At 41.4% G+C, this 72,089-nt stretch overlaps 1 long non-coding RNA gene across 1 annotated transcript; it reads left to right on the plus strand.

Annotated features, from left to right (window-relative positions):
• Positions 1-26,396: 26,396 nt before the first annotated feature.
• LOC117511742 lies at positions 26,397-45,599 on the plus strand. The gene is made up of 3 exons (XR_004561065.1): positions 26,397-26,478; positions 33,153-33,158; positions 45,589-45,599. It is a non-coding gene; the product is annotated as an uncharacterized LOC117511742 (long non-coding RNA).
• Positions 45,600-72,089: the final 26,490 nt, after the last annotated feature.

Consider the following 72,089-nt stretch of genomic DNA (forward strand, 5'->3'; position numbering starts at 1 on the left):
ACTGTCCCTCAGAAAACCCAGAGACACCTGTAGTTTGTCCTTTTTCCATTTTCTCTCCGCCCGTCTGCAGTGTTGCCTGAGGGCACGGGTCGTGGCATTTAACCAGGGGTCGGATTTTGATTTCCTGGATTTGCAGCGCATCGGTGCAACAGAGTCCAAAATTAATGTGCATGTAGAGTGGAAAGAAGAGAGGATGTTATCTGGGAGTAATGGAGAAACCAGTCCATTCATGGCATAAAACTGAGAGTCCATGAAGGCAGCAGCAAAGTCCCCCACTGTCGAGGAGGTAACCTCGACAGTGGGGGACAGTAGTAGCCCAAAAGGGACATACTTGCTCTAACATTTAACGTTTAAGGATATGATTCCTTCTTTATGTTCTCTAATGCCATATACCAACACAGTGCAGAGTAGCTACCTAAACTCTGTAAGTGAGATAGAGTATCTCGTCAATAGTTTTACATCCTCATTGAAGACAACTTTGGATGCTGTAGCTCCTCTGAAAAAGAGAGCTTTAAATCAGAAGTGCCTGACTCCGTGGTATAACTCACAAACTCGTAGCTTAAAGCAGATAACCCGTAAGTTGGAGAGGAAATGGCGTCTCACTAATTTAGAAGATCTTCACTTAGCCTGGAAAAAGAGTCTGTTGCTCTATAAAAAAGCCCTCCGTAAAGCTAGGACATCTTTCTACTCATCACTAATTGAAGAAAATAAGAACAACCCCAGGTTTCTTTTCAGCACTGTAGCCAGGCTGACAAAGAGTCAGAGCTCTATTGAGCTGAGTATTCCATTAACTTTAACTAGTAATGACTTCATGACTTTCTTTGCTAACAAAATTTTAACTATTAGAGAAAAAATTACTCATAACCATCCCAAAGACGTATCGTTATCTTTGGCTGCTTTCAGTGATGCCGGTATTTGGTTAGACTCATTCTCTCCGATTGTTCTGTCTGAGTTATTTTCATTAGTTACTTCATCCAAACCATCAACATGTTTATTAGACCCCATTCCTACGAGGCTGCTCAAGGAAGCCCTACCATTATTTAATGCTTCGATCTTAAATATGATCAATCTATCTTTGTTAGTTGGCTATGTACCACAGGCTTTTAAGGTGGCAGTAATTAAACCATTACTTAAAAAGCCATCACTTGACCCAGCTATCTTAGCTAATTATAGGCCAATCTCCAACCTTCCTTTTCTCTCAAAAATTCTTGAAAGGGTAGTTGTAAAACAGCTAACTGATCATCTGCAGAGGAATGGTCTATTTGAAGAGTTTCAGTCAGGTTTTAGAATTCATCATAGTACAGAAACAGCATTAGTGAAGGTTACAAATGATCTTCTTATGGCCTCAGACAGCGGACTCATCTCTGTGCTTGTTCTGTTAGACCTCAGTGCTGCTTTTGATACTGTTGACCATAAAATTTTATTACAGAGATTAGAGCATGCCATAGGTATTAAAGGCACTGCGCTGCGGTGGTTTGAATCATATTTGTCTAATAGATTACAATTTGTTCATGTACATGGGGAATCTTCTTCACAGACTAGGGTTAATTATGGAGTTCCACAAGGTTCTGTGCTAGGACCAATTTTATTCACTTTATACATGCTTCCCTTAGGTAGTATTATTAGACGGTATTGCTGACACACACCAATTAGCTAACCTGCAGGATTGTCTTGAATGAATGAATGAAAACTGTTTATTTCGAACATTTGATACAACAACAATTACAAGATAGATCAGTAAAGACAACAACAAAAAAGTTCCTACTGTGTACCCAACATGTCCGAAAAGGGGTAGGGTGAAGCATCAGCTTATTTATCCCTACCCCTTCTTCCCCACAACCAGTAATACCCTTTGCCACATATACACATAGATTCCTACACACCTAAACCGATATCAATATATATATATATATATATATATATATATATATATATATATATATATATATATATATATATATATATATATATATATATATATATATATATATATATATATATATACACATACACATACATATATACATACACACATCAACATACATACACATATATACACATATACACATATATATACACAAACATAAATATACACCTACACATACCTACTTACATACAAAATACTATATATTTACAAGCCAAAGCAAAAAACAAAAACACCCTAACCCTCATTACCCTTCCTCCTCCCTATACCCAGAAAAAACCATATTTTTGTACCGCTGTTTGAACTGGTTCATGCTTGGACATTGCTTGAGCCCCACTCCCAATCTGTTCCACATCCTCACCCCACAGACAGAAATACAGAAACCTTTTAATGTTGTTCGTGCCCACTGATGCTTTAAATTAAATTTCCCCCTCAGACTGTAATCCCCTGATCTGTTAAAAAACATATTTTTAATATTTGCTGGAAGTAAACTGTTTATTCCTTTATACACAATTTGTACTGTTTGAAAATGAACCAAGTCTGTGAATTTTAAGAATTTGGATTGTAAAAATAGTGGATTTGTATGATCTCTATAGCCAGTATTATGAATAATTCTTATAGCTCTTTTCTGCATTACTGATAGTGATTGTGTTGTACCTTTATAAGTATTACCCCATACCTCTGCACAGTACTGTAAATACTGTTCAAGTTTATTGATTAATATGTCATGATTAATTGTATCAAAAGCCTTTTTAAGGTCTATAAATATTCCAACTGAATGTAATTTGTGGTCTATGGCGTTTGTAATCTCCTCAACTGATTCTATTAATGCAAGTGATGTTGAACTATGTGCTCTGAATCCATATTGACTATCAGTAAGTAATTTATGTTTATTTATGAATTTGTCTAATCTATTATTGAATAACTTTTCTAATAATTTGGAAAATTGTGGAAGCAAAGAAACAGGTCTATAATTTGTTAAGTGGTATCTATCCCCAGTCTTATACAGCGGCACAACCTTAGCTATTTTCATTTGATTGGGAAATTTACCGGTTTGAAATGATAAGTTACAGATGTATGTTAATGGTTCTACAATCCATTCAATGACCTGTTTTACCACCACCATATCAATTTCATTTAAATCGGTAGATGTTTTATATTTACAATTATTCACAATGTCTATAATTTCATTTCCATCCACTGCTGTGAGGAACATTGAACAGGGATTTCTTTCTATGAGATTATTATCCCAATCCTCAGGTTGGGAATCGGGAATTTTTTCTGCCAAGCTTGGTCCAATATTTACAAAAAAATTATTAAAACCGTTGACTACCTCATCCTTATTTTCCTTCTTGACATTATTATCAATGAAATACTGAGGGTAACTCTGTTTTTTATTACCATTTTTGATAATGCTATTTAATATATCCCATATTCCTTTAATATTGTTTTTGTTATTATATAATATATTACTATAATATTCCTTCCTACATACCTGTATAATATTAGTTAATCTATTTTTGTATTTCTTATATCTATTTTCTGCCTCTTTAGTCTTTAGTTTTATGAATTCTCTATACAGTGTATTTTTCTTATTACATGCATTTCGTAACCCTTTCGTCATCCATGGTCGAGCTTGGATTTTTTGTTTTCTGTAGTCTTGTTTAATTGGACAATTTTTATCATATAATGATGTAAATATTTGTAAAAAAGTTTCATATGCACTATCAACATCACTTTCACTGTATACCTTTTCCCAGTTTTGCTCCTGTAAATCCTTCTTTAGTGTGTTCATGTTTTCCTCTGTCCGCACTCGCCTGTATTTTATTTTCTCCTCTGGCTGATTCCGCCGATGGTTTCTATTATAAACGATGAAAACTGGTAGATGATCACTAATGTCATTGATTAATAATCCACTCACAGTGTTATTCTCAATATCATTGCTGAATATATTATCAATTAAGGTGGCACTATGGGATGTAATTCTGCTTGGCCTGGTGATTTTTGGATATAAATTCATACTGTACATTATACTGATACATTCATCTGTTATTTTATGCTTATTTGGATTGAGCAGATCAATATTTAAGTCACCACAAATGAACACAGTTTTTTGATTAGTTTTTGAGAACATTTTTCCCATACAGTCAGTGAATGTTTCAATACTAGATCCTGGTGCTCTATATATACAGCTGACTAATACATTTTTGCTTTTTTCTTCACATATTTCAATAGTTATACATTCTAATAAGTTATCAATCACAGTTGTCATATCGTCTACTATTTTATAATCCATGTTCTTATCCACATACACAGCCACTCCTCCTCCACTCTTCTTCTTTCTGTTTACACAATTAAATTCATATCCATCCAGTTCAAAATCCATTCCTTTATCTTCATTGATCCATGTTTCTGATATAGCAATTATGTTAAATATTTTTTTAAACTGACTTAAATATTCTTTAATGTTGTTAAAGTTTGCATATAGACTTCTGCTGTTGAAATGGATTATTGATAATTTGTTATCTGTTTTAATGATCCGATTAAACTGTTCATCTGTATAATAGCAACAACTGTCATTAATATTTGAGAAGAAATTATTGTCCGGGTCTATATCGTGCTCCAAGTCCAGTACATTGTGGTCTGTGTATTTAAATGTTCTCAGTTCTACTTTTCCATGATCAGCAATCCTTTGAGTTATATCCTTCTTGTCTCCAGATGTAGATGAATAGGTAGTAGATGAATAGGTTCCTCTGGTCTGTGTCATGGTGTTGTGATGTGTTTGTGTCCTCATACCTTATTGGTCATATTTGTCCAGATCCTCGCTTTAAGAAACACTATTGTTCATATTTGTCCAGCTCCTCGATGTTCCTTATTGCCATGACTTTTGCTTGTTCTGGTGATCCGTTCAGTTTGATGAATATTTTACAGTTTGAAGTCCATGTGTGCTGGATTTTTCCCTGTTTCTTTAAGAAGCGTGCTTTCCTGGCGATGTCGGCATTCTGTTTGGTGAGATGTTCATTGATGAATACGTTTGTCCCTTTCAGTTTTCTTCCTTGTTTTAACAGTGCTGTTTTGTGTTTTCTGTTGATGAATCTCATGATGACGGTTCGCTTATCACCGTCATTTCTCCGGGGCAGAGGGTGGCACGCTTCAATGTTATTTAAATCCATTTCTATACCTTTAGATAGGAGGAAATCAGCAACCTGTTTTTCCACAGAGCTGACCTCCTGTTCACTGGGCTCCCCTCCGCTCTCATCTGTTACCGCCCGTGCGTAGGACCGTGGTTTGATGTGAAGACCTGTGATGATGACGTCGTTAATTCTGGTGTACTGCTCCAATTCAGCCACTCTATTTTCCAGCTGCACCAGATGCCGGTCTTTCTCGGCGTTCTGGAGCCGTAATGCCTTCACCTCCTCCACCAGATCCATGATTGATTTCTGTTGCTGCTTCACAACAGAAATCTCCTCTGATAAAAAGTCCAGAGATTTTTTAATATCGTCACCTTCCTCCGCTGTCAGAACCTTCTTAGGCCCCATGGTCGGCTTATGAGCAGCTTGTCGATCGCCGATGTTAACAGCCTGCGTTGTTTGTCACCGGGATGGATCTGCACTGCGCTCGTGCCGCGCGGCCTCGGTGTTTCCGCGCTGATGGATCCGCGGCTCTAATGACGCAGCGCGCGGCCTCAGTGAATTCACCACGTTGAGCGGGCCTCGGACGTTGTTGCTGTCCAGTCGCGGGGCTAAGTTGCCGGTTGAGGTGGTATTCCCACTGTCCGGGTTGGCAAACACCGGCGTGGCAGATAGCAACTACAAACACCACCTCTGAAAACTCAGGTACAAACTTTTTGCAGCTCGCTCTGACGACACGCAGCTCTGACTGACTGTCCAGGTCAAAAATTTATGTCAAATGCTGTACCTTCCCCACCGCAGTCAGTAAAAAAAATGTGGGAATGCACCTACACAGGAAACAAATCCATGTCATCCATGTCTTACAGACATAAAGACATGGATGACCTCTGATTTCCTGCTTTTAAACTCAGATAAAACTGAAGTTATTGTGCTTGGCCCCACAAATCTTAGAAACATGGTGTCTAACCAGATCCTTACTCTGGATGGCATTTCCCTGATCTCTAGTAATACTGTGAGAAATCTTGGAGTCATTTTTGATCAGGATATGTGTTAGAGATTTTGTATACATGTTATCACTGTTAAACGTTTGTACATTTGCCTTCTTTCTCATGAGAACGGTGTTGTGCTGTTTTGCACTTCACCCTGAGAACGTACGTGTTATTCAACCTTTTTTAGCTTTGTCTTCTTTCTCATGAGAACGGAGATGTGCTGTTTTGCACCTGTCTTAATGCAATCCTGAGAATTCAATTTTGTTTTGACGTTTGTGATGTGGTGTTTAGTGTGAAGGAGTGTGGAAGACAGGACACTTCAGGCAGATGCAGAACAGCTGATACCTGCAACAGACGAACGAGATGTGCTGACCTGAAGTGTTCTTCCTTACAGCTGCACTTATTGACGTATGCGTTTATGTTATGGGAAGAAACTTGTCTTGCATCATCACCCCCACCCTTAGGACAAGTTTTTTGTTTATGTGATGAGGGCGTCTCTTAATAAAAAGAGCGGAAAAGCAGGCCAGACTTTAGTGTAGCCTTGGTGTACAGCCTGGCCGCACTCCGCGCGTAATATTTGACTTTCTGTCTCACTGGTGTTTCTTGACTCTGTTTGTCTTGTTAAAGGTTTTAAAAATGTTTGGAGGAGAAAATACCCAACATTGACTGGGGGCTCGTCCGGGATCTCAACAACACCGGAGGTGTCCGGCGGAGGTCGTCAAGTCCAGACGTAAATCCTTGGCCAAGGTCTGATCGATCGATTGATCGTGTCTGCAATTGTCGACCACCGTTGGCATCGTCTGGTTGACGAGATTTTCCCGAAGAAGACAGACAGGAAGTCGAGTCAGTGAGTAGAATTTCTTTGTAAATAGTACTGAGTGAGTGGTGATCAGATCACATAAAACAGTTAAATTCCGCAAGCGATGATACAGAATCGCCTGTTAATGCAAAGCAGTTAAACTCTGTAAGGAGGGTGCGGACTCCTCTGTTTATATACGCGTACCGGTAGGGGATAAAAGTGATCACATAAAACAGTTAAACTCCGTAAGCGATGATACAGAATCGTCTGTTAATGCAAAGCAGTTAAACTCTGTAAGGAGGGTGCGGACTCCTCTGTTTATATACGCGTACCGGTAGGGGATAAAAGTGATCACATAAAACAGTTAAACTCCGTAAGCGATGATACAGAATCGTCTGTTAATGAAACACAGTTAAACTCTGTAAGGAGGGCGGACTCCTCTACGGTTGCGAGGGACGCAAGTAGTTAAATTCCGGAAGGAGGATACGGACTCCTCTGTTTTAATACGTAAAGGAAATCCCGGGTAGAAATACGTGCACTGTAAAAAGGCAGTTAAATTTGGCAGGGACGGCGGAGTCCCCTAAGGCAGGACATTAGTTAAATTTCACGGGAGGGCGAGCTCCCCTGACATAAGAATACGCGTACGATTATTAGGAGTGTTTCTATGTGTAAATAGTGTTTTGCGCAAGTGTAAATAACTGTGTGAAAGTGTAATACTTTGGACAACGTTAGTGACAACCGTGCGTGTGGAAGCAGAGGCAAGTGATTCCGCTTCCTACGGGGAGGTGAAAGGAATCAACCACACGACGGTAAATTAATTGTCACGTCCAAAGAAAGTGTGAAAACTTCAGATTTAGAACACCCTAGGTGTGCCCCCGTCTGAAGTCCAAATTATAACAAGGGATAATAAAAATGGGGGGTAAGACGTCTAAAAATAAGGAAAATTTATCAACTGACGACTGGAAAGTTATGGAGGCAAAAAATCCAAAAGCAACAAAGAAATTGGAGACCTGGATAAATAAACATGACTTTGACGGACGACTGAACCTGATCAGCATACAAAAGCTGAAGAAGGAGTTAGAACGGGAACATAAAGGTGATGAGAAAAAGATGCAGAAAGTAGGGGCAGATTTAGTGGCATTTTGGGAGGAAGAAGCAGAGAACAGACAGAAAGGAGCAGAGAAGCGACGATTAGAGAAAGCAAGGAAAAAGAAAGCTGTAGGTAAGGCAGAAGAAGATGTGATAATTCAGCACAGAGAGCCAGAACAGCCTCAACAATCACCGCCGGCTGGATCGTCGGTGACAAAGAGACCTTTATCTCCTCTACCAGAGGATGACGATGTACCGCCACCACAGTATGATTTGGCGGTAAAACCTAAGGTAAAAAGAGAAAAACCAGAAAAACCACAAACACGCAGTCAAGCGAAAGTGCCTACAGCCCCTCCCATGGTGGAACATAGTGATCAGGGAGGTGCTTATCCTATGATAGAAGTACCAAATCCTCGTGCAGGAACAGCAGGACAGCTACCAACCATGCTCGTTTATCGGACATGGAATGCTGATGATATCAAAGCAGCAGTCGACATGATACCATCGCCACATGTCGATATTGAGGGATTTATGCAGGATATAGAAAACATTAGAACATCTTACCACCTTAATGGACCTGAAGTCCAACAGGTGTGGATGAAAGCATGTGGCCCTAAATGGAGTCAGGTACGCGGAGACTGGAATCCTGCAGATCAACAAGGCGTACCATTGACACATGATGATCTAGTCTTGAAAACAAGAGTGGAAGCTATGATTACACGTGCAAAAGGAGTGTTAGGACCAAAGATAAATTATACTGAAATTACCAGGACAACTCAGAAAGAAGGAGAGCCATGGACAGAGTTTAGGTGCAGATTTGAGAATGTGTTTAGGGTCCATAGTGGCATATTGCCAGAAACACCTGTGTATGAACAACAATTGAAAAACGCTCTGATCCAACATTCCAATAAGGATATAAAAGCTTGGATACAGAAACATTGGATTGGATTGCCTACAGGCACATTGGAAGACACACATACACACTGCTGTCATGCAGAAGAAGTCTTAAAACAGAAAAAGACAAGAAACAGCGACAAAGGAGTGTATGTAGCACATGGAGATGATGAAATATATTACCAGCAGGGCAACTTAAGACAGCAGAAGCAGTGCAAACGCCCCAAAAAGCCATGGCAAAATAGACAAGGTGGACAGCCACAACGTCAAGGACCATGGCAACCACAACAGCAGGGAGGGCCACCACGTGGTCCCCTGATTTGTTGGAACTGTGGGAGAGAGGGACATATGTATAGAAATTGTCCAAATCCACCTACTGAGGGAGCAGCAGGGAGAATTCCACAACGGAATAATCCTCCGCAGCCACAGTATCCACAATGACTAGAATCCATAATCCATGATTCCATATCAGATAGGCAGTCTGAATCTGTATGTATGGATCTGTGTGCCTTGCTGGGAAATCCGGTACCAAAACCAGAAGTGACTTTGTTGGTAAATGGACGACCAGTGACATTCCTTTGTGATACAGGAGCATGTAGAACCACATGTAATGACAACATACCTGTCCATCAATTAAGCAACGAACTCTTTAGGGTTCGCTCTGCAAATGGACAAACATCAGACGTCCCTATCACCAAACCCATAACGTTGACAGATCCATTTGGCCTGACGTGTACTATGTCAGTGTTAAGCATGCCACAATGTCCAGTTAACCTCCTAGGACGAGACGGATTGACTGCATTGGGCTTGTCCATAATTGTGGAACAAGGGAAATTAGTTGTTGAACGCACAGGAGGCGTTAACATGGTAAGAGAAGAAAGCGCTGACCCCACATTCCACTATTACTATACATTTGACATCTCAGAAGAAGATGCTGCAGGATGGGGTAAAGATGTCGTCTTGCAAGCGACAGCCCTACTAAAAAATCCTGAACAACAGATGTCACCACCTGACCTGCATGTCACAATGTGGCATAAAGATCCTCCAGGTCCGGATGGTGACTATGAAACTAAATTGAAAAATGTTTCACCTGTGAAACTGACAATGACCGATTTGATTCATGATGGCAACTCAATAGCCGTCATAACAGTAACAGGCGCCACTGAAGATGTATCAAAATTGAAATTCACAGGTATGCCATTACATATGTCACTTTGTAAGCCATATTTGACAGAATGGCAAGAATTGGGACTGACAGTCATAACAGCTTTGTCAGCCTCTGATTGGAGTAGAGTTGGCCCACGAACGGAGTTCAGTCCATCAACCAAGTTGTATAAAGTGCTAGTTAATGTCTCATTGGTGCTGACAGCTGGAACACACATTGATGCGTCCACTTCACAATCCTGAGTGTTTCAGTTGAGTCCTGAAGAGGATGATCTTCTCTCTTCGGTACCATCAGGATTGTGGACAACAGGTCCTTCAGACGTAGGACTGATTAAAAATGCACAACCTGTAGTTATAAGGCCAAAAACAGAATACAGACCATGTGTAAGACAGTATCCATTGAAACCTGATGCAATTGACGGAATCAGGCCAGTAATAGAGGATTTATTAACAGCAGGAGTAATAGTGCCATGTCCAGATTCACCATGTAATACACCCATATTTCCTGTGAAAAAGGCTCCGCCCTCAGTGGGGTGGAGAATGATTCAAGATCTGCAGGCAGTAAATGCTGCTGTGATTAAAAGAGCACCATGTGTCCCAGATCCACATACCTTGTTAAATTCGCTGAGACCAAATTCTAATAGTTTCTCAGTAATTGACATAAGTAATGCATTTTTCTCTGTGCCAGTACACCCAGATAGTCAATTCTGGTTTGCTTTTACCTTTAAAGGACAACGATATACATTCACCAGATTACCGCAGGGTTACGCAGAGAGCCCAACTATTTATTCTCAAGTCATGTCAGCATGTTTAGCCAATTTTGTTCCACCGGCAGATAGCCAACTATTAGTGTATGTTGATGACATTTTGATTGCCTCTGACACACGAGAAAACTGCATAACTGACACAGTAGCATTATTATGTTTCTTATTTGATAATGGCCACAAAGTGAGTAAAAACAAAGTTCAGTTGTGTAGGGATAAAGTAAAATATTTAGGACATGAGTTATCAGCCACAGGGCGCACGATCCTGTCTGACAGGAAGGAAGCAATTTTGCACGCTCCAAAACCACAAACCAAAAAGCAGATGATGTCATTTCTTGGACTGACTAATTACTGCAGGGCATGGATTCCCTGCTATGCAGAGTTGACTAGTCCACTTTCTGATTTGATGTACAAAGATGATATTTCAATGTCAACCGTGTTGGAATGGAACAAAGATGCTGAGGAAGCCTTTGTAAAAGTAAAGCAAACATTAGTGTCATCCACAGTTTTGGCACTACCAGATTATAGTAAACCATTCATTCAAACAGTTGATTGTAAGAATAAGTTCATGACTAGTGTTTTGGTTCAAGTGTATGGCTCAAAATTGAGGCCAGTTGCCTACTACTCATCTAAATTGGATGCAGTAGCAAGTGCTTTACCACCATGCGTACAGGCTGTTGTTGCGGCCTCTATGGCTGTTCAAAGTAGCAGTAATGTTGTTCTATTCCATCAGTTGACATTGAAAGTTCCACATGCAGTCTCTGCACTTTTGTTGCAGACAAACATGAGCCTTTTGTCCCCAGCAAGACATCTTTCGTGCATGTCCTTGCTATTATCACAGCCACACCTTACGGTAGAGCGCTGTACAACATTGAATCCCTCCACATTGATACCTTTACCTGAGGATGGTGAGCCGCACAATTGTCTTGATGTAGCAACAGTTTGTACAAAAGCACGCCCAGACCTCCAGGACACACCCATCCCAAACAGTACAATCGTGTATGTGGATGGTTCTTCCACCAAAAATGCTTATGGACAAACGCAATCTGGATATGCTGTCGTCACAAATTCAGAAGTATTAGATTCTGCTTCATTGCCATCGTCATTTTCAGCACAAGCAGCTGAATTAGTTGCTTTAACTGCAGCTTGCTATCTGTTTGAAGGTACGGCTGTAACAATTTATACAGACAGCCAGTACGCTTTTAGCACAGTGCATGTGTTTGCAAAACTGTGGGAGGAGCGTGGAATGGTGACGTCGTCTGGAAAGCCAGTGACTCATGCCACTCTCCTAACTGCCCTACTGCAAGCTGTGAAGTTGCCTCAACAAATTGCTATATGCAAATGTGCGGCTCACACCAATGGCTCTGACAGTGTTTCAAAAGGAAATGATTTTGCTGACAGAGCAGCAAAAGAGGCAGCAGCAGCTCCTTCTATTTTTGTTGTACAGGAAACTACCCCAGAGTTGCATTTAGGTCATACACTGCTTGCTGACATGCAACAGCAGGCAACTGACAGAGAGAAACAAATGTGGATAGCTAAAGGAGCTACGTATGCGAATGGCTTGTGCGTATGACCACAAAAGAAACCCATATTGCCAAAAAATATGTTTAAATGGGCAGCTATTATGAGCCATGGCGTGACGCATGTCTCATCAGGGGGTATGATATCGCAATTGCAATCTATTTTTTGTCTTTATGGGTTCGAAGCATATGCAAAACAGCATTGTAGAGCATGCATGATATGTGCAAAACACAACTCACAAGGCAATTTGAGACCCCAAAGAGGTAAATTTCCAACACCACAATATCCCTTTCAAGTGATTCATATGGATTATATACAGCTGAGTAAACATGAAGGGAAGGAATTTTGTTTAGTCATAATTGATGCCTTCTCAAAATGGGTAGAATTGTTCCCTACAAAACATGCAGATTCACTTACAGTGGCTAAAGCATTATGCAAAGACATCATCCCACGATTTGGAATACCAGAAACAGTCTATTCAGATAATGGAGCGCATTTTGTTAATGCAATAGTGCAATACGTAGGAGAAGCACTACAGGTTAATCTCAAAAATCATTGTTCTTATCATCCACAAAGTGCCGGATTAGTGGAAAGGATGAATGGAACAGTAAAAAACAGACTTAGAAAGACAATGGAGGAAACAGGCAGACCATGGACACATTGTGTAGATTTGGTAAAATGTATATAAACATAACTAGTACCATGGGGTTGACACCGTATGAAACATTGTTTGGCAGAAAATATCGACTGCCATATTATGGACAAATTTGGAATGTACCTGAGGAAGCCAATTTGGCGGATTACATGAGAAAAATGTTAGAAGGACAACGAGGGAGAGTTCCAAACACTGATGATCCCATTTCTCCACAGGAGGACCCTAAAGCGGTACCTGGAGACTGGGTGTTGATAAGAAGCATCAAGAGAAAACACTGGCATTCACCTAAATGGGAAGGGCCCTATCAAGTACTACTCACAACACCCACAGCTTTGAAAATTGGGGAAAGAAGTACATGGATTCATTTAACTCACTGTAAGAAAGTCATTTCTGCAGACACAGACAAACAGTAAGAACAGTAGGACAAGACTAGTAATAGTGTGTGAGCTTGGTGTTGAGATCCAGGTTAGACACGAAAGCTAGCAGAAGACATTAAGAAGCCACTGTTCTGAACATAGGTGTGCTGTAGTGTGCAGAAATGGCGAAAGAAAAAAAAAAGAACGGGGGTTTCTGGACCCCACGGACAGTCCTTGTTATGCTACTTTTCTTTTTTGAATTGGGATTATTATTAAAAGCCATGAGCACGGGACATGATAATAAGGATCACATCCGCAGATTGCAGAGACCAAAAAGAAGTAACAAAGACCCCAGTCCGATAATTAATGCCACAGTACATAGCTGTGATGGGAATAATGCATACCGATTTGGTGTACAGGCCTGCATTCCTAGAAATACTTCTGTGATCATCTCTGTACCATATAGTGCTCTTACCCATGGAATGCCGGATGGTGACAGAGGGACTAATTACGGAAATAGTTTCTCATGGTATATGACCAACGATCAACAAGATAGGAGATGGGAAACGTTGGTAGCCGATGAATGGAGTAGATGGACACCAAGATGGGCACAAACCGAGTGGGCTAAGTACCAGAGTCAAAGTCTCAAAATGTATTAAACAGATGATAAGCTGTCTATAGTGGTGAATACCACAGAAAAAGGAACCATACTCCCACCTGATATAGAGGGAGACTGTTGGTTGTTCCTCCTTTGGGTATACAAACAAGGAAAAGATCCGTATTTCCATTTCTTCCTCTGTGAAACAGATAGAGTACAGCAACCAATATTGACCGAATTAAGTACGTCAAAGGGGGTGTCCATACAAGCAAAGGGGGTGTCCATACAAGCAAAGGGGGTGTCTGTACAAGGCACAAAAGACATGAAGGCAGATGACTGGTTCCTAGTAACTACTGGAATTAGTGGACAAAATAACAATTGGCTTTTAATGGCAGAACAAGCAGGACTAGCAGCAAAGAAGGACTGTGTTGTATGTATGGGACCCAGACCTATATTACAGGTAATACCGGCAGCATTACCCAAAGACTGTCTACTGACTGCTATGACACAGACATACATTGCGGCAAACAACAAATGTTCTAAGTGGGACAAGATCTATCCAGTGACCAAATTGACTAAGATTAAACCTTTATTCTCAAGCAAAGTTGGGCATGCTAACCATACATGTGTACACTTGACAGGGACAAGTAAGACTTTGGGTAGCTTAAACCACACCGCCTGGTGTAAGAATGTGGTCCATAGTACTCCCACATTCAAACCTGTCGGGAGGAGTGACGTATGGTGGTGGTGTGGGGATAACAGAATCTTTGACAGACTGCCACGAAATGTGTCAGGTTATTGTGCATTAATATCATTATTGTTACCAGTTGAAGCCATACCCATGACCCCTGAAGACGTTACGACATATGCAGCCTCTCTTATTCCTGAAGATTGGCAGAAAGGCGTAGCCAGACATAGAGTGAAAAGAGATTGGAAAGGAGTGGGAAATCCAACATATATTGACGCAATAGGAGTCCCCAGGGGAGTGCCTGACGAGTATAAACTGGTTAATCAAATAGCAGCTGGATTCGAATCTTCCATCTGTTGGTGGTGCTCAATTAATAAAAACGTGGACAGAATAAACTACATCCACTACAATGTACAGAAATTAGGAAATTGGACTGAGGAAGGATTTAAGGCTGTCCATTCACAGTTAGAAGCCACGTCCCTTATGGCCTTCCAGAATCGCATTGCTCTGGATATGTTGTTGGCAGAGAAAGGAGGTGTTTGTGCCATGTTCGGAGAACAATGCTGCACATTCATTCCCAACAACACAGCTGCAGACGGCAGTCTCACTCAAGCCATTGACGGGCTGAGGACGTTGAACAGGAAGATGAAAGAGCACAGTGGAGTAAACACCGAAGGCTGGGATTGGTGGCTGGAAGGGATGGGAAAATGGAGGTCTTTGATTTCTTCACTATTAGTGTCTATAGCAGTATTTGCTGCAATTCTAACATTGTGTGGATGTTGTTGTATTCCATGTCTCCGAGGCCTTGTAAATAGAATGATAACCACAGCAATAAGTCCAGGACCAGGAGGGGGTCCAGCATCATATCCACTTCTGGGGACAGATGACGACAAGGAGGACGATGGCTCTCCTGACCTGTACCCAGACCAATGGAAGTATGATGACCCAGACACCGATGATGGTGACAATGATGACATCACCTCTGGGGTGTAAGCCTAGAGAAAACATACCATGATGAACCTCTTAGTGAAAATCTCAAAAAGAAGTGCTAAGCTGAGTGATGCCTACTGTATGTTTTAACAGGCGATAAACAGGAGCGGAATGTTAGAGATTTTGTATACATGTTATCACTGTTAAACGTTTGTACATTTGCCTTCTTTCTCATGAGAACGGTGTTGTGCTGTTTTGCACTTCACCCTGAGAACGTACGTGTTATTCAACCTTTTTTAGCTTTGTCTTCTTTCTCATGAGAACGGAGATGTGCTGTTTTGCACCTGTCTTAATGCAATCCTGAGAATTCAATTTTGTTTTGACGTTTGTGATGTGGTGTTTAGTGTGAAGGAGTGTGGAAGACAGGACACTTCAGGCAGATGCAGAACAGCTGATACCTGCAACAGACGAACGAGATGTGCTGACCTGAAGTGTTCTTCCTTACAGCTGCACTTATTGACGTATGCGTTTATGTTATGGGAAGAAACTTGTCTTGCGTCATTACCCCCACCCTTAGGACAAGTTTCTTGTTTATGTGATGAGGGCGTCTCTTAATAAAAAGAGCGGAAAAGCAGGCCAGACTTTAGTGTAGCCTTGGTGTACAGCCTGGCCGCACTCCGCGCGTAATATTTGACTTTCTGTCTCACTGGTGTTTCTTGACTCTGTCTTGTTAAAGGTTTTAAAAATGTTTTTGCATTTACGCAATATCTCTAAAATCAGAAAGGTCTTGTCTCAGAGTGATGCTGAAAAACTAATTCATGCATTTATTTCCTCTAGGCTGGACTATTGTAATTCATTATTATCAGGTTGTCCTAAAAGTTCCCTAAAAAGCCTTCAGTTAATTCAAAATGCTGCAGCTAGAGTACTAACGGGGACTAGAAGGAGAGAGCATATCTCACCCATATTGGCCTCTCTTCATTGGCTTCCTGTTAATTCTAGAATAGAATTTAAAATTCTTCTTCTTACTTTTAAGGTTTTGAATAATCAGGTCCCATCTTATCTTAGGGACCTCGTAGTACCATATCACCCCAATAGAGCGCTTCGCTCTCAGACTGCAGGCTTACTTGTAGTTCCTAGGGTTTGTAAGAGTAGAATGGGAGGCAGAGCCTTCAGCTTTCAGGCTCCTCTCCTGTGGAACCAGCTCCCAATTCAGATCAGGGAGACAGACACCCTCTCTACTTTTAAGATTAGGCTTAAAACTTTCCTTTTTGCTAAAGCTTATAGTTAGGGCTGGATCAGGTGACCCTGAACCATCCCTTAGTTATGCTGCTATAGACGTAGACTGCTGGGGGTTCCCATGATGCACTGTTTCTTTCTCTTTTTGCTCTGTATGCACCACTCTGCATTTAATCATTAGTGATCGATCTCTGCTCCCCTCCACAGCATGTCTTTTTCCTGGTTCTCTCCCTCAGCCCCAACCAGTCCCAGCAGAAGACTGCCCCTCCCTGAGCCTGGTTCTGCTGGAGGTTTCTTCCTGTTAAAAGGGAGTTTTTCCTTCCCACTGTAGCCAAGTGCTTGCTCACAGGGGGTCGTTTTGACCGTTGGGGTTTTACATAATTATTGTATGGCCTTGCCTTACAATATAAAGCGCCTTGGGGCAACTGTTTGTGATTTGGCGTTATATAAAAAAAAATTGATTGATTGATTGATTTTGAATGTATTGGAGCCTTTGAGGAGTTTTTTTCCAGAGATCCCAAAGAGCAGGGAATTACAGTAGTCAAGCCTAGAGGAGACAAAGGCATGGCTGAGTTTTTCAGCATCAATGATGACGTCATACTGCAGTGAGTGTAGTTTCAAGTTGCTGAAATGGTTCAGTTTTTGCTGCCCAAACATCCACAAGTGGAACTGGAAAGAAGTGAAGTCCGTGTGGCCTAAAGAACTACTTGAGGAACAACAGTAGGCACAGACAAACCAGTGATCCGGTGTCACTCCTGGCAGTTAACCCCCAGAGAATACAGCCTCTGGACAGGCACCAAACCATTGATGCTTTTGCTCTTAACAACAACAACAGGCGGATTGTGCTGTTACAAAGACATCAGTGGTAGGTGAAAGATTTTATCTCTGCCTGCTGTTGGCATTTTTTTTTCTCCTGAGGCTGTAGGTTACATGTGGATTTCTGTGAATATTTGTATTGAACAGTAGCCTAGGTTTGTGTGTGTGATTTTGGTCATTCTGTATGTCATTAGTGACTGTCGCAGATCAGAATGTGACTATGTGAATGCATGCCTGCGAATGTGGCAGTGGTGTAGCAGAGAGCCGTCATGACACATGAGCCCAATGCACCCTCATAAAAATAACAAGCTCCCCCACAGCACCTGCAGAAAAAAAAATCTCTGGAGCCTCCACTGACTGGAAGGTGCTTGATCACCAGTGTCCCTGTCTCCAATCAAGCGAATTTTACATCGTCATGGACTGAGAGGCTACTGTGCAAGAAAGAAGGTCCTGCTTCAAAATCAACGCTTGCAAGCTGAACTAAAATTTGCATTTGGCCACATGGACAAAGATGAGACAAAGACTGAGCTGTTTGTCGACAATGACCAGAGATATGTTTGAAGATTAAAAGCATCACATTCAAACCCAAGAAAAAGTGTTGTGGCCAGCCTTTTTTCTGCCTCTCTCCCTTTACCCTTCTGTCTCCTCTTGGGTGTTGTCTGTTTTCCATCCAGGTGGTGTGTTGCAGAGCCGAGGAACAAATGCTGCTCATCATCTACTCACACCTGCCGCTCATTTGCGGCTCATCAGGAGCGGGTTACTTAAACCCCAGCTTTGAGCTCAGTCACTGCCAGATTCTTCCTTTCTATGGACTTCCATGAGATTCTCTGAGACTGATCCTTTATGATCATTATCTCATCTTTCCTGTCGCTTCCAAGCGCTCTGATGCCTGAGCTTCCTGCAGCTCATTTCAAGGTAAGCTAGCTACCTCTAATTTCCGTATTAGAGTTAGTTGATCTTTTGGTGTTTCCAGACACCTTCCTGCACGGCTTCCATGCTGCACCACTCCTGGCTCCCACACCACTGCCAAGAACCATGTCACTTTGGAACTCATCTGCTTTCAGCCTCTGAGCACACAGCTCAGCTAAGTTCCTGCATGTCTACGAGATCCTGTTTTCACGCTGCTCCTGTTTGTGACTGTGCATGACCAAGAACAGTTTCTAAGAACTGTGTCAAGAACCAATACCCAGTGGTGGGCACAGTTCCGACAATCTGATAATTATTGAAGATATTGTTTTCATTATTGGATTATCTTTTCAGATTGCTTTGAAAACCATTAGTGGACTAATTATCTTCCGAAAAATTTTTGTCCGATAATTTTTAGACCGCTAACGTGGTAAACAAAGCCGAACAGCTACAAACTGTTATAAAATTTAAAATCAGTTGAGCACCCATACCTGTTAAATGTTTTGTAGCAGATGTGTAGTTCTACCCTCTGTAAACAGAGGAGAGCTGCTTCTAGAAGAAACCGCTCTGTCCTCTGCAGGCAAAGGAGAACTGGTCACCAAAAAAAACCCAAAAAAAAACAAAACTCATTTCTTTTATCCACATACTGCTACGCGGGCAATATCACCCAAGTCATCCAGAGGCATACATTTTTTAACTTATGGTTGAAATTTTAACCAAACTGTTTCGGACAAGTTATTTAAATTAATGTCACTGTTGTGTGCTGGGGTGTTTGGCTGGCTTGGTTTTTGTTTTTCTGTTTCTCCCACCAGGTGGTACGCATTCAGGACTGAGTGGCTGAGTATTAGGACCTCACCCTGAACACCTGAGGCTTGTTTTCACGTGCAGGTCATCAGGGCTCACAGCTGTGGTGTATTCTGTCTTGATCAGAGATTGCTGCACTTAAACCTTGAATGCACAGTGTGTGATTGCCAGAGACTCGACCTTGTGAGCAGACGTGTGAGATCGACGTCAGGAGGACAATCTCACCATTACGGATGCAGAGACCACTCCAGGTTTGACGCCACAGTCTGTGAAGGAGGATTGGGTGAGGTCTCACGCTCTTCAGCACACTTCCTGAGACTCGGTTTGTCGCGGCCACCTGGGGGGTGTCGGCGGGGTCCCTGGGTCCAAACTGCTGTTGCTCCGGACCATATGCGCTGCTGAGAGCGCGCCGTGTTTTCACCTCACCAGACCGCGGACATTTCTGGTTGTTTATCACTAAACTCACTGATTATTAAATTCTGTTATCTTATGAACCGTGCTCTGCTTATTTTATGCTGGGTCCTGTCAAACGCTGGGTCGGTGCTCCGACCGCGTCCGACACATAACAGTCACGTCTGAAGTTTTATAAAGTGAAACTATCAGATATATGTTTTAGTTTTAAAGTAATGCGCTAATTTTTAAGGTTTTAGTGTGGGCATGCTGTGTCCAGGTGCATTATGGGTAGGATAGGGTAATCTCAGTATGTTCACAACATGAGAAATGCATTTGAGACACTCTGATCAGGCTCTATGGACAACAGCATTAAACTCTAGTACCTAAAACTCTCGTGACTATATTCTCTGTGTTTATAGACGTTGTTATTGTGTTTGCGTTTATTAAATTCCACACATCTTAAACAGCAGAGTAGCAGACACAGATTATCTGGAATTTTGTTTTGGCAAGTTTTCACAGTCTCTACTGCCATCTACTGGCCAGCAGTGTTCATGGCAGTATTCAAACTGAAGCTGGGCTGATATTTTCAATCACTATACTCCGTTCCAGCTCAAACTGTGCCACAGAACCGCACGGTGTAAAAGTTCAGATTGCATGATTTATGTTCTCACACATGTATGTTTAAAAACCACACGTTGGACTTGCGTTTCCAGAAGCAAAGCGTAAACAGAAGCTTTTTTTCAAACTTAATTTACAAAAACTCTTGATAGGAGACAAAATCTTGATAGGATAAAAAAACAAAACAAAATAAAACAAAACATTACAAGACAGGTCTGTGGTGTTTGCACAGGCACAGCACGAGAGGTTGGATGCTTGTAGCTTTTCAGCAGCGGGATACCCTCACGACGGCTGACCAGAATATCAAATAGGTTTGATTTTCATCTGACCATATGATCGCCGATCAGGAGGTGGTCGTGAGATGTTAAATGCAGCTCGTTACTCCATGTATACTAAAAGAGGCAGGATGCGCGATTAACCTGAAACTCTGTGCGATCCATAAAATTCTCACACAAATGAAAAATCAGCTGAAAAGGCCAAAACTCACACTGGCAACAGTAAATCATGGCAGTGTTCTATTTATTTTTGACACCGGCTATATCAGACGGTTATCTATTTACAATTTGGCTTTTTTTTTTTAAATGCTTTTTTTTTTAACAAATAAAAAATGGCATATTTTACAAAAGCACACTTATCTGTAAACACCAACACACGACACACCTCACATTAACGTGTTGGTTTACATAGAATGAATGAGTCAACCAATCAGTGTTAGCGGAGGTACATTTTACCCAGAATGCCATCTGTCTGTGTTTACAAAACTTCAGAATTAGTGCATTATTCAACATTAAAAGATATATGTTATATCTTAACTTTGCACAAATGACAGAATTGACATTAATGGAGTTATTCGATCATTATTCATTTTATTTACAGGGGTGGTGGCCAAGTGGCTAATGCGCTTGGTTTCAGTTCAGAAGGCTCTGAAGCATGTGAGGTAGTGTACACCCTGTAAAGGATGGCAGAGCCACATATAGACAGACAAACTCATTCACACACCTATGTCCAATTTAGAGTCACCAATTCACCTAATCTGCATGTCTTTGGAAGTGGGTGGAAGCACCCAGAGCAAACCCACACGAACAACATACAGACTCCACACACAAAGGATCAGGTGGGAAGCGATTCCCCAATTTTGTTGCTGTGAGACAACAGCGCTAATCACTAATCCGCTGTGTTGCCCCCTTAGTGTTCAACTAAAGGATATCACGATTATGATCAAAATTCACCTTGTCTGGAAAAAATTAAGGCTTTTGACCCACATGGGTAATCTAAAGCAACAGCACCCCATGACACACCAAAAAACTACCTCAGTGTGCGGTTATTGCTTTTTCTTTCTAAGTTATCTTTGACATAATGTAATAGATCAGGGTGGACTTTGGGTAATTGGATTTTAAACTCATTGTTGTACACTGTTGCTTTGTGACAGTAGCTTTGAAAACAGCAATGCCTCCTTGGCTGAGTGAATAAGTCAGCATATTATAATCTGGGCTACACGAGGTAGCGGTATAAAATATTGAACAAATTCTCTTTCTTAACTAAGAGGCAACTTCCTGTCAGCAAAGATGTCACTGGATACATAAGCTCTTATAACAGCTTCTGCTCCTTTTATTAAACATTCAAAATGTTGTTTATTATTATTTTCTTTACTTGCAGAATTATTTATGGCTGTTTAAAATATTATAAAATATGCTTGAGTGCAGATTTACTGTAACTACTAGTTACAGTAAACCTCCACGAGGTTGCTGTTGTACCGGGATTTCTCTACGTACAGTGTTCATGAGGTTGGTCTTGGAGTAAACCGTGTCTTCATTAACTACAATTACAACATGCTGTCTTTGCATTTTTATTTAATGAAAACCCAATTTTTATCTGTGTAATTAATTACTGGCTCATGACAGATGGAAACACATTTTCACGTTTTTCATTTATTAAATAACTGTCATAATTAACTGAAAAAATATATTCAAATATATTCACAAGTCAAACATCGACCACATCCTGTAGTGCAGCAGATAAGAGAATATTTAGAGTGGAATCCTGCAAATGGTGATACAAGCATCTGACAGGAGGTTTGGTTTGGACACAAATGCAAGACTCACAAACACAGCTCTGGCTGACAAACTTTAGTGGTATGACAAGCAGTGGTCGGTACACAGGTAGACAGTCCAGAAAACACAGCAGCAGTGTTATTATCATCAGGTTTAATCGTGGTCGGAACAAACGGGCAGGAGGTCGAAATCACTATGAGGCAGGCAGGACTATGGAACACAAACGAGAGCTGGAAAGAAGGCACAGGGTGCATCAATCTGGTGAAGAAACAAAGCAGAATGAGCAGTATATATGCACCCCACTGATGAGCTGAAAATTGAAAACAGGTGAGCATGGAAAGCACTAGAAAGGGGGCGTAACCAGGGAGAGAGAGAGACAGACACGCCCACCATCAAAAAAGACAGAAAGACCCAAACAGAAAAGAATCCAACAAGAAGATAAACAAAAGAGAAGACGGTCTACAGACAAAAACAGATTACAACCAAGAAATAAAAGCAGATCAAACACACCCCCTGACAGCATCACATTTGGAACAAATACTCCTTAGTCATTCCTCTTTTGAAAAAACAATTGGCTACTTGAATTTTCAGTCGGCAGCCAGGTAGGGGTCAATTGAAGAGTTATTGGTTAACAGGGTTCTAAAAAGGAATAGTTTACACCATGTGTCATGCTTAATTATCACATTATGGAGTAACATATGTCACGTGTCCCAGAATCCAGTCACAGATTCAGTCACAGATTGTCCAAACTATACCTTTTTGGAATGTTTATGATTAAACAAGTAATGTGGTGTAGTTTTCAATTTGATTGGAGCATTTGTAAATTTTGACCCCTGTGTAATTCTTCAATTGACCCCTACCTGGCTGCCCATTGAAAATCCAAGTGGCCAGTCAGTTTTTTCAAAAGAATAATGTCTAAGGTGTATTTGTGCCGAATTTGGTGCTTGTATCACCATTTGAAGGACTGTTTCAATTATCTGCTGCACTATGGCTCTGCAAGGAGTCATGAAACATACATATGAATATTGGCAGTGCACCTTTACACACGTTATTGTTGACTGAGCTGCTCTCTTTGACATCTTGAGAATTTGCAGGATCCCCAACAGGTTGCTAGATATCGTTGGCCTACAGGTAAACAGGTAGTAATTGCTGTGCAGCGCTGGTACAGAGACATTTTCCCAGTGGATTCTGGCATTCATCAGGGATGTGTTCTAGCACCTACTCTGTTCAGTGCTCACACGGACTGGTTGTTGGGTTTAGTTGTGGAGAATTTAGTTGCTTTTCTTGGCGAGGAAAGGTTTGCTGACTTTGACTTTGCAGATGATGTTGTGATCTTTGCTTAATCAATGTTTGCCCTGACTGCATCACTTGAGAAGCTGAGTGTCTGTGTTTTTAAGTTGTCGTGGATCATAGCAAATGAGACATGACTGCCTGCTCAAAGGTGGTCCATCTGACTTTACATTTGTTTTGTTGTTCCATGTTGTTGATGACAGCTCTGCTGTCCACCATGTCATAATGAAGATCTTTCAATCAGGCTTTACTTTACGTGACTTGGTGCGGTCCACGTCACATCCCAACTACAACTGAAAACCTCTCGTCAAGTGATTACTTGTCGCTATTACTTCTGTGACTCATGAAGCACACGGCTAATGCCACATAACACATTGAGGCCACCTCCATGCTGTTGAAGAATTCTGCCTCATCAGACAGCTGTTAGTTTTCAGTGACCAGACTGAAACATTTTGAGAATGAAAGGTATCAGAGGGCTGATATACCTCGCGTGCTTTTGCACAACCAAGATATAGTGGCTTGTCAGGTCATGTTGTGACTTCTTATTGACTTCAGTATGAATTGATTTGCTGATCAACATGATAGAGATGATCTCTGCAGCTACACTGATTGCACACATATATTAAGGTGTTGTTCTTAAAACTACATATTATTATATATCACATGATAACTTCTTTGTGACATCATCACTTATAATAACTGACCACAAATATTTTATGGATGAATATGAGTGTCAGTCAGATCTGTAGCCACACTAACCCTAACCTTAACTCACCCTTTGGGCGATCTATTTCCCAAGTTAATCATTTGGGGAAGTATAGCTGGTCTCCCACTGCAGATTTTTGACACGATTGGCTGTTTGTGGTGCAACCTCCCCAGGTGGTTCCTAAAATGAGGTCTAATATGTTTTTATAGGTTGTAAAAGTAGCATTGTAGGTCATTTTGAGCTATTCGAAATGTTTTTAACATATCCAAAAGAATGGTGATGTGCGGACACATCATGATCCAAAACAGTGAGTAGTCGGATGTATAGTAGAGAAGCTTGAATCTTCGACTGGACTGGGTTGCTTGACGCGAGGACGTTTCGCTTCAAATCACAGAAGCTTCCTCAGCTAAAATTCTTGCTCTGGTAGTCTGACTTCTGTCTGACCCTTGTAGAAAAGAACAAACAGAAGCCACAAAAGCTGGAGTTTTAAACCTAACCAGACCCCTCCTACCAAGAGGCAGACTGCTATAGGTAGTGATTAAACAATTGCTTTAATTAGCACCTATTGTGCTCTAGTTAGCACCCTCCTAATGACAGGGCAGCTGTCCCTCTCCTGATGGCTCCCTTGACGACTCTGCTGATGACGTGAATGACTGTATGTACTTTGTGCAGACATGTGGTAATATTTAGCAAAGTGCATGTGAACAATACAAATTGAGAATACGAGGTCTGTTAGAAAAGTATCAGACCTTTTTATTTTTTTCAAAAACTATATGGATTTGAATCACGTGTGATTGCATCAGCCAAGCTTGAACCTTCATGCGCATGCGTGAGTTTTTTCACGCCTGTCGGTTGCGTCATTCGCCTGTGAGCAGGCTTTGTGTGAGCACTGGTCCACCCCTCTCGTCATTTTTTTATTGCGAATAAATGTCTGAACGATTTGGAGCTTTGCTGCATCAATTTTTTTCCAGAAACTGTGAGAGACCTCCAGGTGGACACCGTTCGGAAAATTAATATGGCTTTCAGGGACGATTTTGTGGGGATTACACAGATTAAGGAGTGTTACTGCCGCTTTAAGGATGGCCCACAGCGTCTGAGAGCGTGCCGCGGTCCGAGCGCCGATCAACAGGCTGACACCCCGCTGAAACAACCAGATCATTTCCAACGTGAAGGCTTTGTTGATCCGGGACACGACGCGCGGAACTCCTCCACACGTCTGTCTCAATATGCCGAAAAAGTGCTGATGTCCATGTCTTTTCACAATTCCTGTGCTAGTCAGATGACATACCAGATCAAGACAGCATCCAGTTTAGAAATGAACGGCACATTCCACTGTTACAGGAGTTTTTGTCATGGAAAGAGGAGCGGAGTTCCGTGCATCGCGGTGGAGCCGCATAGCGCAAAGCAACGCCGTGATGAAGCCTCACAGGACATGTTGGGGCATGTCCAGCTCATGCTCAATTTCTCGGATAATCACACAACTGAAAAGCAACCGACAGCCGTCTGAAATCCACCTGAAAAAACTCACGCATGCGCATGAAGGTTCAAGCTTGGCTGATGCAATCACACGTGATTCAAATCCATATGGTTTTTGAAAAAAATAAAAAGGTCGGATAGTTTTCTAACAGACCTCGTAGATGGAGTGCGTTGTGGAGCAAAGAGGATGGATTGTGGCCAAAGCAGTCACGGGTGCCACCTCATCCATCTCCCTCTACCGAGGATCGGTACCAGACAGTACACACATGCATCTCACTTTATTTTACATTGGCTTTATTATTTCATCAGTGCCTCTTGAAATAAGTCATTTCTGCCTGGCTGTGGATTTGGCTGCCCAGTTACTTTTAAGCTAGGCCATGGTAGGCACTAAAATTCCAATTCCATGCAGATTGTGTGTTTATTTATTTATTTGAGAGGGAGAGAGACGGGCAATTTTATTGCAGTTGGGTTAAGATGACTGAAATGTGCAGCAAAGTGCAGTGGTCAGTGAATATGTGTGCAGGTTGGTGCATTCAAAGTCTCATCGATTGCTGACATCTTTAAATCTCCTCTGGAAATATAATATACATCCATAATAACATCAACAGCATGCAGCACTCTTCAGCAGAAGACAGTTTTCAGATGTGAACAGACACATTTTATCTTTGTGGAAAAGTGTTGTACTGCTGAGATAACCTGCTGAGACCCCCCCGTGACCCTTAATTGGAGTAAGCAGGTACAGAAAATGGATGGATGGATCGAAAAGTGTTGTAATTGCTGATGTTAGCGTACAGACTGCACATGTTGCCATTATGGGGTGATGTAAGTCAGGCCAGTCTCACGTCACAAAATGATTCAATGCATTTTTTTTAACCCACTATTACTAACCCTACTCCTACCCCCAACCCTAACCTCCCCTGACCCCCCCCCCGCTGCACTTTTAATTACGTGCAGCCATCACAGAATGAATTAGAATAAATTTGTGCTGCCGTGAAGAAAATTTTGCACTTTTCATGACAATATGATGAACCAGTTCACTAAAATGAAAAATGTATATTTTGTGCTGCTGAATCACGACAATCTGTGAGACTGAGGTGTGTAAGTAGAATTTTCAGGGAAAAAAATGAATTTACACCATTTTGGAATAAGGCTGTAGTGTAAGAAAATGTGGAAAAAGTGAAGCGCTGTGAATGTCCCCTGGATGCACTGTACAATACCTACTCCTGTGGTGGCATGGAGGGAAGTAAAAACACTTTCAGACACTTCTGTAAATACTGATTCTTGGTTGGTGTAATTTTTCTTCTTGTTGAGTGATCTTTCCCAGTGAATTAGAGAGGAAAACACAATTATTTGCTAGCTCACAGTACAGATGATTGAAATATGTGTTTTTGTGGTGGGGTAGTGGGACTGGGTTGACATAAATTGCAATGTGTGATTTGGGAGCACATAAGCGTGCACGTTTTTGTACCCTGTCATAAATCTCGGATGTGCCGTGCTTGCAGTTGCATCTTATATTTTATTTTATATGTAAGGCAGCTATTTGTGTTGCTAATGTATTCACCGGAGGAAAACACTTTGGTGTTGGTTTATTGTGATTAATAATTTCTGAAGGTGTGGTTATCTGCTTGCCTGGTGCTCACAGCCGCCACGATAATCTGCACTCCAGAGTAATCATGTGTCTGTGATGAGTGGGACACCGGCTGTGGATTTTGCCTCTGCCAGCACATCAGCTTCCACTGAATACATACTAAAAGTAATATAGGTGGAATTTTCAAAAATCTCCTCCATTCTTTCTGCATTAGCAGTGAATGTCCTGTCTCTGCCTTTATATAAAGAATAAGAGATAGCTTATGTTGCCATTACTGGTGCCATCAGAGTGACTAAATAGAAGATTGGAAGCCATTCATCCTTCTGAAAAATATATTGTTTAGACGTTCCAGACAGCATTTTGGAAGACTTCAGCAAAATGTGCCTATGGTTTCATTAATCATTATATCACTTCTGTCATATAAGGAATAAACAGTTACTTCTTTCCCACTGCTCACGTACCCATCTGCTGGTTTAGTTGAGCTCCTGAGGTGATCGTTCATCACACTGTCACAGTCTGTCGTTAGTGCTGATGGCTGAGGGTTACAAAGCACCGGGTGACACAGTCAGACGCCCCGGACGTGGTTAACTATGCTTACATTTTGAACAAGAAGAATTATTCATGATCAGTGGAAACCTGTGAGGTTTCAAATATTAATCATTTTATTTTACATAATAATTCAACACATTTAAAGATACAGTGTGTAGGATTTAGTAGTATTTCTTAGCATAAATGGAATATGGTTCATTCGCGCATCCTGCAACAGTGAAACCATGTTTTTCCATAAGCTTAGAATGAAGCATCAGAGCGGGTGCCTTCATACAGGCCACCATGTTGCTCTGCCATGTTGATACAGTAGCCCAAAAGGGACACATTTACTCTGCATTTCGCATTTTACAACGTGGTCAGAAGACTGAAGAAAAGAGGAATGAATAGTTGCTTCCCTCTACACTGTCTACTGGCTGGTAGCGCAGGATAACAAACTTGAGAACCCACAAACTCAATAAATATTACGTATCACAAGAACAGGCCATGGAGCATGTTTCCTGCTTCCAAAGAAGTAAAAATGTGAATGAAAACAAAACTGTGACTGGCAATGGTATAATGCAATCTGTAACCTCACCACTAGATGAATCTAAAGTAGCCTACACACTGTAACGTCAAAGTCCTCTCTGAGAAATTTGCTGTCCTCAAGGATGTCACAAATATGGTCCCATCGTAAAAAAAAAAAAGTGGATTTGGGGTGTGTCCAGTTCCTTTTTTGCCAACCAACCACCCAACCAACCAACCAACCAATGCATAAACCAAGCATTCAGCACATCAACAAACCAACAGATACATGTAAATAGAGTCTGTCGGGGTTCCATCCTCCTACATGCTTGGAGTGGTTCCGTTGTCACCGACTCGATGGTCCCCCCTAAAAATCAGTCCCCCTGCCTTCACTGTGCATGTGTCATTTCTGACTGTCAGCAGCAATTCAATGATTATTGCCTCATTTCTTTTTAAAAATGCACTCCAATCATCATCTATCTTAACGAGAGATATCTGAAACTTTGTACAACAATCATGTCCACATAAATTCAGCATTATTTCATAATTAAAGATGGGGGAGTGATCAGAGCGCCACAGCAGCACGTCTGACTCTGACTCTCTGAGTCTGACTCTCTACACCCAAATGATCAAAGGGAATCATGTGAACAAATATGGTGTCAACGCTCATCACACACGAAGAAAAGAAAAGTAAACCAGCATGAAATGTGATCAGCAAAGGCATCACAACATAAGTCAATGTACATACAGATTTCATTTGGCTTGCCTCTACTGGTGGTTGGTTCTCACTGCGGTATTGTATCACTTCCTGTTCCGGAGCACAGCGGTGTTTTTCTGTATCTGTTAGCTGTTTAATCTGCGCAGTTAGATTGATCTATACTCAACAAAAATATAAACGCAACACTTTTGGTTTTGCTCCCATTTTGTATGAGATGAACTCAAAGATCTAAAACTTTTTCCACATACACAATATCACCATTTCCCTCAAATATTGTCCACAAACCAGTCGAAATCTGTGATAGTGAGCACTTCTCCTTTGCCGAGATAATCCATCCCACCTCACAGGTGTGCCATATCAAGATGCTGATTAGACACCATGATTAGTGCACAGGTGTGCCTTAGACTGTCCACAATAAAAGGCCACTGTGAAAGGTGCAGTTTTGTATTATTGGGGGGGGATACCAGTCAGTATCTGGTGTGACCACCATTTGCCTCATGCAGTGCAACACATCTCCTTCGCATCATCCGTGAAGAGAACACCTCTCCAACGTGCCAAACGCCAGCGAATGTGAGCATTTGCACACTCAAGTCGGTTACGACGACGAACTGGAGTCAGGTCGAGACCCCGATGAGGACGACGAGCATGCAGATGAGCTTCCCTGAGATGGTTTCTGACAGTTTGTGCAGAAATTCTTTGGTTATGCAAACCGATTGTTTCAGCAGCTGTCCGAGTGGCTGGTCTCAGACGATCTTGGAGGTGAACATGCTGGATGTGGAGGTCCTGGGCTGGTGTGGTTACACGTGGTCTGCGTTTGTGAGGCTGGTTGGATGTACTGCCAAATTCTCTGAAACGACTTTGGAGACGGCTTATCGTAGAGAAATGAACATTCAATACACGAGCAACAGCTCTGGTTGACATTCCTGCTGTCAGCATGCCAACTGCACGCTCCCTCAAATCTTGCGACATCTGTGGCATTGTGCTGTGTGATAAAACTGCACCTTTCAGAGTGGCCTTTTATTGTGGGCAGTCTAAGGCACACCTGTGCACTAATCATGGTGTCTAATCAGCATCTTGATATGGCACACCTGTGAGGTGGGATGGATTATCTCAGCAAAGGAGAAGTGCTCACTATCACAGATTTAGACTGGTTTGTGAACAATATTTGAGGGAAATGGTGATATTGTGTATGTGGAAAAAGTTTTAGATCTTTGGGTTCATCTCATACAAAATGGGAGCAAAACCAAAAGTGTTGAGTTTATAATTTTTGTAGTTATCTAGATTACGATTTGTTTCCCAGTGTAATCTTTACGTGCCTTAACTAAAGCACTCCTTCTGCTGAATCACCTCTAAATTATTTACACATTATTCACTTTGCGTGTTTTTAGGAATCCGCTAGCTTAGCGTAGCTACTAGCTCTTAGCCGATTTAGCATGGCGGCTTCTCCTGTCTCTCCCGCACTTTTCTGCTCTGGGTGTGAAATGTTTAGTTATTCCTTGGCCTCCTTTAGCAGTAACGGTACTTGTAATAAGTGTAGCTTATTCGTAGCTTTGGAGGCCAGGCTGGGCGAATTGGAGACTCGGCTCCGCACCGTGGAAAATTCTACAGCTAGCCAGGCCCCTGTAGTCGATGCGGACCAAGGTAGCTTAGCCGCCGTTAGTTACCCCCTGGCAGATCCCCAGCAGCCGGGAAAGCAGGCTGACTGGGTGACTGTGAGGAGGAAGCGTAGCCCTAAACAGAAGCACCGTGTACACCGCCAACCCGTTCACATCTCTAACCGTTTTTCCCCACTCGACGACACACCCGCCGAGGATCAAACTCTGGTTATTGGCGACTCTGTTTTGCGAAATGTGAAGTTAGCGACACCAGCAACCATAGTCAGTTGTCTTCCGGGGGCCAGAGCAGGCGACATTGAAGGAAATTTGAAAGTGCTGGCTAAGGCTAAGCGTAAATTTGGTAAGATTGTAATTCACGTCGGCAGTAATGACACCCGGTTACGCCAATCGGAGGTCACTAAAATTAACATTAAATCGGTGTGTAACTTTGCAAAAACAATGTCGGACTCTGTAGTTTTCTCTGGGCCCCTCCCCAATCGGACCGGGAGTGACATGTTTAGCCGCATGTTCTCCTTGAATTGCTGGCTGTCTGAGTGGTGTCCAAAAAATGAGGTGGGCTTCATAGATAATTGGCAAAGCTTCTGGGGAAAATCTGGTCTTGTTAGGAGAGACGGCATCCATCCCACTTTGGATGGAGCAGCTCTCATTTCTAGAAATCTGGCCAATTTTCTTAAATCCTCCAAACCGTGACTATCCAGGGTTGGGACCAGGAAGCAGAGTTGTAGTCTTACACACCTCTCTGCAGCTTCTCTCCCCCTGCCATCCCCTCATTACCCCATCCCCGTAGAGACGGTGCCTGCTCCTAGACTACCAATAACCAGCAAAAATCTATTTAAGCATAAAAATTCAAAAAGAAAAAATAATATAGCACCCTCAACTGCACCACAGACTAAAACAGTTAAATGTGGTGTATTAAACATTAGGTCTCTCTCTTCTAAGTCCCTGTTGGTAAATGATATAATAATTGATCAACATATTGATTTATTCTGCCTTACAGAAACCTGGTTACAGCAGGATGAATATGTTAGTTTAAATGAGTCAACACCCCCGAGTCACACTAACTGTCAGAATGCTCATAACATGGGCCGAGGCGGAGGATTAGCAGCAATCTTCCATTCCAGCTTATTAATTAATCAAAAACCCAGACAGAGCTTTAATTCATTTGAAAGCTTGACTCTTAGTCTTGTCCATCCAAATTGGAAGTCCCAAAAACCAGTTTTATTTGTTATTATCTATCGTCCACCTGGTCGTTACTGTGAGTTTCTCTGTGAATTTTCAGACCTTTTGTCTGACTTAGTGCTTAGCTCAGATAAGATAAATATAGTGGGCGATTTTAATATCCACACAGATGCTGAGAATGACAGCCTCAACACTGCATTTAATCTATTATTAGACTCTATTGGCTTTGCTCAAAAAGTAAATGAGTCCACCCACCACTTTAATCATATCTTAGATCTTGTTCTGACTTATGGTATGGAAATAGAAGACTTAACAGTATTCCCTGAAAAGTCCCTTCTGTCTGATCATTTCTTAATAACATTTACATTTACTCTGATGGACTACCCAGCAGTGGGGAATAAGTTTCATTACACTAGAAGTCTTTCAGAAAGCGCTGTAACTAGGTTTAAGGATATGATTCCTTCTTTATGTTCTCTAATGCCATATACCAACACAGTGCAGAGTAGCTACCTAAACTCTGTAAGTGAGATAGAGTATCTCGTCAATAGTTTTACATCCTCATTGAAGACAACTTTGGATGCTGTAGCTCCTCTAAAAAAGAGAGCTTTAAATCAGAAGTGCCTGACTCCGTGGTATAACTCACAAACTCGTAGCTTAAAGCAGATAACCCGTAAGTTGGAGAGGAAATGGCGTCTCACTAATTTAGAAGATCTTCACTTAGCCTGGAAAAAGAGTCTGTTGCTCTATAAAAAAGCCCTCCGTAAAGCTAGGACATCTTTCTACTCATCACTAATTGAAGAAAATAAGAACAACCCCAGGTTTCTTTTCAGCACTGTAGCCAGGCTGACAAAGAGTCAGAGCTCTATTGAGCTGGGTATTCCATTAACTTTAACTAGTAATGACTTCATGACTTTCTTTGCTAACAAAATTTTAAAAATTAGAGAAAAAATTACTCATAACCATCCCAAAGACGTATCGTTATCTTTGGCTGCTTTCAGTGATGCCGGTATTTGGTTAGACTCTTTCTCTCCGATTGTTCTGTCTGAGTTATTTTCATTAGTTACTTCATCCAAACCATCAACATGTTTATTAGACCCCATTCCTACCAGGCTGCTCAAGGAAGCCCTACCATTATTTAATGCTTCGATCTTAAATATGATCAATCTATCTTTGTTAGTTGGCTATGTACCACAGGCTTTTAAGGTGGCAGTAATTAAACCATTACTTAAAAAGCCATCACTTGACCCAGCTATCTTAGCTAATTATAGGCCAATCTCCAACCTTCCTTTTCTCTCAAAAATTCTTGAAAGGGTAATTGTAAAACAGCTAACTGATCATCTGCAGAGGAATGGTCTATTTGAAGAGTTTCAGTCAGGTTTTAGAATTCATCATAGTACAGAAACAGCATTAGTGAAGGTTACAAATGATCTTCTTATGGCCTCGGACAGTGGACTCATCTCTGTGCTTGTTCTGTTAGACCTCAGTGCTGCTTTTGATACTGTTGACCATAAAATTTCATTACAGAGATTAGAGCATGCCATAGGTATTAAAGGCACTGCGCTGCGGTGGTTTGAATCATATTTGTCTAATAGATTACAATTTGTTCATGTAAATGGGGAATCTTCTTCACAGACTAAAGTTAATTATGGAGTTCCACAAGGTTCTGTGCTAGGACCAATTTTATTCACTTTATACATGCTTCCCTTAGGCAGTATTATTAGACGGTATTGCTTAAATTTTCATTGTTACGCAGATGATACCCAGCTTTATCTATCCATGAAGCCAGAGGACACACACCAATTAGCTAACCTGCAGGATTGTCTTACAGACATAAAGACATGGATGACCTCTAATTTCCTGCTTTTAAACTCAGATAAAACTGAAGTTATTGTACTTGGCCCCACAAATCTTAGAAACATGGTGTCTAACCAGATCCTTACTCTGGATGGCATTACCCTGACCTCTAGTAATACTGTGAGAAATCTTGGAGTCATTTTTGATCAGGATATGTCATTCAAAGCGCATATTAAACAAATATGTAGGACTGCTTTTTTGCATTTACGCAATATCTCTAAAATCAGAAAGGTCTTGTCTCAGAGTGATGCTGAAAAACTAATTCATGCATTTATTTCCTCTAGGCTGGACTATTGTAATTCATTATTATCAGGTTGTCCTAAAAGTTCCCTAAAAAGCCTTCAGTTAATTCAAAATGCTGCAGCTAGAGTACTGACGGGGACTAGAAGGAGAGAGCATATCTCACCCATATTGGCCTCTCTTCATTGGCGTCCTGTTAATTCTAGAATAGAATTTAAAATTCTTCTTCTTACTTATAAGGTTTTGAATAATCAGGTCCCATCTTATCTTAGGGACCTCGTAGTACCATATCACCCCAATAGAGCGCTTCGCTCTCAGACTGCAGGCTTACTTGTAGTTCCTAGGGTTTGTAAGAGTAGAATGGGAGGCAGAGCCTTCAGCTTTCAGGCTCCTCTCCTGTGGAACCAGCTCCCAATTCAGATCAGGGAGACAGACACCCTCTCTACTTTTAAGATTAGGCTTAAAACTTTCCTTTTTGCTAAAGCTTATAGTTAGGGCTGGATCAGATGACCCTGAACCATCCCTTAGTTATGCTGCTATAGACGTAGACTGCTGGGGGGTTCCCATGATGCACTGTTTCTTCTCTTTTGCTCTGTATGCACCACTCTGCATTTAATCATTAGTGAGTGATCTCTGCTCCCTCCACAGCATGTCTTTTTCCTGGTTCTCTCCCTCAGCCCCAACCAGTCCCAGCAGAAGACTGCCCCTCCCTGAGCCTGGTTCTGCTGGAGGTTTCTTCCTGTTAAAAGGGAGTTTTTCCTTCCCACTGTCGCCAAGTGCTTGCTCACAGGGGGGTCGTTTTGACCGTTGGGGTTTTTCTGTAATTATTGTATGGCCTTGCCTTACAATATAAAGCGCCTTGGGGCAACTGTTTGTTGTTATTTGGCGCTATAATAAATTAAATTGATTGATTGATTGATTGAAATTGGAAAAGTGGCTCCAGCAGATTCCAGGTACAGGGGGTTAGAGTGAAATATTTCTTTTATATACTGTATTTATACAAAATAGGAATGATTAATTTTATTCTTTAGGGCCTGGGGGAAGCTCAGCCTTTCTTGGGTAGATGTGGGGGGCAGGGGTGGGGGGCTTGGGGGAGCTGAAGGAAAAGTTTTGGGAATCACTGGAATAAAGTATCTTTATGGATGGCAGGCATAGTGGCTTAGTGGTTAGCACTGATGCCTCACAGCAAGAGGGTTGTGGGATCGCTTCCTGCTCTTTTCATGTGGAGTTTGCATGTTCTCCCTGTCTGTGTGGGCTTCCTCCGGGCACTCCGGTTTCCTCTTGTAGTCAAAAACATGCTTATTTAGGGTCTGCTCCTTTCTGTGCCCCTGACCAAGGCAGCGTCTCTAAATCTGGAGGTGATGCCCAGGCACTGATCTGTGGCTGCCCGCTGCTCCTAGTGGTTGGATTGTGTCTAACTGTAATTAGGACAATTTAAATGCACAGGACAAATTTTGTGGTATATATGTACAATAAAGGCTCTATTCTATTTTGTTATTGTTACAACAATACACAATTATACAGTGTAAGAAGATATTCGTATGCCTGAGGAGTAACAATAAACAGAAGTTAAAATGTCTGAAACCCCATAAGAGCAGTAATAAACATTAATCAAGGACTTGATTTTGTGTAAATATAAAGACAGCACCTTTGCTTTCACTTCCATTTTTGGCAAATTGAAGTCATGGATGTAAGATTTATTCTATGTAACCAAAAACTCTAAATTCCCACAAATTTCATTCACAGATTTATTAAAATTCATGTGTGCAATTCAGCTTAATGCACCTGACAGGTGTGGCAGAACAAGATGCTGATTACACAGTGTGAATATTGCACAGATGTGCCTTGGACTGGCCACAATAAAAGTCCATTCAAAATGTGCAGTTTTATCACACAACACAATGCAACAGGTCTCACAGTTTATGGGTGATGAAGGCTGATGCCGGTCCTAAACAGGTGAAGATGATCATGACTCCCATCATCACTCATTTGAGGTTGGCAATGTGAAGTCAGCTGAAGACACCAATCCTTGAGCTGAAGTGTCTGTTGCACTGTGGAGAAGAGAATCCCTTACTCTTACCTATTTCTGAGGCTGAAACCCTGCTGTGCTTTGCTGAGTGTGGTTTTGTGCTGCATCCTCCCAGGATTTAAGGTGGTTGGCCTTTAGGGTGTCCTTATACCGCTTACGCTGACCTCCTTGGTAGCATTTGGCTTCGATTAGCTCATCGTGCGGCAGCTTCTTTGGTAATTGAGTCCATCAGTGATTGTCTTTTCTGTGTAGTCACCAGGACCAGTCGTCACATGCATGGGTAGACAACCTATATCACAGATGTTTAGAAGCCAGTCGGTGAGCCACAGGTGAGAGTTTGATTAATTTAATTTTAAGTTTATTTAACCAGGTTAGCCCGGTTGAGATCGGATTCTCGTTCTGCAAGGGGAGACCTGGGCAATTATAACTTTTCCAATTCACCTGAACTGCACTTCTTTACATGTGGGAGGAAACCAGAGCACCCGGAGGAAACCCACGCAAACACAGGGAGAACATGCAAACTCCACACAGAAAGGCCACAGGTGGGACTCGAACCCATGATCTTCTAACCACTAAGCTACCATGCTGCCAGATGAGGATGGGAAAAACATGACTGCCCACCCCCCCATCAGAGGTAGTACCCCTCCCTGACACCCCACACACCCCCACAATTTATGAGGGTGCTTGCAACTGGCACACTGATCACAACGATGTCCACCTGTTCCCCTGTAGACTGATGCTCACTTCATTACCATAAGCCGCCTCAAACTAACTCAAGGCGACAACTAGATGTCTTTGGTACCATGTCACTTTGAAGAATCTTTGGGTTTAACTGGAATGACTGTGTCAAAAACTAAAACTAAGATGAAAAGTATCACTTGCAGTTTGAGGGACCCTCAGTGCCGACAATTTGGCCATGTGGCACGTTTCTATATGCACGGCCCAGCACATAGGTGCCTGAGTGTTGAGGATCCCGGTGGTTGAAGAACACCAAGGGATCACCTGGCTGTAGCAGACACATGGCTATTGTTGAGCGATGGTGCGAACTGGGGATGGATCAGTTGTCTGCCTGGATGGTTGTCATCCAAGACTCAAAGCAGTTCTAAGGTATCTTGGATACAGCAAAGTGTGACACCAGTGAACTTTCCCAACAAATCTGTGAAGAAGATTGATTAAATAACCTTTTCTCTACCTAAAACTCTCGCTCTTTTATTTCAACTCATACAAAAAAAATTGGGAGCAACAATGAAAGTGCGCTTTTTTGTTAAGTACAGTTGCATTACAAGGCTTGCAACAGGCACTTCCAAGCAACAAGCTAAAGGTTATAATACTATTTAGTGTGCAGCTCAGGATAGATGCATGATGAAAGTGATAGCTGTAGTTTGTGAACCTGTGTGCTCTGTGTGTGATTATTTTCTTTGCTTTGCACACATTGGAACTGAAATGAAAGAGTTCTCAATTGCTGAGACAACAGTCAAGGCTGTGTTTATCTACACAGAAACAAATCTCACGCTTCTGCTCTGCAGCCAAACATTATATCATTCTGCCTCGGTGATTTCAGGCTCTGGGAAGCCAAAGTTACACAAATATATATATATGTCAGGTAGGAAAGGGCAGGAAGAACATCGGTGTAACAGCACAGATGCACTGTTTACTGCACCCATTTTCTGGCACAAATATATTGTATTTTATTGCTGACCATGTTCACAGTGTGTGTTCGTTTTAAATTGCTGGTGTGTTCTCGTAGCACTTAAGTTTTATGCTTAAAATGGCTTTGTGATGGTTTGATTTATTCACCTAAACTATTGCCAGCAATTAGAACAATCTGGTGGCAGCTGTGCATTTTTAACCCCGGCTTGCAGAGCTGTCCTCCTGAAATTAAAACATCACAAATAGACAACAGATATAATACAAAACCAGTGTCATTACCAAAGAACCAAGTGAAACTCAAAAAAGCCAGTCACAGTTACTCATATAACAACCAACTAAGCAAAAATGGCATAAACACAAAAAACGTAGAATTCAACAGATTCCAGACAAACTGTTGTGTATACGTGCACCTGCCACGTGCACACTGACACAGACAGACCACAGATATCATCACACCAAGCCAACAGTGTGGCTCCAAAGCAGCTATTCTCAAAGAGTGGTCTGCGGACCTCTGGTTGTCTGTGAGCAACTCCTAGTGGTCCATGAGTATACAATATTTGCAAAATGTCATATTTTAAATAATATAGTCTAACTTAAAGGTGTTTCCTCAAATTGTTTTAAAACAACGCTATGATGAGGTGATGAGATATAGGGGAGGTGATGGTCTAGTGGCTAAAGTGTTGGGCTTGAGTCCAGAAGATCATTGGTTCAAATCCCCACCTGACTGGAAAATCACTAAGGGCCCTTGGGCAAGGGCCTTTAATCCCCTATTGCTCCCGGTGTGTAGTGAGCACCTTTTTATGCAGCACCCTGACATTGGGGTGGATGGTGAGGCATAATTGTAAAGCGCTTTGAGCGTCTGATTCAGATGAAAAGCGCTATATACTTGTAAATGCAGTCCATTTACCATTTACCATTTATGATCTATACTGCTGATGTAGCTGCAAGCCAGCTTGGAAGCCACAGCATGCCACAGAACAAGGCCAAGGGAGCACATTCAAAATCTGATGGTCAAAAAATATGAGAAATCAAACACAATTCAATTAATTTCAATTTATTAAATTTATATAGAGCCAAATCACAACAAAGTTGCCTCAAGGCGCCTTCACACAAGTAAGGTCTAACCTTACCAGCACAAACAACAAGCCACAGGCGAGAGTGGTAAGGAATAACTCCCTCTGATGATCTGAAGAAGAAACCTCAAGCAGACCAGACCAAAGGGACGACCCTCTGTTTGGGCCATGATACAGACACAAATTACAGAACAAATACAGGACATTTTGGGAAGAATCCATGCTGATGCACAGGGTTGGAGGCCTGCACCCCATTTTTTCTTTTTTCAACAGCAGAAGCTCTCAAGCTATGGTCACATTAGCTACAAGAGACAGAAGCAAAGTCACAACTTGCCATTCATTTTCAATTAGAATGGGCGTGCCTCATCAACAGACAACAGATGCTCTACTGCCAGCTAGGTGAGGCTAAAATAGACCCGAAGTCTATTTTATGCAAATAATGGGTGACACGACATGGTAACTGCTAGTCAAAGTGATTAGACACATTATCTGGTAGTTCGCTGGAACAAAATAATCTAGGATGATGGAATATGCGCCAAAACAGCTGTGTTTCTGTATAAACCTGTTTCTAAATGTAAGTGAGAAATAAACACTTTGAAATAAAAAAAATGGTGTTTTTGGAACCACACAACACCTCTGAAGTGTTTTACTAGACATCTTACACAGATGTAGTGGGTTCAAACTCTGTGTTGTGTTTCCCCCCCTCACGGCGCAAACTGACACTCTCCTGGACAGGAGGCAGGCACTCTAACCACAAGGCTAAAACCCATGGTCTGTTGCCAGAGCGTCTTTTGGCGTTGGGGTGTGAGGTTTTCTCACTACATATGCACAGCGCTCCGGCTTGCTTCCGTCACACCAGCACACCCCAAGAACACCCATCAAGCGACAAAGCCAACTGCCTGCTGCCATCATTGGTAGCTAATGTGTAGGGTCAGAGAAGCATTTCACCCGGAGCAGCAGTGAGAAATCTGTTGTCCCTGTTGGTAAATGATATAATAATTGATCAACATATTGATTTATTCTGCCTAACAGAAACCTGTTACAGCAGGATGAATATGTTAGTTTAAATGAGTCAACACCCCCGAGTCACACTAACTGTCAGAATGCTCGTAGCACGGGCCGGGGTGGAGGATTAGCAGCAATCTTCCATTCCAGCGTTATTAATTAATCCAAAACCCAGACAGAGCTTTAATTCATTTGAAAGCTTGTCTCTTAGTCTTGTCCATCCAAATTGGAAGTCCCAAAACCAGTTTTATTTGTTATTATCTATCGTCCACCTGGTCGTTACTGTGAGTTTCTCTGTGAATTTTCAGACCTTTTGTCTGACTTAGTGCTTAGCTCAGATAAGATAATTATAGTGGGCGATTTTAACATCCACACAGATGCTGAGAATGACAGCCTCAACACTGCATTTAATCTATTATTAGACTCTATTGGCTTTGCTCAAAAAGTAAATGAGTCCACCCACCACTTTAATCATATCTTAGATCTTGTTCTGACTTATGGTATGGAAATAGAAGACTTAACAGTATTCCCTGATAACTCCCTTCTGTCTGATCATTTCTTAATAACATTTACATTTACTCTGATGGACTACCCAGCAGTGGGGAATAAGTTTCATTACACTAGAAGTCTTTCAGGAAAGCGCTGTAACTAGGTTTAAGGATATGATTCCTTCTTTATGTTCTCTAATGCCATATACCAACACAGTGCAGAGTAGCTACCTAAACTCTGTAAGGGAGATAGAGTATCTCGTCAATAGTTTTACATCCTCATTGAAGACAACTTTGGATGCTGTAGCTCCTCTGAAAAAGAGAGCTTTAAATCAGAAGTGTCTGACTCCGTGGTATAACTCACAAACTCGTAGCTTAAAGCAGATAACCCGTAAGTTGGAGAGGAAATGGCGTCTCACTAATTTAGAAGATCTTCACTTAGCCTGGAAAAAGAGTCTGTTGCTCTATAAAAAAGCCCTTCGTAAAGCTAGGACATCTTTCTACTCATCACTAATTGAAGAAAAATAAGAACAACCCCAGGTTTCTTTTCAGCACTGTAGCCAGGCTGACAAAGAGTCAGAGCTCTATTGAGCTGAGTATTCCATTAACTTTAACTAGTAATGACTTCATGACTTTCTTTGCTAACAAAATTTTAACTATTAGAGAAAAAATTACTCATAACCATCCCAAAGACGTATCGTTATCTTTGGCTGCTTTCAGTGATGCCGGTATTTGGTTAGACTCTTTCTCTCCGATTGTTCTGTCTGAGTTATTCTCATTAGTTACTTCATCCAAACCATCAACATGTTTATTAGACCCCATTCCTACCAGGCTGCTCAAGGAAGCCCTACCATTATTTAATGCTTCGATCTTAAATATGATCAATCTATCTTTGTTAGTTGGCTATGTACCACAGGCTTTTAAGGTGGCAGTAATTAAACCATTACTTAAAAAGCCATCACTTGACCCAGCTATCTTAGCTAATTATAGGCCAATCTCCAACCTTCCTTTTCTCTCAAAAATTCTTGAAAGGGTAGTTGTAAAACAGCTAACTGATCATCTGCAGAGGAATGGTCTATTTGAAGAGTTTCAGTCAGGTTTTAGAATTCATCATAGTACAGAAACAGCATTAGTGAAGGTTACAAATGATCTTCTTATGGCCTCGGACAGTGGACTCATCTCTGTGCTTGTTCTGTTAGATCTCAGTGCTGCTTTTGATACTGTTGACCATAAAATTTTATTACAGAGATTAGAGCATGCCATAGGTATTAAAGGCACTGCGCTGCGGTGGTTTGAATCATATTTGTCTAATAGATTACAATTTGTTCATGTAAATGGGGAATCTTCTTCACAGACTAAAGTTAATTATGGAGTTCCACAAGGTTCTGTGCTAGGACCAATTTTATTCACTTTATACATGCTTCCCTTAGGCAGTATTATTAGACGGTATTGCTTAAATTTTCATTGTTACGCAGATGATACCCAGCTTTATCTATCCATGAAGCCAGAGGACACACACCAATTAGCTAAACTGCAGGATTGTCTTACAGACATAAAGACATGGATGACCTCTAATTTCCTGCTTTTAAACTCAGATAAAACTGAAGTTATTGTACTTGGCCCCACAAATCTTAGAAACATGGTGTCTAACCAGATCCTTACTCTGGATGGCATTACCCTGACCTCTAGTAATACTGTGAGAAATCTTGGAGTCATTTTTGATCAGGATATGTCATTCAAAGTGCATATTAAACAAATATGTAGGACTGCTTTTTTGCATTTACGCAATATCTCTAAAATCAGAAAGGTCTTGTCTCAGAGTGATGCTGAAAAACTAATTCATGCATTTATTTCCTCTAGGCTGGACTATTGTAATTCATTATTATCAGGTTGTCCTAAAAGTTCCCTAAAAAGCCTTCAGTTAATTCAAAATGCTGCAGCTAGAGTACTGACGGGGACTAGAAGGAGAGAGCATATCTCACCCATATTGGCCTCTCTTCATTGGCTTCCTGTTAATTCTAGAATAGAATTTAAAATTCTTCTTCTTACTTATAAGGTTTTGAATAATCAGGTCCCATCTTATCTTAGGGACCTCGTAGTACCATATTACCCCAATAGAGCGCTTCGCTCTCAGACTGCAGGCTTACTTGTAGTTCCTAGGGTTTGTAAGAGTAGAATGGGAGGCAGAGCCTTCAGCTTTCAGGCTCCTCTCCTGTGGAACCAGCTCCCAATTCAGATCAGGGAGACAGACACCCTCTCTACTTTTAAGATTAGGCTTAAAACTTTCCTTTTTGCTAAAGCTTATAGTTAGGGCTGGATCAGGTGACCCTGAACCATCCCTTAGTTATGCTGCTATAGACGTAGACTGCTGGGGGGTTCCCATGATGCACTGTTTCTTTTCTTTTTGCTCTGTATGCACCACTCTGCATTTAATCATTAGTGATCGATCTCTGCTCCCCTCCACAGCATGTCTTTTTCCTGTTCTCTCCCTCAGCCCCAACCAGTCCCAGCAGAAGACTGCCCCTCCCTGAGCCTGGTTCTGCTGGAGGTTTCTTCCTGTTAAAAGGGAGTTTTTCCTTCCCACTGTAGCCAAGTGCTTGCTCACAGGGGGTCGTTTTGACCGTTGGGGTTTTACATAATTATTGTATGGCCTTGCCTTACAATATAAAGCGCCTTGGGGCAACTGTTTGTTGTGATTTGGCGCTATATAAAAAAAATTGATTGATTGATTGATTGATTGGCTAAAACAAATTTATCATCTAAATGGGCAGCTCTGGAAGCAGTACAGCTCAGGAAGATAAATAAATGTTCATAAATATTATTAATAATGTAATTATTAATAATATTAATAATATTATTAATATAAATAATTGGAAAGATTTTTCTTTTCTTTTTTTTTTTTTTAACCAAGGCCAAAATTTTGCCATCGGGTATTGCGAAGATTTTGCATCCGTCCATACATCTGTCTGTGTGTCTGTCTGTCCATCTGTCTTTACTCAGCATAACTTCATTCCTGTTATTGCCAGAGTCTTCAAATTCACAAGGAGCATTCTTGGGACACAAACAAGTTCAAAGATGGCTAATCTTGACCTATTATAAGGGGTCAAAAGGTCAGATTCTTTCAAGACACTTTCATTGATCACATGCTCATACTTTAGCATTGCATTCTAATTTTTTTTTGCTGTTCATTGTCATCATCACTGTCTGATCTACTTTGAATTTTTCATCGTTCGGACATTTCACTTCAGTAAAATAATATTTCTGATTATTTAAAGATTATTTTAGCATTACAGAGACATATTATAAGGAAATCTGATGAATAGATAGTAATAAAATAAGCAGTCTTTTTTTGTTTATGGTTATGTGGGTCCCATTGCCATGCACGTGTGTTGTTTTTACATTCACTGTTCAGCACTTGGTCATGATGGCGGTCTGTGCATGTCATTCTCTGTACTATTGAACAGAGAGTGTCTATTCAGTTATATTTAGTTCAGTGGCTCAGACCACCCACCACCTCCACGACGCCCCCCAGTACCTGCTGTAATTCAAACCATGTGTATGATGAATGCTGCCAGGAAATAATTTCATTAAAATATTTATTTCAAGCCAACATCCACACCTGAAGCAAACACGATGAATTCAGTGAAATACCTTAAACATTCGTGACTGTCACACGTCACGCTCCTGTTTTTGCTCATCGCATGTATCCCAATTGATTTTAATTTCTAAAGGCTGTGTGCGCCTCTGGTTTCAGTTGCTGTGGTGACTATTGTATTTTCGTCTGTGGAATGAAACTAAGCTCATTTAGTCTGTCACCCCCTGTCAGTACATTTCTGCGCCGGCTCTACAGAAGGTCACAAATGTAGCAGTAATAGTGCAGCCAAGAGACAATAAAGAATGAGTCTGAGGTCGTTGAATATTAAATGTGGCTTTCACACGGATGACAAGCATAAGAAACACCCTCAATACATAAGGATTTATTTGGCAGATAGTGCTGACAATTATGGTATTTGTGTTGTTGATGTGATTGTATTTAAGCTTCTAATCTCCTCAAAAATAGGATTTGGTATCTGGGTATAAGTACCAGCACCACTGGGCCTCTGTAAGACTTAATACTTTGAAATATTGGTGTGGTGTCGCTGTGCTATTTGAGAATTTCTCTCTCTCTCTCTCTCTCTCTCTCTTTTTTAATTTCTGAAAATTTTGCACCCTGTCTTGTAATGTTGAATCTGACAAATCTGCATTGACATAATTTTACATCAAAAAATGTATTAAACCTCCATGCAAACAAGCAGCAACTGTAACTGAAGGTTCTTAAAGTAAAGCTTTCTTACAATATTTTGGTGTAGCATCCCTAGTTATAAATATAACGTAATGCAATGCAAAAAAATACCCTCAACCATATGAGCATTGTCTTCTTTATCCCAGTGCAAAGTGCATATATAATGTAGAAAATTATAAATTTATTGTTATTTACATGAATTATTAAGATCCCACTGTCTTGTCAATTTGTACATGTTCAATAAAGCCCCTCAATCAATCAATCAATCATAAACAATATTTATGTGTTATGAGCTTTTGACAAGAGCGAAGTTAGCTTTGAGTTAGCAGAAGCTAACTGCTTGCTGCAAAATGTCATTTAAATCACTCAAGGTGTTATCAGGTTACAAAAAGGGGTTTTCAGTTTTAGAAGTGTTTATTTCTTGCTCGCTTTTACACAATATATGACAAAACGGAGTTTGCAGCTAGCTACCAGCCTATGACGTCACCATGCTAACGTCCATTAAATGTCTTGTAAATAAATTCACAGGTGTTATTAGGTTCTAAAAACAGTCTTTTCAGTTTTAGAATTCTTTATTTCTTGCTAGCTTTTACAGAATATATAAGAAACATGTCATATAAACACATAAATGATGCGTTTTTAGAGAGACCTGCCACTGACATCACGGTGCCGCTCTACTCTGATTGGCTGTTGCACCTGCCACTCAAGAAAAGGAACATATTGTAATGAATATGACTTTTTAACCTCTTAAAATATCACTTTAAATAGGTCAAAGTTAGCCATGTTTGAACTTGTCTAAGGTCTGTGTCCCAACATTGTTCCCTGTGAATCTGAAGACTCTGGCAGTAAGAGGACTGGACTTATACTACTGAGCACAGACAGACAGACAGACAGACAACAGACGAACGAACACAAAGTCTTCACAATACCCGATGGGCATACACCCCTGGCAATAATGATGGAATCACCGGCCTCGGAGGATGTTCATTCAGTTGTTTAATTTAGTAGAAAAAAGCAGATCACAGACATGACACAAAACTAAAGTCACTTCAAATGGCAACTTTCTGGCTTTAAGAAACACTATAAGAAATCAGGAAAAAAAATTGTGGCAGTCAGTAACGGTTACTTTTTTAGACCAAGCAGAGGGAAAAAAAAATATGGACTCACTCAGTTCTGAGGAATAAATTATGGAATCACCCTGTAAATTTTCATCCCCAAAACTAACACCTGCATCAAATCAGATCTGATCGTTAGTCTGCATCTAAAAAGGAGTGATCACACCTTGGAGAGCTGTTGCACCAAGTGGACTGACATGAATCATGGCTCCAACATGAGAGATGTCAACTGAAACAAAGGAGAGGATTATCAAACTCTTAAAATAGGGTAAATCATCACGCAATGTTGCAAAAGATGTTGGTTGTTCACAGTCAGCTGTGTCTAAACTCTGGACCAAATACAAACAACATGGGAAGGTTGTTAAAGGCAAACATACTGGTAGACCAAGGAAGACATCAAAGCGTCAAGACAGAAAACTTAAAGCAATACGTCTCAAAAATCGAAAATGCACAACAAAACAAATGAGGAACGAATGGGAGGAAACTGGAGTCAACGTTTGTGACCGAACTGTAAGAAACCGCCTAAAGGAAATGGGATTTACATACAGAAAAGCTAAACGAAAGCCATCATTAACACCTAAACAGGAAAAAAAAAACAAGCTTACAATGGGCTAAGGAAAAGCAATCGTGGACTGTGGATGACTGGATGAAAGTCATATTCAGTGATGAATTTTGAATCTGCATTGGGCAAGGTGATGATGCTGGAACTTTTGTTTGGTGCCGTTCCAATGAGATTTATAAAGATGACTGCCTGAAGAGAACATGTAAATTTCCACAGTCATTGATGATATGGGCCTGCATGTCAGGTAAAGGCACTGGGGAGATGGCTGTCATTACATCATCAATAAATGCACAAGTTTATGTTGATATTTTGGACACTTTTCTTATCCCATCAATTGAAAGGATGTTTGGGGATGATGAAATCAAGATGATAATGCATCTTGCCATAGAGCAAAAACTGTGAAAACATTCCTTGCAAAAAGACACATAGGGTCAATGTCATGGCCTGCAAATAGTCTGGATCTTAATCCAATTGAAAATCTTTGGTGGAAGTTGAAGAAAATGGTCCATGACAAGGCTCCAACCTGCAAAGCTGATCTGGCAACAGCAATCAGAGAAAGTTGGAGCCAGATTGATGAAGAGTACTGTTTGTCACTCATTAAGTCCATGCCTCAGAGACTGCAAGCTGTTATAAAAGCCAGAGGTGGTGCAACAAAATACTAGTCATGTGTTGGAGCATTCTTTTGTTTTTCATGATTCCATCATTTTTGCCAGGGGTTGTATTTGATGGTTACAAACGGTTTGCTTAAGAAGCAGGACTTTAATCAGAAATACCTTAACATGCCTGTTTTTTGCAGTTTAGTCTATAAAACGATGCTCTCCATTGAGAGCGAGGATTGTTTGTATTTGTGAGTCCTCGATGTGTATTTCATGAATCATCTGGTTTGCCATGTTCCTCGACTCAACAGTCAAACCCTATCGATCGAGCCCTGGGCTGCACTCACTTCCACAAAAGCACATTGTCTTCACTTGTCTTCTCCTTCAGTGAGCCGCCTGGTGATAAAATCAAATGAAATCAGCTCATTTGCTCCTGAGTGAATGAAAGCAACGGACCAGCTGAAGACAAATGTAGGCCGCCTTCATAACCAGTGGATGAGCTGTCATTAACATCCAGAACCAATCATTACTGGTGGAACTAAATTCAGGGCAAGTGTTGGACCTTCTTCTTAGCTGATCTTCTTTAAGCTCATGTTGCCCCTTTTCTGAGCCAGTCATGGTCAGAGGATCGGTTCCAGCTGAAAAGTTAACACCCCTCTTTGTGCTCCTGCAGCCCCCGTGTGTCTGTCAGTATCTGCAGTATCTGTCTAGTGGATTTTTATTTTGTTTTAGCACTGTTGTTGTGCGTTACCTGTGCTGCTCCACAGCCTGTCTAGTGGATTTTTATTTTGTTTTAGCACTGTTGTCGTGCGTTGCCTGTGCTGCTCCACAGCCTGTCTAGTGGATTTTTATTTTGTTTTAGCACTGTTGTCGTGCGTTGCCTGTGCTGCTCCACAGCCTGTCCAGTGGATTTTTATTTTTATTTTATTTTATTTTTTAGCACTGTTGTTGTGCGTTACCTGTGCTGCTCCACAGCCTGTCTAGTGTCGGATTCCCTGTTTGGGAATCCGCTAGCTTAGCGTAGCTACTAGCTCTTAGCCGTTTTAGCATGGCGGCTTCTCCTGTCTCTCCCGTACTTTTCTGCTCTGGGTGTGAAATGTTTAGTTATTCCTCGGCCTCTTTTAGCAGTAACGGTACATGTAATAAGTGCAGCTTATTCGTAGCTTTGGAGGCCAGGCTGGGCGAATTGGAGGCTCGGCTCCGCACCGTGGAAAATTCTACAGCTAGCCAGGCCCCTGTAGTCGGTGTGGACCAAGGTAGCTTAGCCGCCGTTAGTTCCCCCCTGGCAGACCCCGTGCAGTCGGGAAGGCAGGCTGACTGGGTGACTGTGAGGAGGAAGCGTAGCCCTAAACAGAAGCCCCGTGTACACCGTCAACCCGTTCACATCTCTAACCGTTTTTCCCCACTCGACGATACACTCGCCGAGGATCAAACTCTGGTTATTGGCGACACTGTTTTGAGAAATGTGAAGTTAGCGACACCAGCAACCATTGTCAGTTGTCTTCCGGGGGCCAGAGCAGGCGACATCGAAGGACATTTGAAATTGCTGGCTAAGGCTAAGCGTAAATTTGGTAAGATTGTAATTCACGTCGGCAGTAATGACACTCGGTTACGCCAATCGGAGGTCACTAAAATTAGACCGGGAGTGACATGTTTAGCCGCATGTTCTCCTTGAATTGCTGGCTGTCTGAGTGGTGTCCAAAAAATGAGGTGGGCTTCATTGATAATTGGCAAAGCTTCTGGGGAAAACCTGGTCTTGTTAGGAGAGACGGCATCCATCCCACTTTAGAGGGAGCAGCTCTCATTTCTAGAAATCTGGCCAATTTTTTGGGATCCTCCAAACTGTGACTGTCTAGCGTTGGGACCAGGAGGCAGAGCTGTGGTCTTATACACCTCTCTGCAGCTTCTCTCCCCCTGCCATCCCCCTATTACCCCATCCCCGTAGAGACGGTGCCTGCTCCCAGACCACCAATAACTAGCAAAAATCTATTTAAGCATAAAAATTCAAAAAGAAAAAATAATATAGCACCTTCAATTGCACCACAGACTAAAACAGTTAAATGTGGTCTATTAAACATTAGGTCTCTTTCTTCTAAGTCCCTGTTGGTAAATGATATAATAATTGATCAACGTATTGATTTATTCTGCCTTACAGAAACCTGGTTACAGCAGGATGAATATGTTAGTTTAAATGAGTCAACACCCCCGAGTCACACTAACTGTCAGAATGCTCGTAGCACGGGCCGGGGCGGAGGATTAGCAGCAATCTTCCATTCCAGCTTATTAATTAATCAAAAACCCAGACAGAGCTTTAATTCATTTGAAAGCTTGTCTCTTAGTCTTGTCCATCCAAATTGGAAGTCCCAAAAACCAGTTTTATTTGTTATTATCTATCGTCCACCTGGTCGTTACTGTGAGTTTCTCTGTGAATTTTCAGACCTTTTGTCTGACTTAGTGCTTAGCTCAGATAAGATAATTATAGTGGGCGATTTTAACATCCACACAGATGCTGAAAATGACAGCCTCAACACTGCATTTAATCTATTATTAGACTCTATCGGCTTTGCTCAAAAAGTAAATGAGTCCACCCACCACTTTAATCATATTTTAGATCTTGTTCTGACTTATGGTATGGAAATAGAAGACTTAACAGTATTCCCTGAAAACTCCCTTTTGTCTGATCATTTTTTAATAACATTTACATTTACCCTGATGGACTACCCTGCAGTGGGGAATAAGTTTCATTACACTAGAAGTCTTTCAGAAAGCGCTGTAACTAGGTTTAAGGATATGATTCCTTCTTTATGTTCTCTAATGTCATATACCAACACAGTGCAGAGTAGCTACCTAAACTCTGTAAGTGAGATAGAGTATCTTGTCAATAGTTTTACATCCTCATTGAAGACAACTTTGGATGCTGTAGCTCCTCTGAAAAAGAGAGCTTTAAATCAGAAGTGTCTGACTCCGTGGTATAACTCACAAACTCGTAGCTTAAAGCAGATAACCCGTAAGTTGGAGAGGAAATGGCGTCTCACTAATTTAGAAGATCTTCACTTAGCCTGGAAAAAGAGTTTGTTGCTCTATAAGAAAGCCCTTCGTGAAGCTAGGACATCTTTCTACTCATCACTAATTGAAGAAAATAAGAACAACCCCAGGTTTCTTTTCAGCACTGTAGCCAGGCTGACAAAGAGTCAGAGCTCTATTGAGCTGAGTATTCCATTAACTTTAACTAGTAATGACTTCATGACTTTCTTTGCTAACAAAATTTTGACTATTAGAGAAAAAATTACTCATAACCATCCCAAAGATGTATCGTTATCTTTGGCTGCTTTCAGTGATGCTGGTATTTGGTTAGACTCTTTCTCTCCGATTGTTCTGTCTGAGTTATTTTCATTAGTTACTTCATCCAAACCATCAACATGCTTATTAGACCCCATTCCTGCCAGGCTGCTCAAGGAAGTCCTACCATTATTTAATGCTTCAATCTTAAATATGATCAATCTATCTTTGTTAGTTGGTTATGTACCACAGGCCTTTAAGGTGGCAGTAATTAAACCATTACTTAAAAAGCCATCACTTGACCCAGCTATCTTAGCTAATTATAGGCCAATCTCCAACCTTCCTTTTCTCTCAAAGATTCTTGAAAGGGCAGTTGTAAAACAGCTAACTGATCACCTGCAGAGGAATGGTCTATTTGAAGAGTTTCAGTCAGGTTTTAGAATTCATCATAGTACAGAAACAGCATTAGTGAAGGTTACAAATGATCTTCTTATGGCTTCGGACAGTGGACTTATCTCTGTGCTTGTTCTGTTGGACCTCAGTGCTGCTTTTGATACTGTTGACCATAAAATTTTATTACAGAGATTAGAGCATGTCATAGGTATTAAAGGCATTGCGCTGCGGTGGTTTGAATCATATTTGTCTAATAGATTACAGTTTGTTCATGTAAATGGGGAATCTTCTTCACAGACTAAAGTTAATTATGGAGTTCCACAAGGTTCTGTGCTAGGACCAATTTTATTCACTTTATACATGCTTCCCTTGGGCAGTATTATTAGACGGTATTGCTTAAATTTTCATTGTTACGCAGATGATACCCAGCTTTATCTATCCATGAAGCCAGAGGATACGCACCAATTAGCTAAACTGCAGGATTGTCTTACAGACATAAAGACATGGATGACCTCTAATTTCCTGCTTTTAAACTCAGATAAAACTGAAGTTATTGTACTTGGCCCCACAAATCTTAGAAGCATGGTGTCTAACCAGATCCTTACTCTGGATGGCATTTCCCTGATCTCTAGTAATACTGTGAGAAATCTTGGAGTTATTTTGATCAGGATATGTCATTCAAAGCGCATATTAAACAAATATGTAGGACTGCCTTTTTGCATTTACGCAATATCTCTAAAATCAGAAAGGTCTTGTCTCAGAGTGATGCTGAAAAACTAATTCATGCATTTGTTTCCTCTAGGCTGGACTATTGTAATTCATTATTATCAGGTTGTCCTAAAAGTTCCCTAAAAAGCCTTCAGTTGGTTCAGAATGCTGCAGCTAGAGTACTGACAGGGACTAGCAGGAGAGAGCATATCTCACCCGTGTTGGCCTCCCTTCATTGGCTTCCTGTTAATGCTAGAATAGAATTTAAAATTCTTCTTCTTACTTATAAGGTTTTGAATAATCAGGTCCCATCTTATCTTAGGGACCTCATAGTACCATATTACCCCATTAGAGCGCTTCGCTCTCAGACTGCGGGCTTACTTGTAGTTCCTAGGGTTTGTAAGAGTAGAATGGGAGGCAGAGCCTTCAGCTTTCAGGCTCCTCTCCTGTGGAACCAGCTCCCAATTCAGATCAGGGAGACAGATACCCTCTCTACTTTTAAGATTAGGCTTAAAACTTTCCTTTTCGCTAAGGCTTATAGTTAGGGCTGGATCGGGTGACCCTGGACCATCCCTTGGTTATGTTGCTTTAGACGTAGACTGTGTTTCATAATTATTGTATGGCCTTGCCTTGCAATGTGGAGCGCCTTGGGGCAACTGTTTGTTGTGATTTGGCGCTATACAAGAAAAAAGTTGATTGATTGATTGATTGATCTGCAACCACACATCAAATTTGAATTTGAAAAAAAAAAAAGAGGGAAATATCAGTTTTTACTGCATCCAACCAAAACCTTTATGTGTTCTCTGCAGTAAGAAGCAGAAAATGCAACAGGATTCTCTTTACCAATTAAAGAAGGTGATGTGGGCACTTAGTGAGGTTACCATGGAGAGTTGGATCAAACTATTCAATAGAAAACTGTCCCTGAACTCCTCATCAAAGGCAAAAATAGAACCCATCGCGTGTTTATTCTCATGGACATGCACATGTACAACGCTGATGTAAAAAAACAAATTTGTATGAATGACACTGACCCAGCAACGGAGGTAAACAATATCTAGCCAGCAGCATGTCAATGAAAAATTCATCCTTTTGGATGCTGTCAAAAGGATACCCTGTGTATCGCTGCCATGTTTACTGTTTACTGTGTGGCAGGAGACTGAATTGTCTGGGGCACTTATACATACATACATCTGTATATATATATATATATATATATATATATATATATATATATATATATATATATATATATACATACATACATACATACACACACAATATATACACACAATTAAAACACATTTGTTTTACCAGTCGTAAAAAACGAATATCTCTCTCTCTCTCTCTCGCTCTCTCTCTCTCTCTCTCTCTCTCTCTCTCTCTCTCTCTCTCTCTCTCTCTCTCTCTCTCTCTCTATATATATATATATATATATACACACACACACAACTGCACCAAATCTGAGTTTTCTTGATACTGAATGATAGATACACCAGATTGTAGTTGTAATTTTGACTTTTATTCCCATCAAAGTTTTGTCATGTCATAAGGAATTTATGTTAAAGAAACAGATCAAAGAAAAATGTGTCTCTCATAACTAAATAATGATATAATCAGCAATCCTTAGAGACAGATAGGGCTCACCAACAAACTTTAAAAAGCTTCCAGATCCAGTGATGTCTCTCTATAAAATTTCATCGAACTTTGTCTGCCACTTTTTGAAATATTCTACCTTCAGATAAACAAACAAACAACCCTCCTGTGGTAAGGTAAAAAAGCTTCTTTGAAGGAGAATGAAGTGATCATGAGAGGTGAACTTCATCTTTGATACCGCTACAAAAATAACTATAGTCATTTTTTTTATTTTTAAAAACGATAGGACAAAAATAACAAATGCATCTATAGGAACAATAGACCTGAGTGACCATGCCCCAATCTACATTACAATAGAACTGGGAGAAAAACAAAAAAATACACTTTGGAGGTTTAATACCAGTCTGCTCAGTGATCCCTTGTTTAAAACAAAAATGACAGAGAATATTAAGACATATTTAGAGGAAAATGATACGGACGAAACCACTCCACCCATCCTTTGGGACACAGCAAAAGCGGTGATGAGGGGCCAAATTATTGCCATTGCTGCCACAAAAAAGAAACAGAGACAGAAAAAGCTAAATGAACTGCAGGACAAATTAAAACTGCTGGAGGTTGAACATGCCAAATACAAAAATCCTGTCTTGCTTCAGGAAATCAAAAAAATCAGAGACGAAATTAATGATACAAGGTCTGTTAGAAAACTATCCCACCTTTTTATTTTTTGCAAAAACTATTTGGATTTGAATCACGTTTGATTGCATCAGCCAAGCTTGAACCTTCGTGCGCATGCGTGAGTTTTTTCACGCCTGTCGGTTGCGTCATTCGCCTGTGGGCAGGCTTTGAGTGAGCACTGGTCCAGCCCCCTTGTCGGATTTTCATTGTGAGGAAAATGTCTGAACGATTTGGAGCTTTGCTGCATCAAATTTTTCCAGAAACTGTGAGAGACCTCCAGGTGGACACCATTCGGAAGATTCAGACAGCTTTCAGGGATGATTCTATGGGGATCACAGATTAAGGAGTGTTACAACCGGTTTAAAGATGGCGCACAATGGCGGAGGGTGCGCTGCGCTCTGAGTGGCGATCAACAGGCTGAAACAACCAGATAATTTCCTAACTGAACGCTGTGTTGATCTGGGACGTCGTCTGACTACTACAGAAATGGCAGAAGAGGTGGACATACCACTTTTTCGGCACATTCCTCTGTTACAGGAGTTTTTGTCATGGAAAGACAAGAAAAGAAAATTATGTCCAAAAGAATGGAAAGGATACTGCCAAACTTCAATCAATCAATCAATCAATCAATCAATTTTTTTATATAGCGCCAAATCACAACAAACAGTTGCCCCAAGGCGCTTTATATTGTAAGGCAAGGCCATACAATAATTATGTAAAACCCCAACGGTCAAAACGACCCCCTGTGAGCAAGCACTTGGCTACAGTGGAAAGGAAAAACTCCCTTTTAACAGGAAGAAACCTCCAGCAGAACCAGGCTCAGGGAGGGGCAGTCTTCTGCTGGGACTGGTTGGGGCTGAGGGAGAGAACCAGGAAAAAGACATGCTGTGGAGGGGAGCAGAGATCGATCACTAATGATTAAATGCAGAGTGATGCATACAGAGCAAAAAGAGAAAGAAACAGTGCATCATGGGAACCCCCCAGCAGTCTACGTCTATAGCAGCATAACTAAGGGATGGTTCAGGGTCACCTGATCCAGCCCTAACTATAAGCTTTAGCAAAAAGGAAAGTTTTAAGCATAATCTTAAAAGTAGAGAGGGTGTCTGTCTCCCTGATCTGAATTGGGAGCTGGTTCCACAGGAGAGGAGCCTGAAAGCTGAAGGCTCTGCCTCCCATTCTACTCTTACAAACCCTAGGAACTACAAGTAAGCCTGCAGTCTGAGAGCGAAGCGCTCTATTGGGGTGATATGGTACTACGAGGTCCCTAAGATAAGATGGGACCTGATTATTCAAAACCTTATAAGTAAGAAGAAGAATTTTAAATTCTATTCTAGAATTAACAGGAAGCCAATGAAGAGAGGCCAATATGGGTGAGATATGCTCTCTCCTTCTAGTCCCCATTAGTACTCTAGCTGCAGCATTTTGAATTAACTGAAGGCTTTTTAGGGAACTTTTAGGACAACCTGATAACAATGAATTACAATAGTCCAGCCTAGAGGAAATAAATGCATGAATTAGTTTTTCAGCATCACTCTGAGACAAGACCTTTCTGATTTTAGAGATATTGCGTAAATGCAAAAAAGCAGTCCTACATATTTGTTTAATATGCGCTTTGAATGACATATCCTGATCAAAAATGACTCCAAGATTTCTCACAGTATTACTAGAGGTCAGGGTAATGCCATCCAGAGTAAGGATCTGGTTAGACACCATGTTTCTAAGATTTGTGGGGCCAAGTACAATAACTTCAGTTTTATCTGAGTTTAAAAGCAGGAAATTAGAGGTCATCCATGTCTTTATGTCTGTAAGACAATCCTGCAGTTTAGCTAATTGGTGTGTGTCCTCTGGCTTCATGGATAGATAAAGCTGGGTATCATCTGCGTAACAATGAAAATTTAAGCAATACAGTCTAATAATACTGCCTAAGGGAAGCATGTATAAAGTGAATAAAATTGGTCCTAGCACAGAACCTTGTGGAACTCCATAATTAACTTTAGTCTGTGAAGAAGATTCCCCATTTACATGAACAAATTGTAATCTATTAGACAAATATGATTCAAACCACCGCAGCGCAGTGCCTTTAATACCTATGGCATGCTCTAATCTCTGTAATAAAATTTTATGGTCAACAGTATCAAAAGCAGCACTACTAGCATTATGAAACTTAATTCATAATGACCAAACAGGATTCATTTATAAACGACAGACCCAAGACAATATAAGACGAACCCTGCACATAATGAATCACATTCAAAAACAAAAAAACAAAACAGTAATAATTAGACACCGAAAACGCATTTGATTCAGTAAGCTGGCCGTACTTATTCCAAGTGTTAAAGAAATTTCAAATAGAAGACCAAATAATACAAAATATTGGGGCCCGATATGATAGTCCAACCTCAAGAATCAAAATTAATGGCTATTTGACAAACACACTGACTCTGGAACAAGGAGTGAGACAGGGTTGTGCCTGGTCGCCACTTTTATTCACTTTATACTTGGAACCATTAGCCCAATATATTAGACAGACAAATACAATCAAAGGTATAGTAATTAAAAGTATATAACATAAAATTGCATGTTATACAGATGACGTCCTACTATTCCTGACCAATCCTGACACGTCTATACCCAATGTAATAGATTTCCTTCATAAAATTGGTCCACTGTCTGGATACAAACTGAATATACAGAAAACTGAAATTCTTTCCTATTGGCAACCCCCTCTAGACTTCAGAAAAACATACCCTTTTAAATGGCAAACCACATCCCTTAAATATCTAGCTGTGGTGCTCCTTAAGGATCTAAATACAATGTTAACAAAAAACTATACTCCTCTTTTTAACAACATTAAGAAAAATGGAATCTTATCCCTTACTTGAGCCTAAGGCAAAGGATTGAAATTATAAAAATGAACGTCCTCCCCTCTACCTGTTCCAGACCCTTCCAATTTCTATTCCAAATCAGTTATTCGATGAGTGGCACAAACCAATTTCAAGATTCATTTGGCAGGGTAAAAAACCCCATATTCAATTTAAAACTCTTCAATTAACAAAAAAAAAAACAAAAAAAAAAAACAAAAAAAAAAAACAAAAGTGGCTGGGGTTTACCCTGTTTAAAGAATTACTTCATCTCAGCCCAAATCAGAGCTCTGATATATTGGTGTGACTCAAAATACGAAGCTCAATGGAAAAACATTGAATGTAATATATTACCGGCTGTTCATGTGCAGGCTCTGATGGTGGATGAAAAAAATTAGGTCAGATTGAACAGATTGAGAATCCCTGGATATACTCAGTACTTCATAGCTAGAAAAAACTAATCAAAACACACAAACCTAACAAGGATGTGAAAATCATAAGCTGGTTTGCTTACGATACAAGTTTTGTGCCAAATAAAACAGATCCAAGATTTAAGTTCTGGATAGGGAAAGGCCTAAAAATGTTTTATCAGATTGTTAAAGAAAATTACATAGAAAGCTTTGAAAAGATAAAAGAATCCTTTCGTTAGAAAATAACGATTTTTACAGGTACTTACAAATAAGAAACTATTACAACCTAGAAATTAAACAAAGCAACAAGGACCGTAATCCCCTAATTGATCTTTTTATTAAGGCATATGTAGCGGCTGTACTCTGCGTTGTGTTGTTATGACTCCGCCCATTCGCTCCCCTCGGACGCGAACTCACGAGCTCCGGCGTGGGAGTCGGACTCTCTAACCAGAAGGCTAAAACCCAGGGCTCTGGCCTTGTGACCACAGAATCCTTTTGAGCTGTTGGGAGTGAGGTTTGCTAACTACATCTGCACAGCGACACCTGCTGTCCTCCGTTACATATAAAAGTCAGAACTTTCTGGGGGGATAATATCTGAATTATATAACTCCATAAATAACCTGGACAATCATTCTACTAGCTACATTAAAAATAAATGGGAAAATGAAGGTAATTTTGCTTTAACAAATGGGAAATGAAATGTACATCTCAATGGAGGACCACAAACTCTCATACTTGGAAGGAATTTGGCTGGAAAAGTGTATTGCGCTTTTTTTTAACACCGTGTCAAAGTACCCACTACTCACAAGGAAACAGTGCTGGAGAGGATGTGGATGTCAAATGGCTCACCACTATCATGTGTTTTGGGAATGTCCTTAATAATGCACTACGACGTATCTATAACACCACCATTCCGCGAGACTTCAAAACTATGTACCTGGGCCTGAAAACTCAGACAACGAACAAAATAAACAAATATTTATGGAATATACTGTTGACAGCGGGAAAGAAAGCTATTGTTGTGAAAAGTGTGATGACACGGACCCACAACAGGGGGCGTAAATGAACGGTCAATGGAAATACAAAGTAACAATTTAATGTTGTGAAATGTGCACAACGGATGCAGATACAATTCAATACTACGATCAATTATAAAGTTGGTGTCGTGTGGGCAGGCTCGAGGATAGGAGATGCCCGTCCAGAGAAGAGTCGGGACCCACACGATTTCCACCGCCAACGGATATGGAACACCCCAGAGCCGCCAAGTCCTCAGTCCCCAGGTGACCACCGTCTCCAGCTGTCAGATTGGGTACCGCTGGCAGGAAACAGAAACAGTCAAGAGTGGGGGTGTGTGCACACGCCCAGTAAAACAGTCAGCAGATTATTCCTGGTGGAGGGAGAAAACACCACCTCCTTATCTCACTACTTCCTCCGGTTATCCGTGCAGACTCCACTTAACAAGTGTAAGAGTGAAGAGTGGAGAACGCCAACTCTTACCACTCCCTCCAACTCGGCAGTCAGTGGAGAAGCTGCAAACTCAAAAGGTACAATAGCTACCAGCTCAGATGTGAAAGACGTCACAACTTAACTTAGCTGAGTCAATAATTACGGCTGAGTGTCTACCTGAATGGTTTAGACGATTTCTCGGCAGAGAGGTGGTGTCTTCTCCCGGCCTTTATGGGTGAGGTGTGATGAAGGTGATGAGTGACAGCTGTCAATTCCAGTTCCTGGCGGCGACTGCGCCCTCTGGTGCCTGAAGCCCACCTTCAGGCAGGGCGCCCTCTGGCATTGGGCCAGCAGTACCTCCTCTTCGGGTGGCCCACACAACAGGACCCCCCCCCTCAACAGGCACCTCCTGGCGCCTGACCCGGCTTGTCGGGGTGATGGTCGTAGAAGTCGGCCAGGAGGTCCGGGTCCAGAATGAAGCTCCACTTTACCCAGGGGCGTTCCTCAGGTCCGTGCCCCTCCCAGTCCACCAGATATTGAAATCCCCGGCCCCGTCGACGAACGTCCAGGAGCCTGCAGACGGTCCACGCAGGCTCTCCATCGATGATACGGGCAGGAGGCGGCGCTGGTCCAGGAGTGCAGAGGGTGGAGGAGTGACAAGGCTTGATCCGGGACACGTGGAAGACTGGATGCATCCGCAGTGAAGCTGGCAGCCTCAGCTGGACTGAGGACTTTGGTGATTGTGAACGGTCCAATGTATCTGTCCTTCAGTTTTTGTGACTCGACCTGCAGAGGGATGTCCTTGGTTGACAGCCATACCTCCTGCCCGGGCTGGTATGCAGGAGCCGAGGTACGCCGGCGGTCTGCATGGTCCTTAGCCCTCGTCTGGGCTTTCAGCAGGGCAGAGCGGGCTGTGCACCACACCTGACGGCACCTCCTGAGGTGGGCCTGGACAGAGGAGACCTCGACCTCTCCCTCTATGGCTGGGAACAATGGGGGCTGATACCCCAAACATGCCTCAAAGGGGGAGAGGCCGGTAGCTGAGAAGATCTGACTATTATGGGCGTACTCGATCCAGGCCAGATGTTGACTCCATGCCGTCGGGTGCGCGGCAGTTACACACCGCAGGGCCTGCTCCAGATCTTGATTCGCCCGCTCTGCCTGTCCACTGGTCTGAGGGTGGTACCCGGACGAGAGGCTCACAGTGACCCCCAGTTCCCTACAGAAACTCCTCCAGACTTGCGAGGAGAACTGGGGACCACGATCCGAGACTATGTTCGTGGGGATACCATGCAGACGCACGACGTGGTGGACCAGGAGGTCTGCAGTCTCCTGGGCCGTCGCAGTACCTCCTCTTCGGGCGGCCCACACAACAGCTATCATGAAGAAATGGATGACCCAAACGGCTCCGACTATCAAAGACTGGACTGACATAGTAATTGGAATCAGGCAGATGGAAAAGGTAACTTTTGGGCTCAACCTAAACTTGCACATTATCCATAAACTCTGGAACAAATGGGACCTGTATACATGATCACCTGGATGCTTTATTATTCTTTTTTTTTTTGTATGTATGTTTTTGTATGTTGTTTATTTATTTTTTCTTCTACATCCCACTCTCTATGTCAAAATGTTCGTTTGTTGTGTTTTGCTGTAAAAAAGGGGAAAAAAGAAAATAGCAAGAGGTGAATTATACACTGAATATTTTAAAGGATGTGCCTGAGTCTTATTGGTTTGTGTTGATGATTAATGGTGGCATCTGTTTAGGATCATATGTGTGGCTGGAAACAATTAGCTGATTGTGAGAGACACTGAATAGTGAGTCTTCCTGTAGAAATCATGCTATGCTTCATTTCTTTAATTTGATAGACGATAGTAAGTGTTTCAAGCTTCTCTCTTGGGTTCACCATAGCAGATCCGATACGGACCTCTATGCTGATTTAAGTTTTACACCAGATGCCCTTCCTGATGTAACTCCACACTGCGTGGCGTGTGGGCAGGGGTGGTCTTGAACCAGGAAACTAGTACAATGTCTGTTGGGCTACTACACTGCCTTAATTTTATAGAGTATAATTCAGTTGAAAGTGTGTTTGGAAAGTACGTAAGTAAATTATAAAAGTATTTCAGATGTTTTAAGCAAAGTTTTGGTTACAATGAGTGTGGTTGATTCCTTCAGTGTCTGTATAGTAGCTTTAAACTGCCATAGTGTGTCTGCCAGTAAATGGTGCGAACAGCAACACATTATTGTACAAACTAGGTAATTGTAGAAACAAGCTTAAAGACAATAACCAATAGCCGTGGTAACCCGATGTTCAACTTCAATGACCTCTGCCTGACTTTTGCAGTCATACTCTGGAATCCACATAAGTGTGTTTTACATTTGCTCCAAATGGGGTAAAAAATAGAATTTCCTGATCTTGACCTTTACGACAATGAATACTTTAAATTCAGTTTTGGGGTCTGTCTTAATTGACATACAACATTTGGTAGAAATCAGCAAATGTACCAGATGTCTCCAGATGATAGATGCATAGTGTGCAGGATAATGCATTAGCATAACTTTACATCCAATTATCTACAGAAAGATTGATCTTGTGCCACTGTGAGCTTTTTCATTCTGCTGTACCTTGTGTCTCATACATATTCTATTTAGTATTTTTAAGTGCAGATTTGGATTGCTCTTGTATCACCTGGTTATACTGGCTTACGTAAGAGGTGTCCAGTATGACCTTCATCAATAAATTGTGGTCCAGCCTCAGTGCTCGACTTATTATTATCACTTGTCTTGGCAGTAACATTAATGTCTCCTGGGTCCTTGGCCTTTGAGATGGAGAGATGTATGGGAAGCGCTCATGAAGCTCCGGTCCCCGGTGTTTGGTGATAATGACATCTTTACAAGAGAATGAAAGTCCAAGTCTTTTGGGCCTTGGTGCTTCCTGTGTTACTGTATGAAAATTCAGTAAGGAATGACTTCTATAATACATTACAATTTTAAGGTAGAACTCTATTAGTGTGTACTAAGGTAAATCTAAATATCTAAAAAAAAGAGAGTAGAATAGAGTAGAGTAGAATAGAGTAGAGTAGAGCCACTTAGGTGCCTGGTCTTGAGAACCAGGGATGGTAGGTTAAAAAGCTTTTTTATCCCATGGGAACTCTCCCTACCCACCCAAGCAGCTCAAGAATATGGACAGCATGTATATAAGTGATATTTACACAATAAGGGTAATAAACAACATATACAAGAAATATAGTTACAACATAATATTACAGGAGTTAGCTTTTAAAACCTAAATATTCATACAGGAGAAGGCTGTAGTATAAGTATACCTAGTCTGTAGACTCATAGTAAAATTAAAATATAGCTAGTAGGTTAAGCTATAAATATGGTTATATTATTATAGAAACAGAAGCTATGATGTAATATGTTTTAGGTATCTATCTAAAGTTCACCCTGCTAGCTTACTATAGGAAGACAAAATACATATTCTATATGCTAGCTAATGGAAACCCCAAAACTTAGATACTATATGTAGATATCTATTAAAGGACCCATAAACTGAAGAGTCTTTGTGAAATTTGGATGCTAACTGGTGTCTTAGGATGACAACTGTATGTTTTTGGTCCTAAATCTCTTCGGATGATCCTAGGGTACCACTGGAAGGACTTTGTAGAACATGAGCACTGGGTTATGGAGATTATAATGGAGTATCACTTGCATTATGAGGAAGCATCAGCTTTGACATTTTGGACATGTGCATCATCCAGATTGCAGATGCATCAGTGTTGAGGGCCCAGGCTGGTGGAGAAGGCCAAGGGGACATCCACGTTTCACCAGGTTGCAGCAGATAGGTGGTTACTTTCAAGAGGTGGGGATGGACCAGCCTGAGTGGTTTCCATGTTGGACCCAAGGAGGTTCCGTGGTGCGGTAGATGCAGCAACATGTGGCATATGATTTATAGGCACTTTGTGTAATGATGAGGATACTGGAGAAGAAAAAGCTGATCATTTAAATTGATATGCATGAAAGCGGATGCTGAGAATCGACTCCGCCAGACTTGATCACTCTTCTGCTTGGTATCGACAGGCGCTCAGTTAACCCTTTACATTCAGACGCTGGTACGTGCATATTTCACCTGCAATAATTATGCAGATCCATAATGGCAGCAGTGCCATTGCCATTCATCACCTCATTGTATGTTTCATAATACTGAGAAATACTGCACATCGCTGGCCTCGCTCTTAGACCTCGCAGCAGTAACGGGTCTATATTTCTTTTCAAATCCTCGTGTGACACTCCTTTGTGCACAGATCAGATCCTCATCTCTTCAATTGTAGCTGCAGAGCATCATTTGTCAAATCCTGCGTAGTGCGTACACCATTTGAGGCTGTTACTAACGAGCTTAACCGTGTCAAAAATAGAAATGTATTTCCTCATTGTACCCACAGCTGAATCTTTGACTGACACTGACAGTGAAACACATTAATACAACAGACAGAATATTCTGCAGAAATCCTGCCATTGTGGCCCTCAATCAATCAATCAATTTTTTTATATAGCGCCAAATCACAACAAACAGTTGCCCCAAGGCGTTTTATATTGTAAGGCAAGGCCATACAATAATTATGTAAAACCCCAACGGTCAAAACGACCCCCTGTGAGCAAGCACTTGGCTACAGTGGGAAGGAAAAACTCCCTTTTAACTCAACTCAATCAACTTTTTTTCTTATATAGCGCCAAATCACAACAAACAGTTGCCCCAAGGCGCTCCACATTGCAAGGCAAGGCCATACAACAACTATGAAAAAAAAAAAAAAAACAGGAAGAAACTCCAGCAGAACCAGGCTCAGGGAGGGGCAGTCTTCTGCTGGGACTGGTTGGGGCTGAGGGAGAGAACCAGGAAAAAGACATGCTGTGGAGGGGAGCAGAGATCGATCACTAATGATTAAATGCAGAGTGGTGCATACAGAGCAAAAAGAGAAAGAAACACTCAGTGCATCATGGGAACCCCCCAGCAGTCTACGTCTATAGCAGCATAACTAAGGGATGGTTCAGGGTCACCTGATCCAGCCCTAACTATAAGCTTTAGCAAAAAGGAAAGTTTTAAGCCTAATCTTAAAAGTAGAGAGGGTGTCTGTCTCCCTGATCTGAATTGGGAGCTGGTTCCACAGGAGAGGAGCCTGAAAGCTGAAGGCTCTGCCTCCCATTCTACTCTTACAAACCCTAGGAACTACAAGTAAGCCTGCAGTCTGAGAGCGAAGCGCTCTATTGGGGTGATATGGTACTATGAGGTCCCTAAGATAAGATGGGACCTGATTATTCAAAACCTTATAAGTAAGAAGAAGAATTTTAAATTCTATTCTAGAATTAACAGGAAGCCAATGAAGAGAGGCCAATATGGGTGAGATATGCTCTCTCCTTCTAGTCCCCGTCAGTACTCTAGCTGCAGCATTTGAATTAACTGAAGGCTTTTTAGGGAACTTTTAGGACAACCTGATAATAATGAATTACAATAGTCCAGCCTAGAGGAAATAAATGCATGAATTAGTTTTTCAGCATCACTCTGAGACAAGACCTTTCTGATTTTAGAGATATTGCGTAAATGCAAAAAAGCAGTCCTACATATTTGTTTAATATGCGCTTTGAATGACATATCCTGATCAAAAATGACTCCAAGATTTCTCACAGTATTACTAGAGGTCAGGGTAATGCCATCCACAGTAAGGATCTGGTTAGACACCATGTTTCTAAGATTTGTGGGGCCAAGTACAATAACTTCAGTTTTATCTGAGTTTAAAAGCAGGAAATTAGAGGTCATCCATGTCTTTATGTCTGTAAGACAATCCTGCGGTTTAGCTAATTGGTGTGTGTCCTCTGGCTTCATGGATAGATAAAGCTGGGTATCATCTGCGTAACAATGAAAATTTAAGCAATACCGTCTAATAATACTGCCTAAGGGAAGCATGTATAAAGTGAATAAAATTGGTCCTAGCACAGAACCTTGTGGAACTCCATAATTAACTTTAGTCTGTGAAGAAGATTCCCCATTTACATGAACAAATTGTAATCTATTAGACAAATATGATTCAAACCACTGCAGCGCAGTGCCTTTAATACCTATGGCATGCTCTAATCTCTGTAATAAAATTTTATGGTCAACAGTATCAAAAGCAGCACTGAGGTCTAACAGAACAAGCACAGAGATGAGTCCACTGTCCAAGGCCATAAGAAGATCATTTGTAACCTTCACTAATGCTGTTTCTGTACTATGATGAATTCTAAAACCTGACTGAAACTCTTCAAATAGACCATTTGTTGTGAAAGTGTAGGTACACGGACCCACAACAGGGGGCGCAATGAACGGACAATGGAGGAAGGTGAATAACAAGGTTTACTATTGTGAAACGAGCACAATGAATACAACAATCACAATTTGGGGTCGAATCCGCTGGTGTCGTGTGGGCAGGCTCGAAGGTAGGAGACGTCCGTCTCAGTCGAACCGAAACCACCCAGATCTCCTCTGCCACCGAACCCTGGAAATACTGGAACCGCCAAGTCCCGAAGTCCCAGGTGGCCACTGCCTCCGCTCGTCGGATCCGGTACTGCTGGCGGGAGAGAGCAACAACACAGGCGTGGATGCGACAGCACCCAGTAACGGAGAGGGGAGAAGCCGCCTCCACCTCTAGTCACAATATGGCAGGCAGGTGAGTACTTATCCAAGCAATTTAGCTTTCAGTAATCAGCAGTCCTGAAAAGGTTTAACAAGTCTTTTAATCAGAATATAAATGCAGAGTACGTTACCTCAGTCTAAAGGCGATATCTCGGCACTGAGGTGGAGACGCCGTCCTCCTGATATACCTCTGTGCTGAGTGGAACAGCTGTGTCCAGTGATGGGTGACAGCTGTCACCCAGGCTGCTCCCATAAGGCGGCAGCGCCCTCTGGTGCCTGGAGCCCGCACTCCTCTGGTGGTGGTGGGCCAGCAGTACCTCCTCTTCAGCGGCCCACACACCATTCCTCTGCAGATGATCAGTTAGCTGTTTTACAACTACCCTTTCAAGAATTTTTGAGAGAAAAGGAAGGTTGGAGATTGGCCTATAATTAGCTAAGATAGCTGGGTCAAGTGATGGCTTTTTAAGTAATGGTTTAATTACTGCCACCTTAAAAGCCTGTGGTACATAGCCAACTAACAAAGATAGATTGATCATATTTAAGATCGAAGCATTAAATAATGGTAGGGCTTCCTTGAGCAGCCTGGTAGGAATGGGGTCTAATAAACATGTTGATGGTTTGGATGAAGTAACTAATGAAAATAACTCAGACAGAACAATCGGAGAGAAAGAGTCTAACCAAATACAGGCATCACTGAAAGCAGCCAAAGATAACGATACGTCTTTGGGATGGTTATGAGTAATTTTTTCTCTAATAGTTAAAATTTTGTTAGCAAAGAAAGTCATGAAGTCATTACTAGTTAAAGTTAATGGAATACTCAGCTCAATAGAGCTCTGACTCTTTGTCAGCCTGGCTACAGTGCTGAAAAGAAACCTGGGGTTGTTCTTATTTTCTTCAATTAGTGATGAGTAGAAAGATGTCCTAGCTTTACGGAGGGCTTTTTTATAGAGCAACAGACTCTTTTTCCAGGCTAAGTGAAGATCTTCTAAATTAGTGAGACGCCATTTCCTCTCCAACTTACGGGTTATCTGCTTTAAGCTACGAGTTTGTGAGTTATACCACGGAGTCAGGCACTTCTGATTTAAAGCTCTCTTTTTTAGAGGAGCTACAGCATCCAAAGTTGTCTTCAATGAGGATGTAAAACTATTGACGAGATACTCTATCTCACTTACAGAGTTTAGGTAGCTACTCTGCACTGTGTTGGTATATGGCATTAGAGAACATAAAGAAGGAATCATATCCTTAAACCTAGTTACAGCGCTTTCTGAAAGACTTCTAGTGTAATGAAACTTATTCCCCACTGCTGGGTAGTCCATCAGAGTAAATGTAAATGTTATTAAGAAATGATCAGACAGAAGGGAGTTTTCAGGGAATACTGTTAAGTCTTCTATTTCCATACCATAAGTCAGAACGAGATCTAAGATATGATTAAAGTGGTGGGTGGACTCATTTACTTTTTGAGCAAAGCCAATAGAGTCTAATAATAGATTAAATGCAGTGTTGAGGCTGTCATTCTCAGCATCTGTGTGGATGTTAAAATCGCCCACTATAATTATCTTATCTGACCTAAGCACTAAGTCAGACAAAAGGTCTGAAAATTCACAGAGAAACTCACAGTAACGACCAGGTGGACGATAGATAATAACAAATAAAACTGGTTTTTGGGACTTCCAATTTGGATGGACAAGACTAAGAGTCAAGCTTTCAAATGAATTAAAGCTCTGTCTGGGTTTTTGATTAATTAATAAGCTGGAATGGAAGATTGCTGCTAATCCTCCGCCCCGGCCCGTGCTACGAGCATTCTGACAGTTAGTGTGACTCGGGGGTGTTGACTCATTTAAACTAACATATTCATCCTGCTGTAACCAGGTTTCTGTAAGGCAGAATAAATCAATATGTTGATCAATTATTATATCATTTACCAACAGGGACTTAGAAGAGAGAGACCTAATGTTTAATAGACCACATTTAACTGTTTTAGTCTGTGGTGCAGTTGAAGGTGCTATATTATTTTTTCTTTTGAATTTTTATGCTTAAATAGATTTTTGCTGGTTATTGGTAGTCTAGGAGCAGGCACCGTCTCTACGGGGATGGGGTAATGAGGGGATGGCAGGGGGAGAGAAGCTGCAGAGAGGTGTGTAAGACTACAACTCTGCTTCCTGGTCCCAACCCTGGATAGTCACGGTTTGGAGGATTTAAGAAAATTGGCCAGATTTCTAGAAATGAGAGCTGCTCCATCCAAAGTGGGATGGATGCCGTCTCTCCTAACAAGACCAGGTTTTCCCCAGAAGCTTTGCCAATTATCTATGAAGCCCACCTCATTTGGACACCACTCAGACAGCCAGCAATTCAAGGAGAACATGCGGCTAAACATGTCACTCCCGGTCCGATTGGGGAGGGGCCCAGAGAAAACTACAGAGTCCGACATTGTTTTTGCAAAGTTACACACCGATTTAATGTTAATTTTAGTGACCTCCGATTGGCGTAACCGGGTGTCATTACTGCCGACGTGAATTACAATCTTACCAAATTTACGCTTAGCCTTAGCCAGCAGTTTCAAATTTCCTTCAATGTCGCCTGCTCTGGCCCCCGGAAGACAATTGACTATGGTTGCTGGTGTCGCTAACTTCACATTCTCAAAACAGAGTCGTCAATAACCAGAGTTTGATCCTCGGCGGGTGTGTCGTCGAGTGGGGAAAAACGGTTAGAAATGTGAACGGGTTGGCGGTGTACACGGGGCTTCTGTTTAGGGCTACGCTTCCTCCTCACAGTCACCCAGTCGGCCTGCTTTCCCGGCTGCTCGGGATCTGCCAGGGGGGAACTAACGGCGGCTAAGCTACCTTGGTCCGCACCGACTACAGGGGCCTGGCTAGCTGTAGAATTTTCCACGGTGCGGAGCCGAGTCTCCAATTCGCCCAGCCTGGCCTCCAAAGCTACGAATAAGCTACACTTATTACAAGTACCATTACTGCTAAAGGAGGCCGAGGAATAACTAAACATTTCACACCCAGAGCAGAAAAGTGCGGGAGAGACAGGAGAAGCCGCCATGCTAAATCGGCTAAGAGCTAGTAGCTACGCTAAGCTAGCGGATTCCTAAAACACGCAAAGTGAATAATGTGTAAATAATTTAGAGGTGATTCAGCAGAAGGAGTGCTTTAGTTAAGGCACGTAAAGATTACACTGGGAAACAAATCGTAATCTAGATAACTAGATCAATCTAACTGCGCAGATTAAACAGCTAACAGATACAGAAAAACACCGCTGTGCTCCGGAACAGGAAGTGATACAATACCGCAGTGAGAGCCAACCACCAGTAGAGTCAGTGCCACAGTCTGGCCACCCTCAGGACAAGTGTGGAAGTGGTGATGATTGGCATGGCTTTGAGTGAGCCAGCTCTCTGTCATGCATTTGCCACGGTGAATCAAGTCGTCTATCTACAGCCATGGGGCTGTCACCGCGGAAGGATTTGACATATATGAAGCAATTTGCATATCAAGACAAAGTCCTCATTTGCTGTGAACAGTATGCCTGCACCTGCTGCAAAATGATCAATATGACTTCCATCGTTTATTTATAGCTTAAAGGCTGAATCTATGATGACGGTGAGAACAACAGTGTCAGATCTGTTTGATTGTGAGTGTTATAATTTAAATTGCTCTCTCAGCAGCTGTCTTGATTGTCACAGTAATTTGCCATTAACACACAAAAGGTTTGTGTTTTGTTTTTGCAGCTTTGGAGGTCTAAATTATTTAGAAGTGGAAAAGTGTATCAACCTGCAGATATGTTATTTTTTAATTTCTGTTTCATGAATAATTTATAATGACAAAATGAACTGTGGTTAAATCAGACCAGTTAAATGAAATTTATGCTTCACACAAATGCAAATGAACCGATTCCTGGGTCTGTGTGTTGACAACGTGGTCTCGTGTGCTGCTCACACCATCAAATGCTGAGTCTCCAGATATTTCTCAGTAAAGTTCGCCAAACCTGTTGGGCATAGAACTGTTCCAAGCGAAAGGCACTCCAGTGTGAAAAGCAAAGCCTGCAGCAAGCCAGGCTCCAATGAAAAATAGGTTTTATTTCAAGGTTTCTTTTCAGGTATGAGACTCAAAGAAACACTAAAAAAAGTTCAGGAAAATAAACAGACACACACACATACACACATACGAGGTCTGTCCGTAAAGTATCGTACCTTTTTATTTTTTTCAAAAACTATATGGATTTCATTCATGTTTTTACGTCAGACATGCTTGAACCCTCGTGCGCATGCGTGAGTTTTTCCACGCCTGTCGGTGACGTCATTCGCCTGTGAGCACGCCTTGTGGAAGGAGTGGTCCCGCCCCCTCGTCGGATTTTCATTGTCTGGAAATGGCGGAATGAAAAGGACTTTTTTTTCCATCAGAATTTTTTCAGAAGCTGTTAGAGACTGGCACCTGGAAACCATTCGAAAAATTTATCTGGCTTTCAGTGAAAATTTTATGGGCTTCACAGAGAATAAGGACTTTAACTACAGGTATAAGGACCCCTTTAAGGACGGTCGGTGCGCCGCGCTGCGAGCTGCGACGATGCGGCACAAACCACTGGATCATTTCTAAGCTGATGGCTCTGTGGATACGAGACCGTCGTGTGCTCTTTCTCTGGTTATCACAAGACCTGGACATCAGCCATTTTCCAGCAGATTTCACTTTTAACAAGAGATTTTGTCATGGAAAGCCGCGCGGAGGCTTCGCGCGTCACGACCGATTCGCTGATGAAACGAGACAAAGGAACACCTCCGTTTCGGAGTGTTAGAGGACAAGTTGGGACATGTCTATCTCGGCTTTCAGTGCTTACCAGTCGAGTGAGTATAAAAGAACTTATGGAGAGCTGGACATGTCAGCCTCAACACTGCATTTAATCTATTATTAGACTCAATTGGCTTTGCTCAAAAAGTAAATGAGTCCACCCACCACTTTAATCATATCTTAGATCTTGTTCTGACTTATGGTATGGAAATAGAAGACTTAACAGTATTCCCTGAAAACTCCCTTCTGTCTGATCATTTCTTAATAACATTTACATTTACTCTGATGGACTACCCAGCAGTGGGGAATAAGTTTCATTACACTAGAAGTCTTTCAGAAAGCGCTGTAACTAGGTTTAAGGATATGATTCCTTCTTTATGTTCTCTAATGCCATATACCAACACAGTGCAGAGTAGCTACCTAAACTCTGTAAGGGAGATAGAGTATCTCGTCAATAGTTTTACATCCTCACTGAAGACAACTTTGGATGCTGTAGCTCCTCTGAAAAAGAGAGCTTTAAATCAGAAGTGCCTGACTCCGTGGTATAACTCACAAACTCGTAGCTTAAAGCAGATAACCCGTAAGTTGGAGAGGAAATGGCGTCTCACTAATTTAGAAGATCTTCACTTAGCCTGGAAAAAAGAGTCTGTTGCTCTATAAAAAAGCCCTCCGTAAAGCTAGGACATCTTTCTACTCATCACTAATTGAAGAAAATAAGAACAACCCCAGGTTTCTTTTCAGCACTGTAGCCAGGCTGACAAAGAGTCAGAGCTCTATTGAGCTGAGTATTCCATTAACTTTAACTAGTAATGACTTCATGACTTTCTTTGCTAACAAAATTTTAACTATTAGAGAAAAAATTACTCATAACCATCCCAAAGACATATCGTTATCTTTGGCTGCTTTCAGTGATGCCGGTATTTGGTTAGACTCTTTCTCTCAGATTGTTCTGTCTGAGTTATTTCATTAGTTACTTCATCCAAACCATCAACATGTTTATTAGACCCCATTCCTACCAGGCTGCTCAAGGAAGCCCTACCATTATTTAATGCTTCGATCTTAAATATGATCAATCTATCTTTGTTAGTTGGCTATGTACCACAGGCTTTTAAGGTGGCAGTAATTAAACCATTACTTAAAAAGCCATCACTTGACCCAGCTATCTTAGCTAATTATAGGCCAATCTCCAACCTTCCTTTTCTCTCAAAAATTCTTGAAAGGGTAGTTGTAAAACAGCTAACTGATCATCTGCAGAGGAATGGTCTATTTGAAGAGTTTCAGTCAGGTTTTAGAATTCATCATAGTACAGAAAACAGCATTAGTGAAGGTTACAAATGATCTTCTTATGGCCTCGGACAGTGGACTCATCTCTGTGCTTGTTCTGTTAGACCTCAGTGCTGCTTTTGATACTGTTGACCATAAAATTTTATTACAGAGATTAGAGCATGCCATAGGTATTAAAGGCACTGCGCTGCGGTGGTTTGAATCATATTTGTCTAATAGATTACAATTTGTTCATGTAAATGGGGAATCTTCTTCACAGACTAAAGTTAATTATGGAGTTCCACAGGTTCTGTGCTAGGACCATTTATTCACTTTATACATGCCTTCCTTAGGCAGTATTATTAGACGGTATTGCTTAAATTTTCATTGTTACGCAGATGATACCCAGCTTTATCTATCCATGAAGCCAGAGGACACACACCAATTAGCTAAACTGCAGGATTGTCTTACAGACATAAAGACATGGATGACCTCTAATTTCTGCTTTTAAACTCAGATAAAACTGAAGTTATTGTACTTGGCCCCACAAATCTTAGAAACATGGTGTCTAACCAGATCCTTACTCTGGATGGCATTACCCTGACCTCTAGTAATACTGTGAAATCTTGGAGTCATTTTTGATCAGGATATGTCATTCAAAGCGCATATTAAACAAATATGTAGGACTGCTTTTTTGCATTTACGCAATATCTCTAAAATCATAAAGGTCTTGTCTCAGAGTGATGCGGAAAAACTAATTCATGCATTTATTTCCTCTAGGCTGGACTATTGTAATTCATTATTATCAGGTTGTCCTAAAAGTTCCCTAAAAAGCCTTCAGTTAATTCAAAATGCTGCAGCTAGAGTACTGACGGGGACTAGAAGGAGAGAGCATATCTCACCCATATTGGCCTCTCTTCATTGGCTTCCTGTTAATTCTAGAATAGAATTTAAAATTCTTCTTCTTACTTATAAGGTTTGAATAATCAGGGTCCCATCTTATCTTAGGGACCTCGTAGTACCATATTACCCCAAATAGAGCGCTTTGCTCTCAGACTGCAGGCTTACTTGTAGTTCCTAGGGTTTGTAAGAGTAGAATGGGAGGCAGAGCCTTCAGCTTCAGGCTCCTCTCCTGTGGAACCAGCTCCCAATTCAGATCAGGGAGA

Source organism: Thalassophryne amazonica, chromosome 6, assembly GCF_902500255.1.
Source record: "Thalassophryne amazonica chromosome 6, fThaAma1.1, whole genome shotgun sequence".
Lineage (NCBI taxonomy): Eukaryota > Metazoa > Chordata > Actinopteri > Batrachoidiformes > Batrachoididae > Thalassophryne > Thalassophryne amazonica.